Source organism: Lacerta agilis, chromosome 7 (assembly GCF_009819535.1).
Source record: "Lacerta agilis isolate rLacAgi1 chromosome 7, rLacAgi1.pri, whole genome shotgun sequence".
Taxonomy (NCBI): Eukaryota; Metazoa; Chordata; class Lepidosauria; order Squamata; family Lacertidae; genus Lacerta; species Lacerta agilis.
In genome coordinates this window covers 85,225,933-85,282,155 of record NC_046318.1, presented here as the reverse complement: position 1 = coordinate 85,282,155, position 56,223 = coordinate 85,225,933, and the positions used below count along the sequence as shown (strand labels likewise).

Sequence of the window (56,223 nt, the reverse complement as noted above, 5' to 3'; positions counted from 1 at the left end):
AAACAGCCAGATTTCAGGTCATGTAGAATTGATCATAAGAAATCATATCTTGCACATAGACCAGCAGGGAACTCTGCACTCAAACACAACCACCTCAGGGTATCGGAATGAACCAGCTCACCCGCACGATGTCTAAGACAATGTACCATTTCTTATTTAATCCTACATGAATACCACAGTGCAGGTGTGTAAAGTTCTAGTTAGCTTTTGCCAACCTGGCGCCTGGTGTCAATTATATTGTGTCGTAGGGGACCTGGCAGTAGGGCTGCAGAGTGTGGGGCTCCACACTATGGCAGGGAAAGACTTCATTCTTGCTGTGATAGGTTTTCAGCAGTCTCTTGGTCTATGCCAGGCATAGGCAAACTCGGTCCTCCAGCTGTTTTGGGACTACAACTCCCATCATCCCTAGCTGATAGCACCAGTGGTCGGGGATGATGGGTGTTGTAGTCCCAAAACATCTGGAGGGCCGAGTTTGCCTATGCCTAGTCTACGCTTTGTGGCAGGAGCGAAAGCACAGCCCTTGCTGGTTCTCAGGGCCCTGACAAGCTGCTGAAGAAGTAGAGAGAGGGGGCTTGCTGCAAGGAGGGCTATGGTGTTGATTGACGCATCTTTGGTCAATCCAAGGCACACACCCTGAACACACAAACACAGAGGCTGCTGGTGATGCCTAACGCATTTCCTTTGGTACAGCTCCATAGACATCCACTTCGCACAGTGTCAGATAATCATGGCGAGGAAGGTGGATGCTCACATAGCGGCCCCTGAGCCAGCGGCAGTAGAAGCTACTGACGGAGCCCGGTGTGATGTCTTTGACGATCCCACACCTGTAGGGAGAAAAGGAGGGTTAGACACAAGTGTGTGTGTGTGTGTGTGTGTGTGTGTGTGTGTGTGTGTGTGAGGAATTCGCAGGCCATTGTCAGGGATGGTTGAATCAATCAATTCCAGTTTCTCATTTTTCTAATCTTAATGTGATGGCCTGAGTTTCGGGCTCAGAACCAGAGGAGTCTCAGCTTGCACCAGATCCTCTGCCCCGGACATCGGCTGAACCAGGTCTGGGGCCTGATTCTGAGGATCCTCATTCTGCACAACCTCCCCTGCAACAAGCACCAGCTGAGCCGAGTCTGGGGCCTGAGCCTGCCCTGGTTCCAGATGTGGGGAATACCTCGTTGCCAAGCAGCTGGCCCACTACCGGCTGAGGCTGAGGCGGCTCCTGGATGCAGTAACCCACCGGCTTCTCCCGAGCTGCAGAGATTCAGGGCTGATAGAAGGAGAGACCTGAGTACTCGCAGGAGGAGTGCTCACCTTCAGGCAAACAGGGTGATGTGTCGCCAGGGGATCGGGACTTACCATTACCCTGTCTAAGATAAGAGGTGGTCAGACCCTGCCCCAGGTTTTGGGAGCAATATTGCTGGTTGCTATAACCAGCCGGCGTTCCTGCCCTGCCTTGGTTTCCTGCCCGCGTTCCTGTCCCTGACCTTGCCTGACTTCCTGCCTTGCACCCAGCAGTAAACCACTGAGCCTAGGGCTTGCCGATCAGAAGGTCGGCAGTTTGAATCTCCGCGATGGGGTGAGCTCGCATGGCTCCCGCCAACCTAGCAGTTCGAAACCACGCCCAAAAGTGCAAGTATATAAATAGGTACCACTCCAGTGGAAAGGTAAACGGCATTTCCGTGCGCTGCTCTGGTTCACCAGAAACAGCTTAGTCATGCTGGCCACATGACCTGAAATGACTATCTGCAGACAAATACCGGCTCCCTCGGCCTATAGAGCGAGATGAGTGTGCAACCCAGAGTCGTTCGCGACTGGACCTAACAGTCAGGGGTCCCTTTACCTTTTAAAGCTCCTACCGCCTCCCACAAGAATTCTGGGACCGATAGTTTGCCCCTCACAGAGCTGCAATTCCCAGTACACCTTGCAAACTACAGTTCCCATAATTCTTTTCCGGGGGGAGGGGTGCTTTCACCGGGGGTATGCACACAGCATCTGCCTCTTTCCTACTTTCTTCCTATCATCACAAACACAAGAGGAGACTAAGAAGTAGTCACTCCCAGCAAGTGTTCTTGAAGTTTTTCCCTGAAGCCCCAGAGATCATTCAGGTTCAGGGACCAAGTGACAGCTGGCATCTGGAACTTACAGAGTGTTGAATTTGCCGTGGTCAAAAATGGTGTTCCCCACACGGACCTCAGCTCCCAGGAGCCTTTCGCCGCAGCAGTCGGCGCGGTTTTTCACCAACACAGCTGCGATGGCATATTCGGAATCCAAATCCACAAACCACCAGGGGTTCTTGTCATTATCAGTGTGGGCGCAGGAGCCCTGTTGGAAGTCCCCAGAATAGATCCCATCCACAGCTTTGTCTGCCGATCCAAGGATCGCGTATGGAAATGTCGAGGACTGATAAGCTCGTCTTCCTTTGGCCAAGTTCAATACTAGAGTCATATGATGAGGAAAAGAGGGGAAGGGGAATGTTCATGCTTCATTTGTTTACTTGGAATCATAGAATTGTAGAGTTGGAAGGAACCTGGAGGATCATCATAGAATCCTAGAGTTGGAAGAGACCCCAAGGGCCATCCAGTCCAACCCCCTGCCAAGCAGGAAACACCATCAAAGCATTCCTGACAGATGGCTGTCAAGCCTCCGCTTAAAGACCTCCAAAGAAGGAGACTCCACCACACTCCTTGGCAGCAAATTCCACTGTCAAACAGCTCTCACTGTCAGGAAGTTCTTCCTAATGTTTAGGTGGAATCTTCTTTCTTGTAGTTTCAATCCATTGCTCCGTGTCCGCTTCTCTGGAGCAGCAGAAAACAACCTTTCTCCCTCCTCTATATGACATCCTTTTATATATTTGAACATGGCTATCATATCACCCCTCAACCTTCTCTTCTCCAGGCTAAACATACCCAGCTCCCTAAGCCGTTCCTCATAAGGCATCGTTACCAGGCGTTTGACCATTTTGGTTGCCCTCCTCTGGACACGTTCCAGCTTGTCAGTATCCTTCTTGAACTGTGGTGCCCAGAACTGGACACAGTATTCCAGGTGAGGTCTGACCAGAGCGGAATACAGTGGTACTATTACTTCCCTTGATCTAGATGCTATACTCCTATTGATGCAGCCCAGAATTGCATTGGCTTTTTTAGTTGCTGAATCACACTGTTGACTCATGTCAAGTTTGTGGTCTACCAAGACTCCTAGATCCTTTTCACATGTACTGCTCTCAAGCCAGGTGTCACCCATCCTGTATTTGTGCCTTTCATTTTTTTGCCCAAGTGTAGTACTTTACATTTCTCGCTGTTAAAATTCATCTTGTTTGCTTTGGCCCAGTTCTCTAATCTGTTAAGGTCATTTTGAAGTGTGATGGTTTTCATCCATTGTGTCGTGGCACCCTGGGGTAGCTTGAATGATGGTCAGGGGTGCCGCAGGCAACACTGGCCTCTGTCCCTCTTTCCTCCCCTCCCTCCTCCAATTCCCTTCTCCCTTCTCTGCCCCCCAAAGGCGTGCACAGCTGATTGTTTCAGCAGCCCTGGCTACAAGCTCCCCAGGCAAATGGTGTCTCTGGGGCTGGCCAGGGGGTGCTGGTTACCAGAAGCAGAGGTGGCCTCAGAGCAAGAAAGCAAGAAAGCCCCCTGTGGGGCAGTGTGAGGAGGCAGCTCTCCGGGCATCCACAAAGCAATCCAGCTTTTGTGTTTTGCAACGGTTTGTTGGGAAATTGGCAAACCTGCATTATGGGTTGAGGTGACCCCCGGGTAATCACCTTATTATAACCATGTGTCAAAATTTCAACATACAGTCTGTGCAAGAGGGTGGGGATAGGAACCCCTCATTGTGGTGAGGCACCATCTACCAGTAGGTTATGATTTGGCCCAGAGACATGCCTGCTTTCCCAATTCTTACCTGCATATCTTGATTTGTAGCTCTGGGACTGTCCTGTCTCTTCCAGGAGTGCCAGGGCCAGCAGCAGGGTCCTGAAGTTGAGCATCCTGCAGTTGAGAGAAACAGAGTGCATCTAACCCAGAATGCAGCAGCTGGACTGGTGACTGGGAGTGGCTGCTGAGACCATACAACACTGGTCCTGAAAGACCTACATTGGCTCCCAGTACGTTTCCGAGCACAATTCAAAGTGTTGGTGCTGACCTTTAAAGCCCTAAATGGCCTCGGTCCAGTACACCTAAAGGAGCCTCACCAGCCCCATTGTCCAGCCCGGAAACTGATGTCTAGCACCATTGCAGGGCTTGGGGGACAGCTGAGAGTCCTGAATTCAGAATCTGTGGCTAGGCTGGCCATAGGAACTGTCCTCCTCCAAAGTGCTGGAGATCCCTAACAGTCAGTTAACAGACTTTTAAACAGTAAAAATACAGCTTTAGCTCTACCCAAAAAGGATCAGGACCTTCTTTTTTGCAGAGGGGGTAGGATAAGAAGTTCTAGACTTCAAAGATCACACCCAGTGGGTTTCCCCGACTTACCTTGCCTCCCTTTCTTGGGATCTGCAGAAGCGTCTGTTGCTCTTGGTGGGACAGGAGACACAGCTTCTTCTCCCCAGACTGAGACTTCCCTGCTTCCAGAGGAATCCTGCACCTCCAGGTTTTATCCCCTTTCCCAATGGGCAGTGCTTGCCTGACATGGCTCAACTTGGCCAATCAGAAAGTTGTTGACACCAGGAAAAGGGAAATATCTAAATTTCTATGGGGTGGGAAAAAACCTAGGATCAAACATCTGTTATTAATAGATAAAAAGGAGAGGGGAGGTTTCACGCTGCCGGATTTGGAAATGTACCATGCAGCAGCTGGACTAATTTGGTTAAAGGACTGGATCACACTAAGAGATACTGACATACTTGATATGGAAGGCCACGACAACAGGTTCGGTTGGCATGCATATCTAATCTATGAAAAAGTAAAGGTCCACAGGTGTTTTTTGAGCCACACCATGAGAAAATCATTGTATAAGATCTAGAACAAGTACAAAGGAATCCTTGGAGCCAAACATACCCCTGTGGATGTCGCCAACCGAAGCCATAGCTGTTAAAAGAGTGAACATGAAAACAAACTGGCCAATGTACAGAACAGTTCTGGAATTAGACAATGATAACTTCAAACTGCAAAAAATATGAGGAAATTAAGGGCTACCTAATGGATTGGCTGCAGTATTTTCAGTTAAATCAAAGATTGGCAATAGATATAAAGCAGGGAATAGTGAGGGAGACATCCAAATTTGAAAAAAGATCTAATCTTGATTAAAGGAAAAAATATTTCACGAATTTATGACCATCTTTTAGAGTGGGAAACCAAAGAAGAGCAGGTTAAAACGGTAATGGTGAAATGGGCCCAGGATTTCAGGTATAACATATATATGGACCAATGGGAAAGACTGTGGAAGGAGGATGTCAAATTTACAGCCTGTTATACCCTAAGGGAAAACACCATGAAAATGCTTTACAGGTGGCACCACACCCCCTTGAAACTATCAAAGATGTATAAAGGAGGGTCACCAAATTGCTGGAGATGCCAAAAAGACGTGGGGTCTTACTACCATATGTGGTGGACGTGTGCAATTATCAGGGAATTTTGGGATAATATTTATAACAAACTGAAGAAATTGTTTAAAATTACATTCAAAAAAACCCCAGAGATTTTCCTGTTAGGGATTTTACCCCTGGAAATTAAAAAAGAAAGGAGAACGCTATTTCTAATTCTAGCTGTCACAGCAGCTAGAATTCTTGTGGCTAGAAAGTGGAAAAACGAATCAGTACCGACAATCTTAGAATGGCAGATGCTTATGTTAGATTATTTGCAGCTGGCGAAATTGACAGGAGGAGTTAGAGGAGAAATACATAAGAATATCTTGCAATAATAAGGCCATATTAGCAGAACTAGAGTGATACTTGTAATTAAATAAATATTGAATACTATTGAAGATAAAGGAATGAGAAATAAAGATCAAAACTGTGCAGACAAACAATGATGTAACGAAAGTACATTAAGAAAGATCGGAAGATTTGTATCTATGTGAGAAGTGTGGTTATGTAAACCAATTTTAACCTTTTTCTCGTGTTTTTCTTTTTCTTTTTCTCTGTTTTCTTCTATTTTTTCATTTTTTATTTGTATTGATGAGACTATAAATATTTTTAATGTGTGTAAATAAAACCAATAAAGATTACTTTAAAAAAGAAGATGTTGACACCAGGATCTAGGGGATTAAGATCAAGTTTTGACAACCTTCATCTGAGTAGGATCTGAGTGTGCTTGTGTGTTTTCTGACTCTCTCCCAAGAGGAAATGGCATGTCCTTGGCAGGAGATGGTTTTAAAAGAAGATATCCTCATTCCATTTATCCCATTTAGAGGTCAGAAGGGTGCCAAACTGAAGAACGCTGATACTGGCAGGTCCCAACCACATCAGCTAGCCAGATATCCCAAAGATGTGTGTGACAGAGAATGTGGCCTGAATCCCAGATGACACCACAGCTTCAGATAAATGAAAAATCCTTGGCTTGGCATGGGGAAAGAGGGAGGACAGTGGCCTCTGGAGAAGCCCCCCCTGCTCACGCCTTGCCTTGGGCCCCAATGAGTTCACTCATGAGAGGAATGGACAAAGGTTGGTTTATTGCATGAAGGGAAAGCGACAAGAGCCTAAAGAAGCAAAGCGGCATGTTGGTTGGTGACCAGAAGGTCCCTGATGCCTATGCCTGGTCTAGGCTTTGTGGCAGGAGCGAAAGCACAGCCCTTGCTGGTTCTCAGGGCCCTGACAAGCTGCTGGAGAAGTAGAGAGAGGGGGCTTGCTGCAAGGAGGGCTATGGCGTTGATTGACGCATCCTTGGTCTTTGACAGCCACACACCCTGAACACAGAGGCTGCTGGTGATCCCTAACGCATCTCTTCTGGTACAGCTCCGTAGACATCCACTTCACACAGTGTCAGAGGAATGTGGCGAGGAATGTGGATGCTCACATAGCGGCCCCTGAACCAGTGGCAGTTGAAGCTACTGACGGAGCCCGGTGTGACGTCTGTGATGGTCCCGCACCTGTAGGGAGAAAAGGAGAGTTAGACACAATTAGGAATAAGGAATTAGGAATAATTTATTGGCCAATTATCAAACATACTTGGAATTTTTCTTCGACTACATTGCAATGTAAACGTAGCTCATACAAACACTATACCCCTCACGATACAACAGCACAGCAAGAAACCCCATACCACCAACTGACCTCCCTTCCGCCCCAACTAGAAATTCAACAGTTTGATGGCACAAGGGAAAAAGCTATTCCTGTGCCTAGACATGTTTGTGTATAAAGTCCTGTAGCGACCCCCGGATGGGAGTAAATCAAAACAGTAATGACCAGGATGTGAAGGGTCTGCGACAATTCTCTCTGCTCTCTTCTTGGCTCAAGCAACATAAAGTGTCTCTATTGGAGGCAAACTAGCACCAATTACCCTCTCTGCAATTCTTACTGCTTGTTGGAGCCTCTTCTTACCCAGCTTAGAGGCTGTGCCATACCAGGCAGTAACAGAATTACACAGAACAGTTTCAATGGTACCTCTGTAAAATTGGATCAACAATTCTTGGGGCAAATTAAATTTTCTTAGTTGTCGCAAGAAATACAATCTGTGGTGGACCCTTTTAATAATGATATTGATGTTGTCTGGCCAATTTAAGTTTTGAGAAATTATAGAGCCCAGGAATTTAAAGGAGTCTACCACTACAACCATATCAGCAAGAATGGAGAGTGGCAGCGAGATGGGAGAGTGCTTTCCAAAATCGATTATCATTTCCTCAGTCTTTTGGGCATTTAGTACCAAGTTATTCCTGCTGCACAACTGTGTGTGTGTGTGTGTGTGTGTGTGTGTAGGAAGCATTCGCAGGCCATTGTCAGGGATGGTTGAATCAATCAATTCCAGTTTCTTATTTTTCCAATCTTAATATCAGTTCTCCACATTTCCACATCACTTTGTGATCTCTTTTGTTTCAGTCAGCACAAAAATTGGTCAGTGTTTTGTGTGAATTTATCCTAATATATCGATTTTCGCAAAGCAATTTCCCCTAATAGCATGCAGTTTTGTATGTCGTCTTCACTTATCCATCCTTTATCCTGCACCCTTTCCCATAGGATGTGCACATGACATTACTCAGCGGGAGAACGAAATTTGTTGCTAAATTCGGAGAAGTGCAAGTTCCAAAAGATGGCTGAGTTTTGGTCCGTGTATTCCTTCAGAACGTGCGGATTGGGTAACTTTGCCTTTAAATGCCACTTGAATCAAATTTCTCCCGCACCTCTAGCCATTCTAGCGCATGCCTTGATTATGATGGCCAGGTTGGATCGCACCCACCTAGTCTGCCACTGCCAGCATCCTTGGAATTCGTGTCTGATGTGCTGCTACCTGTTGCCAGGTAGACCACCATCTTCTGATCTGGATTAAAGAATTTATTTCTGTTTAATGGTGGACCTGACCCCCTGACTGCATACACCTATACAGTTAATGGCACATTTAAAGCTCCTTTAATGGGAGGTGGGTGGCGCTGTGGTGTAAACCACTGAGCCTAGGGATTGCTGATCAGAAGGTCGGCGGTTCGAATCCCTGCGATGGGGTGAGCTCCAGTTGCTCGGTCCCAGCTCCTGCCAACCTAGCAGTTTGAAAGCATGCCAAAAAGTGCAAGTAGATAAATAGGTACCGCTCCGGCGGGAAGGTAAACGGCATTTCCATGTGCTGCTGTGGTTCGCCAGGAGAGGCTTAGTCATGCTGGCCACATGACCCAGAAGCTGTACGCCAGCTCCCTTGACCAGTAAAGCGAGATGAGCACTGCAACCCCAGAGTCGTTCGCGACTGGACCTAACGGTCAGGGGTCCCTTTACCTTTACCTTTTAAAGCTCCTACCACCTCCCACAAGAATTCTGGGACCGATCGTTTGCCCCTCACAGAGCTGCAATTCCCAGTACACCTTGCAAACTACAGTTCCCATAATTCTTTTTTGGGGAGAGGGGTGCTTTCACCGGGGGTATGCACACAGAATCTGCCTCTTTCCTACTTTCTTCCTATCATCACAAACACAAGAGGAGACTAAGAAGTAGTCACTCCCAGCAAGTGATCTTGAAGTTTTTCTCTGAAGCCCCAGAGATCATTCAGGTTCAGGGGCCAAGTGACAGCTGGCAGCTGGAACTTACAGAGCGTTGGATTTGCCGTGGTCAAAAATGGTGTTCCCCACACGGACCTCAGCTCCCAGGAGCCTTTCGCTGCAGCAGTCGGCGCGGTTTTTCACCAACACAGCTGCGATGGCATACTCAGATTCCAAATCCACAAGCCACCAGGGGTTGTTCTCATCATTGGTGTGGGCGCAGGAGCCCTGGTGGAAGTCCCCAGAATAGATCCCATCCACAGCTTTGTCTGCCGATCCACGTGGGTATGTGGAGGACTGATAAGCTCGTCTTCCTTTGGCCAAGTTCAATACTAGAGTCATGTGATGAGGAAAAGAGGGGAAGAGGAATGTTCATGCTTCATTTGCTTACTTGGAATCATAGAATTGTAGAGTTGGAAGAGACCTGGAGGACCATCTTGTCCTGTGGTTTTCAACCTCTGTCCCATGGTACCCTGGGGTGCCTTGAAAGATGGTCAGGGGTGCCGCAGGCAACACTGGCCTCTGTCCCTCTTTCCTTCCTTCCCTCCCTTCTCTGCCCCCCAAAGGCGTGCACAGCTGATTGTTTCAGCAGCCCTGGCTACAAGCTCCCCAGGCAAACGGTGTCTCTGGGGCTGGCCAGGGGGTGCTGGTTACCAGAAGCAGAGGTGGCCTCGGAGCAAGAAAGCAAGAAAGCCCCCTGTGGGGCAGTGTGAGGAGGCAGCTCTCCAGGCATCCACAAAGCAATCCAGCTTTTGTGTTTTGCAACGGTTTGTTGGGAAATTGGCACACCTGCATTATGGGTTGAGGTGACCCCCGGGTAATCACCTTATTATAACCATGTGTCAAAATTTCAACATACAGCCTGTGCAAGAGGGTGGGGATAGGAACTCCTCATTGTGGTGAGGCACCATCTACCAGTAGGTTATGATTTGGCCCAGAGACATGCCTGCTTTCCCAATTCTTACCTGCATATCTTGATTTGTAGCTCTGGGACTGTCCTGTCTCTACCAGGAGTGCCAGGGCCAGCAGCAGGGTCCTGAAGTTGAGCATCCTGCATTTGGGAGATACAGAGTGCATCCAATCCAGAATGCGGCAGCTGGACTGGTGACTGGGAGTGGCTGCTGAGACCATATAACACTGGTCCTGAAAGACCTACATTGGCTCCCAGTACGTTTCCGAGCACAATTCAAAGTGTTGGTGCTGACCTTGAAAGCCCTAAATGGCCTCGGTCCAGTACACCTAAAGGAGCATCTCCAGCCCCATCGTCCAGCCCGGAAACTGAGGTCTAGCACCATTGCAGGGCTTGGGGGACAGCTAAGAGTCCTGAATTCAGAATCTGCGGCTAGGCTGGCCATAGGAACTGTCCTCCTCCAAAGTGCTGGAGATCCCCAACAGTCAGTTAGCAGACTTTTAAACAGTAAAAATACAGCTTTAGATATACCCCAAAAGGATCAGGACTTTCTTTTTTGTGGAGGGGGTAGGGTAGGCTAGGCTAGTTCTAGACTTCAAAGATCACACCCAGTGGGTTTCCCCGACTTACCTTGCCTCCCTTTCTTGGGATCTGCAGAAGCGTCTGTTGCTCTTGGTGGGACAGGAGACACAGCTTCTTCTCCCCAAACTGAGACTTTCCTGCTTCCAGAGGAGTCCTGCACCTCCAGGTTTTATCCCCTTTCCCAATGGGCAGCACTTGCCTGACGTGGCTCAACTTGGCCAATCAAAAAGATGTTAACACCAGGATCTGGGGGATTAAGATCAAGTTTTGACAACCTTCATCTGAGTAGGATCTGAGTGTGCTTGTGTGTTTTCTGACTCTCTCCCAAGAGGAAATGGCATGTCCTTGGCAGGAGATGATTTTAAAAGAAGATATCCTCATTCCATTTATCCCATTGAGAGGTCAGAAGGGTGCCAAACTGAAGAACGCTGATACTGGCAGGTCCCAACCACATCAGCTAGCCAGATATCCCAAAGATGTGTCTGACAGAGAATGTGGCTGAACCCCAGATGACACCACAACTTCAGGTAAATGAACAATCCTTGGCTTGGCATGGGGAAAGAGGGAGGACGGTGGTCTCAGGAGAAGCCCCCCTGCTCACGCCTTGCCTTGGGCCCCAATGAGTTCACTCATGAGAGGAATGGACAAAGGTTGGTTTATTGCATGAAAGGAAAGCAACAAGAGCAAACATGTGCTGCTTCAGGTAGCAAAGTTGCAAGAGAAGCAGGCAACTATTCCGATGGTGCCTACACCCCTTACTCTAAGGAAGAAGGATCCCCATGGAAAGCCTGAAGAAGCAAAGCGGCGTGTCGGTTGGTGACCAGAAGGTTCCTGATGGATCCTGTGGGAGCTAACCAGGCATGGTTAACCTAGGAAGCAAGTATTCTTTTGAGCCAACGTTAGGCGATGGAGAGGGCAGGGGATCTTTGGGATAAGTCATTCATTATAACCTCTTTATTCTGTTGTTCTGTTGGTTCTTTCCTATTAAGTTCCTGCCTGTTTCACATGTTGGTCATTGGTAGTTGAAACGATACAATCCCAGTACCTCTCTGATCTTTTGAATTGAATCCGCACCCTCCTGCTCTAACCATTTTTTGAGGTAATTTGTAATTTTTGCCCCCAACTGAGCATACGTTTCTTCCCTCAACTTTGTCACACTCCTGAATTTTTTTCTTAGTTGTTCTGAGGTAATTCCAAACCTCGTATAAACCTCGTATAAATTAATTGTTTAAACATATCAAAGTCTGTTGACTGTTCTTCTGTCATTTGGGCATTTATTTCTGCCAATACCCCACTAATTCTAGCCCATAAGATCACCATTTTCTCCTCATCCTTCACTTGGAAATCTTTACAGGCTCTCTCAAATGATATCAGAAAAGCCTCTGGGCTATCTTTCTCCTTGAAGACAGGGAAACGCTTTAAATCCACTTTCCCTGGTGTTTGACTACTGGCGTTATTACTATTGTTTTGATTCTCCATTGCTGCTAATTCTAGTTTCTTCATTTCCAACTGAAATTGCATTCTTTCGCTCTCACTTTCCCTCTCAGCTCAAATTCTTTCGCTCTCCCTTTTGCTTTCCTGCTCAGCTCGAATTCTTTCTTTTTCTAATTCTAATTTATATTGTTGTTCTAGTTTCCACTTTTCTAATTCTATAGACACTTGTGGATCTCTCGCCTCAGGTACAATATTAGTGGCATCTTCTAAGCTCTGCTCTTCCCTCAGAGGATTCCCATTTTCCTCCCCTTCAGAGCTATCTTGAGCTGGTTCCCTCACAGGGTTCTTTGTCTTTTTAGGTGGCATATTGTGTGATTGAGGATTGACAGTTAAATTAACAAAATAAGAGAAATCTCCTCTCAGCACTGTTCCCCCTGGCTAGGTTTCTCCAGACTCGGGTCTCAAAGTTCTGCTATGGGTCTTCTCTCCACCCGTTAAGCTTACTTCCTCTGACCCCAAGTCAAAACTCTCTGCCAGAACAGATTTGTGAGCTCTCTTTTCTCCTTTTGTTATCTTAGCCTTGCAGCATCCTTGGGTAACCACAACTACACCCCCGGGCTAGGTTATCACTTCACAGATTTACCCTTCCCCTTCCAGGTGTATTGTTTAACCCCAGCTGCTTCTGCCAATTTTGTGGTGAACAGGCACAACGATCTCAATATCCCTCCACGGGCTTATTGATGTCTCCTGCCGGCGTATTGATCTTATCCCGCCGTTGCCGCCAGTTTTGTGGCGATCACACAGGGTCCCCGGTCGTTTAACGGACTATTGATCCCTGTGCCACCATGGTGCTTCGCTGCCACCAACCAGGATCCCCTCCCTGGTAATCACTGTCACAGTCAGGGTGTACTTTTAAACAAAATAATAAGTGTTTATTTAAAAACTTCAACAACTTAAGATATTGGTTACAACCCTGTCCTAATCCTACGCTCACCACTCTACCTCACCACCAACCCTCTCAATCAACAACCACCCACCAACCAACTGCTTCAATCAACTCCACCCACTCTAACTCTAACTGACTCTGTCCAGCTGCCCCTAGCTCCTCCTCCCTCTGTTTATTGGTCAGCCTAGGGTCAGCCACTTAACCCCTTACTTACTCCTGCTCATATATGTATTCCCTAGGAAGGGCAAACGCCGCACCGGCACCACGCCTAAATTTTTACACACCTTCAGTGCTGGAACGTGTCCAGAGGAGGGCAACCAAAATGGTCAAAGGCCAGGAAACAATGCCGCCTTATGAGGAACGGCTTAGGGAACTGGGTATGTTTAGCCTGGACAAGAGAAGGTTAAGGGGTGATATGATAGCCATGTTCAAATATATAAAAGGATGTCATATAGAGGAAGGTGAAAGGTTGTTTTCTGCTGCTCCAGAGAAGCGGACACGGGGCAATGGATTCAAACTACAAGAAAGAAGATTCCACCTAAACATTAGGAAGAACTTCCTGACAGTAAGAACTGTTGGACAGTGGAATTTGCTGCCAAGGAGTGTGGTGGAGTCTCCTTCTTTGGAGGTCTTTAAGCGGAGGCTTGACAGCCATCTGTCAGGAATGCTTTGATGGTGTTTCCTGCTTGGCAGGGGGTTGGACGGGATGGCCCTTGGGGGTCTCTTCCAACTCTAGGATTCTATGATTCTATGATTCAGGAATATAAACTGCCTTGCTTCCGTCCTGCTGTTATCTTTTTTTTTTCAACATAATTTTTATTAAGTTTTCTCAAAATTATAATTTATACAAGAGTGTACAACATTTATGAGCTCTGCATGTATACAAAGATTTATATCAATGAGAAAAAAATACTCTTATGCTTATATCATATACATAGTTTATACAATCTGTAAAAAAAGGAAAGAAAAAGAAAAAAAGCCACTTCCCCCCTTCTGCTTCCCCCCCGTTCTTCTTCTGTTTTCTTTTGTCACCTAATTCCACGGATATATACTTCTTTATTACATTTGTCATCTATCACATGTTATGACTTAGTCCCATATTGTAAAACCTCTCCTTCCAAATTTATTTCTACCTACATTATCTTATGTTGTTAAATAATTTACTTATATATATAACAATGCTAAATGTGCTCATGTTCCATTTGTATCTTTTCCCTGTTAATATTGTTTTATATCTTCATTAATTTTCCAATAAAGAATTTTTTGATTAACTATGAGATCTGCGTTTTCCTTTCATTTTCTATATTCCATACAACTTATTCAGATAAACCTTAAATTTGTCCCATTCTTTTCCAAAAGTTTCACATCTTTGTTGCCGAATCTTTGATGTTAATTTTGCTATTTCCGTGTATTCAACCATCTTTTGATGCCATTCCTCTATAGTAGGAGTCTGTTGCTGTCTCCAAACTTGGGCCAACAAAATTCTTGCTTCCGTCCTGCTGTTCTCTTCATTACTTTCACGATTGGTCTTGAGAAGAACCTCACCGGCTTCCTGAAAGGCAAACAACACGGTGAGTGGGATGGCCTCCATCCAACAGCCTCAGCCAGACCCTCCACTGGCTGCTGCCTGGTAACTTCACCCCGGACGTCCTTGCCAACTTCCACTGGTTTCTACCCATGAATATCCACTGGTTCCATTCACCCTGCGCCCAGAGGATGGCATCTGCCACCCCCTGAGCACGTATTTCCCAGCCACAAGCACTACTCACCTGGTCCACGTCTGAACGCTCCCATTCACACACGCAGACACACGCCATTCGAAGCCTTCCATTCATACATGCAGACACACACCATTCGAAACCTGCCATTCACACACGCAGACACACACCATCCGCCATCCCATGAAGAATGTCTGTGGACGCATTCACTCACCAGCTGCTCTGCATTCACACACACACACACACACACACACACACACACACACACACACAGCTTCAAGTCATGAATATCCACACAGCTTCTGTCAACTGATTTCCAAAGGTGACCTTCAGCCAGCTGACATCTGCAGCACCTTATGGCACCCACTGGCTTCTGAATGCAAGCTCCACCAGCCAGCTTCTGCCAGGTCCGTTTCCAGACACCAGCCAGCTTCTGACTGTGGAAAGTAGCTGCCTTCAAGCTGCGATCCCACCCAGCAAGCGAACTTGCCTTCTCCCTGTTCCTCAGCATCCCATTGCGCGATGAGTGCCTCCTTCCTCCTGCCATTTTGCCTCCCCCAGAGCTGAGTGCCACAGCTGCTGCCCACTGAGGTCTGTGCTGGGAAGAAGGAGAGGCCCACCTTTGTAGCCCTGCAACTGACAGGTGCCTTTGTGACATCATAGACAGCCCACAGCCAATGGGAGCAGCTGTGGACGCAACATCACCAGAACCTCTTTGGGCATGACAACTGTGGCTGCACCTCAGCAGTGACTTATTTCTTTGTCTGTTCATTATTTAAAATACTGTTGGTCCCCACCCTTCATCTGTACTGATGCTCAGGTGGGGGAGATGTTTGGCCCAGCTGCTCAGGGTGTCTTCACACCCACCCCACTGGGAACCCAACACTTCCTCCTGGGACAAATCCTGCCACTCTCACCTCATCCTGGCTGGGGCCGTGGGGCCCAGGGCAGAGAGGGGCCCCCAAAAGTGTGAGGACCTCCCACCTGGCTCTGACCTTCAGGGGGGACAGGAAAGAGGGAGGTGGATTTGGGAGGCATGGAATCAAAAGCGCTCATGAGAGAAGGTTGAAGGTGGGCAAATGCTCACATGGAAGCCGTGATGCACAGGAGCATGTATTTATACCCTAGTGTGGACACAGCTGTCATGCATGCCAGGTAGGTTTGGACAGAGTAAATAGAGATTTGTCATTTGGAAACATGAGTTATATTTCCTGATGTTAGATAGGAAATGTTTTGAGTCGGCGGTATATCCAGCAAGTAATGTTTTTAATGGTTCTGGCGGTTCTCCAGACGTCCACTGGAGGGTGCTATATTTTTTGCATAAAATCACGTTTTTACCGGTGAAGGTTGCTATCTGTACAATGTAAGTATGTACAAACACTCCCATATGGCCATGGAACATTGTGTCCAAATTTCAATGGAATCAGTCAAGCAGTTACGGAGAAAGAGAAAGGTGATCGGTCACAAACATCCACCTTTTACATTTTTATATATACAGATAAAGCGGAATGTGAGAAGATTCAGGATAGATGGAAGGACTTATTCAGGCAGAGCACAGTTAAACTGTGGAACTCCCTTCCACAAGAGGCAGTAAGGGCCACTAACTGAGACGGCTTAACAACAACAACAACAACAACAACAACAACAACAATAATAATATTTATTATTTGTACCCCGCCCATCTGGCTGAGTTTCCCCAGCCACTCTGGGCGGCTCCCAATCGAGTGTTAAAACAATACAGCATTAAATATTAAAAACTTCCCTAAACAGGGCTGCCTTCAGGTATTTTCTAATTGTCAGGTAGTTGTCTATATCTCTGACCCCTGATGGGAGGGCATTCCACAGGGCGGGTGCCACCACCGAGAAGGCCCTCTGCCTGGTTCCCTGTAGCTTTGCTTCTCGCAGCGAGGGAACTGCCAGAAAGCCCTCGGCGCTGGATCTCAGTGTCCGGGGTGAATGATGGGGGTGGAGACGCTCCTTCAGGTATACAGGACCGAGGCCGTTTAGGGCTTTAAAGGTCAGCACCAACACTTTGAATTGTGCTCGGAAACGTACTGGGAGCCAATGTAGGTCTTTCAAGACCAGTGTTATGTGGTCTCGGCGGCTGCTCCCAGTCCCCAGTCTGGCTGCCGCATTCTGGATTAGTTGTAGTTTCCAGGTCACCTTCAAAGGTAGCCCCACATAGAGCGCATTGCAGTAGTCCAAGAGGGAGATAACCAGAGCATGCACCACTCTGGCAAGACAGTTCGCAGGCAGGTAGGGTCTCAGCCTGCGTACCAGATGGAGCTGGTAGACAGCCACCCTGGACACAGAATTAACCTGCGCCCCCATGGACAGCTGAGAGTCCAAAATTACTCCCAGGCTGCGCACCTGGTCCTTCAGGGGCACAGTTACCCCATTCAGGACCAGGGAGTCCTCCACACTTGCCCACCTCCTGTCCCCCAAGAACAGTACTTCTGTCTTATCAGGATTCAACCTCAATCTGTTAGCCGCCATCCATCCTCCAACCGCCTCCAGGCACTCACACAGGACCTTCACCGCCTTCACTGGTTCTGATTTAAAAGAGAGGTAGAGCTGGGTATCATCTGCATACTGATGAACACCCAACCCAAACCCCCTGATGATCTCTCCCAGCGGCTTCATATAGATATTAAAAAGCATGGGGGAGAGGACAGAACCCTGAGGCACCCCACAAGTGAGAGCCCAGGGGTCTGAACACTCATCCCCCACCACCACTTTCTGAACACGGCCCAGGAGGAAGGAGCGGAACCACTGTATAACAGTGCCCCCAGCTCCCAACCCCTCTAGCCGGTCCAGAAGGATGTTATGGTCGATGGTGTCAAAGGCCGCTGAGATGTCCAGCAGAACTCGGAAACAGCTCTCACCTTTGTCCCTAGCCCGCTGGAGATCATCGACCAGCGCGACCAAGGCAGTTTCAGTCCCATGATGAGGTATGAATCCTGACTAAAAGGGATCCAAATGGTCCGCTTCTTCCAGGCGTGCTTGGAGTTGTTCAGCAACCACCCACTCAATCACCTTGCCCAAGAATGGAAGATTTGAGACTGGGCGATAGTTGGCCATATTGGCCGCATCTAAAGATGGTTTATTAAGAAGCGGTTTAATCACTGCCTCTTTCAGCAGGTCTGGGAAGTTAAAAGAAACTGACAAAATTCACAGAGAAGCAGGTTATCAACGGCTATTAGGCCAGATGTCTATGCTCTGCCTCCACCAGGCTGGGATTCCTCCAGGCAACCTGCTTACTGAGTATTCACCCATTATTATTATTATTATTATTATTATTATTATTATTATTAATTTATTTATATACCGCCCTATACCTGGAGGTCATTAGGGTGTGTTTATGTGTACATTTCTCATCACTTTCTTAACCGCAAAAGGCTTTTTAAAAGTTGAATTGTTGCGCTTGGGCAACAGAGTGTTTTAACTTTGCAGACCTCCATAAACGCCCACTCCACTCTTGAATCCCTTCTGCAGAAACCCCACTGACTGAGCATTCGTTCCATTTTGTCTGCACCAAGCTTGCAGTGAAGTTAAATGACGTTGCATCAAGCAAGGATTCTCCCACACTCCGCAGCATTTCCCCACCACTTTCCTTCCTGCAAAAAGACAAACTTTTCTGGGGAGGGCAGAAGCAGGTCCCTGTGCAAGAGCACCAAATCCGCTCCGGTTTTACAACCAGGATTTGCTGGCACATGACTGAATCCCACCCCAAAATGGCGGCAGTCTGGAAGGCCCCCCAGTGACAGTCCGGAGGCAGTTCTGGTTTATCATGGGGGCTTTAATAGACCCTCGGCTATCCCACCCCCCTCCGTTCACAGACAGGGCAGGCAGAGGGAATTACGTCAGTTCTACATCAGAGCTCAAAGTCCAAGCAGAAGGTGACTTTGGGGGCAGTCCCAGCCTCGACACCTGCCCCACTGCTCCTTCTGCTCACCCCAGAGACACCCCGCTGCCGCCCCTTCTCTGCCACCCACCCCCTTGTCCGTCAGGAGGGCAGAGAAGCCAGACTGGGAAAGACCAGAGGATGCTGCGAAGACTCTTCTCTCCGATGAGGCAGGGCAGAGATGGCATCACGAGCAAAGGGGTACCAGGTCCCTGGGAGCTGAGACAGGGTTGTGCCCATGCCACCCCCCCCCCCAGTACATTGTGGCTTTGTCTATGGGAACAAGCTATTAAGAGGGGCTCTGAAGTGTGGCAGGGGCAGGAGAGAATGCTCTCTGGAGAGCAGAGTTGATCCCAGTTCCAGACCGTGCCTTCTGGGTCAGGAGTCCAGCGGCATGAAGGCAGGGGGGAGATCTGGGCAACACAGCCCCCACCCTAATGCCCCTGCTCCTCTGCTGTCTTCTGGCTGTTGCCCAGCAGCTGGCGCTGAGAATACTCCTGGGTGAATTTGGCGTGGAACTGGCTTATCTTCTGCAAGACAATCTTCAGCTTCTCCAGGGGCGGCAGGATGGTCATTCTGGGGCAGAGCGAGAGCGAGAAAGGAGATTTTCAGAGAAGCATCACATCATGGGAGTGCAGAGCTGGAAGGGGCCCAAGGAGCGCCACGTCCAGCAACCCTCTCTTTCTCGTGTGCAGGCAAGACTGGGACCCTGTCAGCAGGAGCTGAGCACTGGAGAGCCTTCTCCCCTCCTGTGATTTCCAGCAAGTGGGACTCAGAAAGCCTGGCTAGTTCTGACTGTGGAGGCAGAACATTGCCATCAGGGCTCATAGCCACCAGTAGCCCTCTCCTCCTCCACGAATGCGTCTAATCATCTTTTAAAGCCATCCCAGTTGGCAGCCACCACTGCCTCCTGTGGCAGGGAGTTCCACAGTTTAACTCTACACGGAGAAGGAGTTTCTTTTATCTGTCCTGAATTCCTTCAGCTTCATGGGATCTCCAAGGGTTATGCGACAGGGAGAGAAACAAGCCTCTACTTTCACCATGCTATGCACAATTCTATAAACTTCTGTCGTGTCGTCTCTTAGCGTCCATTCACACTTCTGTTTGTCCCCATATTTCTAACTTTTTCTTTCATCCCTTTGCTCCCTCTGCAAAACCTCACTGTTTCCTGCTGAATTGGAACAAACACCCACCTGCAGAAAACCCGATTGACTTTTGTTCCGATTCAGCAAGAAACACCAGGCTGGGCTAGAGAAAGCGGCAGGACAAAACAAAAACCTCTCAGGCTCACTCCTAAGAATCACAGGAGAGACAGAAGTGTGGAGGCGCCCTTCCCTCTTCTCCAAAGAGTCCCAAACGCCGCAGTTTTCCTTCATAGGGAGAGTTGCTCCATCCCCTGGACCCAGCGGCGGAGCGTGATCCCAACACGCCTGGGGCAGGAGGGGGCGAGGGAAGCGGCAGAGAACAATGCCATCATGCAGCCAACCCCCACTGCCGCTGAAGCGACCCCAGCCCCGAGCAGAGGCTGTTGCGCCCTTCTGGCACCCCCCCCCCCAGATCCGAGCCTTGTGGGGATGCGGCGTAAACGGAAGTCACCTGGCTGAGTGGTTTTGAAAGACACTTGCTGCTGCAGGGCGCCTGTTTGTGCGTGTTGTGCTTTCCTGTGGAAGGTTCTGCTTCCAAGTTTGCCCCCGCCCCACATCTCCAGTGGGATGGAGTCAGGCTTCCCCCCCCCGGGGCTCCCCAAGCCGGTGCCAGCAGCCCCCAGTTCAGGATGGTAGTGCCGGGAGGAAGGTGCGCAGCACACTCAGAGCCGAGCGCCGGCACCGGAGAAGTGGCATGTGCCCGCCTCCCAGCTGGTTGGCCATTTTGTCACCCCCCTCGTTGATGACACACGGGGCGACCTGCACTCCCCTCACCCTCCCTTCCTACGCCACTTTGGTTTCCCTTTTCTGAGCATCTTCCACCTCTCCCATATCCTTTTTAAGGTGCATTTGGATAAACTGAGAGCCCACCTGGAGTCCCAGGAGTGGAGAGAGACCACAGGGAGCCAAGTGGGTCTTTACCTGAAGTGAAAGGTCCCTTCCTTCTGGCCGAAGCCACTCCCTGGCACGACACAGATGCCCGTCTCCTCCAGAAGTTTCAGGCAGAAGAACATGTCTGGTGCCTGGCCCAGGGCCTGGGAGAAGTGAAGGGGGGGGGAGACAAGAGCTAGTGGCATGGAGATGCTTTGGGGGGGGTGCTGGAAGAAGGGAGCCAGTCGATGTTCTGGAGACGTGGGAATGGGATGCTGGTGGAGCTCAGCCCTCTGGAGATGGGCAGCTAAGCGCTGGAAGGTGAGTGCCAGGCAGGACAAACGTCCGAGAATCAAAGACACACAACTTCCAAAAAGGTACCTGCTCCACCCAAGCCCATGGTGAGGCTCCTGTGGAAACCTCTGCCCCAGAGATTCAGCAGACGTCTTCTATTCTGCCAGGCCTAGGCTGGCAATTGAGAAGCTGCCCTTCCACAATTCTTAAACGATGCATGGCTTAGCCTCCCCTTTGTGGTTTTATTGCATGGCTGCTTGTTTTTATTGCTGCCAACTGCTTTGATATTCCTTTTAAAGTGATAATAGAATCATAGAATCCTAGAGTTGGAAGAGACCCCAAGGGCCATCCAGTCCAACCCCCTGCCAAGCAGGAAACACCATCAAAGCATTCCTGACAGATGGCTGTCAAGCCTCCGCTTAAAGACCTCCAAAGAAGGAGACTCCACCACACTCCTGGGCAGCAAATTCCACTGCCAAACAGCTCTCACTGTCAGGAAGTTCTTCCTCATGTTTAGGTGGAATCTTCTTTCTTGTAGTTTGAATCCATTGCCCCGTGTCCGCTTCTCTGGAGCAGCAGAAAACAACCTTTCTCCCTCCTCTATATGACATCCTTTTATATATTTGAACATGGCTATCATATCACCCCTTAACCTTCTCTTCTCCAGGCTAAACATACCCAGCTCCCTAAGCCGTTCCTCATAAGGCATCGTTTCCAGGCCTTGGACCATTTTGGTTGCCCTCCTCTGGACACGTTCCAGCTTGTCAGTATCCTTCTTGAACTGTGGTGCCCAGAACTGGACACAGTATTCCAGGTGAGGTCTGACCAGAGCGGAATACAGTGGTACTATTACTTCCCTTGATCTAGATGCTATACTCCTATTGATGCAGCCCAGAATTGCATTGGCTTTTTTAGCTGCTGCACCACACTGTTGACTCTGATGCAGCAATATACAAATATTTGCATGAACAGATAAACGCAATGAAAGGTTTTGTGGCAAAGAGATCCTTTTAGCTGGAGAGGCCAGGGCTCAAACCTGCAGCCCTCTTCTGCATGCATAGTATCTGCCCTGCCCCTGAGTCCTGGCCCCTCCCTGCACACCCCTCTGGAAAGAGGATCCTGGAGTTGAAGCCCCAGGTGGAGGTGTGGCCTTACCTGTGCCTCTTGCACAGCCTGAGGTGGTAGATGAATTCGGGGAAAGGCATACATGGCCCCCTGCACCGGGTTGCAGTGGATCCCGGGAGCTCGGTTGAAGGTCTCCTCCGTGAGCTGGGCCTTCTGGGCCAGATTGCTCAGCACGGCCTGCTTCTCCTGCATCGTAAGGAGGAAGAGAGACCCTCCGGGTCAGAGGTGTAGGAACGTTTCTAATATAGTTTAGTTTGTTTTATTATCACACAGATTCATGTGTATTGTTTTTAAGAGGGATAAAAGGGATTCGCAACTAAGAGAGACTCTTAACGAGTCAGCAAGCCGTTTGCTGCTGTGCAGACCTCAATAAGGAAGAAGAAGAAGAAGAAGAAGAAGAAGAAGAAGAAGAAGAAGAAGAAGAAGAAGAAGAAGAAGAAGAAGAAGAGTTTGGATTTGATATCCTGCTTTATCACTACCCAAAGGAGTCTCCAAGCGGCTAACATTCTCCTTCCCCTTCCTCTGTGAGGTGAGTGGGGCTGAGAGACTTCAGAGAAGTGTGACTAGCCCAAGGTCACCCAGCAGCTGCATGTGGAGGAGCGGAGACACAAACCCGGTTCACCAGATTACAAGTCTACCGCTCTTAACCACTACACCACACTGCAACTAACTCTCCAACTAAACTAAACTAAACTAAACTATATTATAAACATTCCTACATTGGGTTATGGTTTGCCCATGAAGGGGAAGTCCAACAAGAGGATGGAGAGGGAGCAAAGGAACCAGGAAGAGGCCATGAATGGCCACGATTCCTCTCTCGCCCCTACAGGCCCAAATAGGGACACGGGTGGCAATGTGGTCTAAACCACTGAGCCTCTTGGGCTTCCCGATCGGAAGGTCAGCGGTTCGAATCCCCGCAACAGGGTGAGCTCCCATTGCTCAGTTCCAGCTCCTGCCAACCTAGCAGTTTGAAAGCACGGCAGCACAAGTAGATAAAGTGGTGGGAAGGTAAACGGCATTTCCGTGCGCTCCGGTTTTTGTCACGGACGGTGTTCCGCTGCACCAGAAGCGGTTTAGTCCTGCTGGCCACATGACCCGGAAAGTTGTCTGTGGACAAACGCCGCCTCCCTCGGCCTGAAAGCGAGATGAGCGCCGCAACCCCATAGTTGCCTTTGACTGGACTTAACCGTCCAGGGGTCCTTTACCTTTACCTTTTACCTGCTGGCCCAAAGACATCTCCATGCAGGTGACTTGGCAAAATGGAAGAGTGTCTTAGATTGATGTGGCCTCATCTCTCTGCTTGCCGACATGTGTTAGAGGGGCGAGTGCTTGTTCATCACTAGCACAACTCAGCTGGCATTCAGCTAATCCACCAGCTTTTCAAACCCCCTGCTGCCCACTTGCCCCTTAGTGCACCCCCAACCCAGTAATCACCAGCAGGGGGCACTGCCACCCACTTTGGGAACCACTGTTCTAAAGGCATGACAATATTGGCAGTTTCTATTTGTTATTGGCGGTGATCCCAAAATTCCTCAGTTCCTGAGATCCAACACAGGTGGCCAAGCTTTCCCCCAGTGTGTGTTTGACCACTGGCAGATCCTGCCCGGAGACCCGTTCAACAACACCGGCCGCCCCTGCCAGGTGGTCGCCGAGACCCACAAGCACAAAGGGCTGAAGGAGAGCATTCGCGCACCAGATAACTTCCTGGACAAATTGTAAAAACCAACCAACCAGAATTGAAAATGCAACACCAGATGTAAAAGAATAAATTTAAAAATGTACGTTGTGGGACTCCAAATTTAACTTGCATAATAATTTAACCTGTGATATTTTAATGTATTTTAGTATCTATTGGAGGCCGCCCAGAGTGGGGGACCCAGCTAGATGGGCAGGGTAGAAATTATTATTATTATTAATAATAATAATAATAATAATAACAACAACAACAACAACAACAGCATCAGTGCCACAGGTGTCTTGCAAAAGGCATTGGGCCACTTCCTTGCTTGATCTTCAGTCTCGGGGCATATTTTAAAAAGAGCAGTGTCTGCGTTCAGCCTTAGGGGTTCCCGGCCATCTGCACACGAACTAGCCGGTCCGCTCACCCAGTGCCATTATAACTTCCAAAAACACATTTCCATTTGATGCAACTGGGGGAGGGGGGAGGGGAATGCACCGCCAGCCCCCGTTTTACTCACCTGGCTGAACTGGTTGTAGGAAGGGTCTCCAGGCTGAGGCTGATTCACGACGACATCCAAGAGGACCTGCCCAGTCACTGGCGGGCAGAGGCGCACAGAGATGAGCTTGTTCAGCTGCTGCTGGACTAAGGGGTCCATGTTGATCACCTCCATGTAACCACCTCGGAAGCCGCACCTGACAACATCAGGAAGTGGGCAAAGTTGTGCAGTAAATATTAAAACATCCACCCGACTCTTCCTGGCTCCATTAGGCATATTAGGCAGGAGACTTTGAAGCCGGGGAAGAAGCCAGACTCTCCCCTCATTCCATGTTACAGGAGGCGGAAGAGGCTATCCCCCCAGGCACTGCGGCAGAAGAGGCTACTCACTCGCCCATGAAGCCCTTGGAGGTGGAGTGGAAGGAGGCCAGCTCCACGCTGTCCGAGTACTTGGGCCCCATCTCAAAGAGCACCTTCTTGAAGGAGTGGAACTGGGATCCCTCGGCGTAAACGTTGTCCTGGTAGACCTTGGGGGTTGGAAGGGGCAGCACAGGGTTGGCACGCAAGCATCAAGGCGGCAGTAAGAGGGCAGCAGCAGCCAGGATGAGTGCCAAGGATGTAAAACCTCCGCCTCCATCTCCCTGCTTGGCCTTGCTACTGCTTCCCCTGAAGGGAGAGGATCGATGCCTGGAGGAGGAGGGTGCTGGAACCACCCATTTACAGCAGCTGGCCTGATGCCAGACTTTTGGGTGGGGTGGGGAGGTGAAGGAGAAGAAAACTGCTGGCTCAGTGTGGATGGTTTTGGACTAGGGAGCGGGTTGAGGCTCTGTGCATCTGCAAATTGGTGGGTGGGGAGACTGCTTTGCTCATGGTTTGAATGTTGTTGGTGTCATTTGCTACCATTCATGGGGCTGGAGGCTAGCTCTTGTTTTTCCGGAAGTTGTATGTTATATGAAACAGCAATGTGTTACATGATTCCTCCCAATTCCGTTCCCCCGTGTTAGCATGTTTACAAATATGTTTTTCTTTCATGTAAGTCGCTTGGAGACCTTTGGGGGACTACTAAGCTAAATAATTCCAATTACAGGGAGGTAGCCGTGTTGGTCTGCCATAGTCAAAACGAAATAAAAAATAAATAAAAATCCTTCCAGTAGCACCTTAGAGACCACTAAGTTTGTTCTTGGTATCTGAAGAAGTGTGCATGCACACGAAAGCTCATACCAAGAACAAACTTAGTTGGTCTCTAAGGTGCTACTGGAAGGATTTTTTAATTTTGTTTTAAGTTAAATAAGTAAGTGAGTAAGTAAATAAATGAGGCTGAGGGGCCAAGAGGAAAAGGGGAAATGCCATTTACCTTCCCGACGGAGTGGTACCTATTTATCTACTTGCACTTTGATGTACTTCAGAACTGCTAGGTGGGCAGGAACTGGGACTGAGCAACAGGAGCTCACCCCATCATGGGAATTCGAACCACCGACCTTCTGATTAGCAAGCCCTAGGCTCTGTGGTTTAACCCACAGCGCCACCCGCCTTCCATTGTGCAGGGTCCCAAAGTCTCACCTCATCAGCCAGGAGGAAGAGCTGCTCCTCCCAGGCAAAGCGGATGACCTCTTCGATGCGTTGGCGGCTCTGGACCTGCCCTGAGGCGGGAGAAGTGGAGACAAAGAGAAGCTTGCAGGAGGAGATGCTTTGTCCTCAACTGGGCGCCATACCGCCCAAGGCTGCCCCTGCGGGTGGGGTACCCTGAGCTTCGGGGACCTACCGGTCGGGTTGCCCGGGTTGATGATGCAGAGGGCACGGGGCTGGCAGTGCTGGCGGGCTTCTTTCAGGGCCCTCCGCAGCTCCCCGATGTCCAGGGCCCAGCCTTTGTCCTCGTCCAGGTAGTAGTTGATCTGCACGGCATTGAGTTCGGCCAAAGCGGCGGAGTAAAGCGGGTACTGGGGGATAGGGATCATCACCCCCGTACGGGAGCGCCCCTCCCCTGAGACCAGCAGCTTCAGGATCGTCTAAGGGGCAGACCAAGAGGGAGCCTCAGCGGTGATGGGGCTGGGGTTAAAGGAGCAGCACCAATCCCGCAACCAAACCTCGCTCGCCACCCCACTTCACGCCCTCGCTCACTCTCTAGCCCCAAGCAAGAGCTGCGCCACCCCACCCATACCACAATCGCATCACTGGCGCCTGTAGACAGGAAGATGTTTTCCGCGCTGGAGGGGATTCCGCCGTCCCGACGCTCAATGAAGTGGGCCACATCCTGGCGGATGAGTTCAATGCCAGGGCTGGCACTGTAGGCACCTGAAAGTGGGAGAGAGAGGAGGAGAGGAGGAACTCCTGAACCAGCAGATCTGGAACTTCAAAATATTCAAAATTCAAAAGAGGCGCTATTGGTTTTTGTTATTGGTTTGCTTTGTTATTGTTCCCATTACGTATTTCGTGTTTTTATTTTGCATTTGTATGCCGCGAACAGCCCTGAAATCTTTGAAGAGTGCTATGCAAATTTAATAAGAAATAACATAAGATCAAATCTGATCGGAGCCCAAGCAGGTATTGCGTGAAGAGGATGGTTGATAATACTGAAAAAATATTTGCACTGTGCAATGACGACACCACGAGCCTTCACTGTTTGCGTTTGCGCAAATCTGTAAAAATGGCAAGAATTGTTCCCATTTCACAGATGGGGAGCAAATGACTTGCACGTGGTCCTTTCTCTGGAGGCCTGACTCTCCATCCCTTTGGGAGCTGGCCATGCAGGATGCAATCTGATCGCTTGCAGGTTTCCCATTGGGTCATCTGGTTGGCCACTGGGAGGCCAGGGTGCTGGCCTAGATGGGCCATTGGCCTGATCCTGCAGGCCCTCCTTATGCTCTCCAGAGAGCCACAATGCTCATACAAGTCTACAAGAGGCATCCCCCAACACAGTGCCCTCCGAATGTTCTGGACCATGGGTAGGACAATGGGTAGGCTGGATACGGCCCAATCGCCTTCTAGTGAACGTACACCCCATGCTGCTGTTTTGGGCAGCGTGGGGCCCTGAACCACCGCATCACTCCCAGGAGAGATGTGTGGCTCAGGTGCGCTGCAGGTCAGGCCCTGCTGTAAGTGCCAACCCCCGCAGTGTGCCATTTTGTCACCCTCAGGGATGTCACACACACACCCGCACCCCCCCTTCCTACGCCCCTGAGGCCAGAGAAGCCCCAAGCGGTTCTTCTGTGGGATGGAGGTGTTTCAGCAAGGGGGTGGGAGGGGCACTTGGACCTTGGCACCCACCCCCAGGAAAGGAAGGGCAAAGGCTCTCACCGATGCTCTGCCCCCCACACGCCGCCAGCAGCCTCCGGGCCTTCTCCTTTGCATCCTCAGGAAAGTTGGGGTCCTTCAAGAGGTCCGGGAACATGCAGAGGGCGCTGACCTGCCAGGGGAAAGAAAAACTGAGAACCAGCCTCTGTGGTCCCCAGAACCCCTCCCATTTCAGCCTAGCAAGCTGCACCCTCTCAGTCAGTTTGATTAATGGAAACTCAGGGGAGTCAATTCTCCCCACCACCCCAGCTACTTTCCCCCTAACCTTTAAACAGTTCTGGGCCAGGCAGAAATCCAACAGGTCTGCCCTCCTAGCCCTCCCCTCTCCCTCCCAACCAGGGCTGTCTCTGGTGTTCCACCCCACTGCATCACTGACCTCATCCCACCTGCGGCTGCCCCCCTCGCCGCCCTCCCCTCGGACCGTACCTGGCGGAGGAAGGTGATGGGTTTCTGCCCCATCGCCTGGGCATCGCCAATGTTGGCTCTGATCACCTCCGTGAAGGGCTTCTTCGCCCCCTGCAAAGAGGAGAAGACGTGCGGGTGCGGCTTTTGGCACAGGGGGCACCCCTCGGCCAGCACCACCAATCCCGCCCCACCCCAGAGTCAGCCACGCATCAGCACTGAAGAGACCTTATCTCTCTCTCTCTCTCTCTCTCTCTCACACACACACACACACAAAAATCTATGGTGTGGCAGCGTTGTTAATATTGTTCTGGTGGCCTCCACTCAAAAAGGATATTGTAGCCTTAAGGTTTCTCCACACTTTCCTCCATCTCTGAGCACCTCCTTTTCTGTATCTCTGGTGCTTTCTCCAGGAAAAGCCACTCTTTAAAGCTCAATTGGAGCAAATGGCAACTTGTGGAAAATCCAAACTGACATTTGCTTTGATTGAGCACTAGAGAGCGGATTATCACGGGGAGGGAAGGGAAAAAAGAAAGAAACAGAAACGCTTGGAGTGTTTAAGGGTGGAGCTTTGCCTGGAAAGAGCAGGGCAGAGGGCCAGGGGCGGAGAAAGGGGTTGTGGTGGGGGGCGTACCGCCCCGGGTGTCTTTGCTGAGGGGGGTGACCTTTGGTGCTGAGGGAAGCTTGGGAGTCACGGGCAGGCGGCACGCCAAATGTCCACCATCGGTAGCTCACTCCGCCCCCAGCTGCATGGCGCGCGCGCGCCACTCTGTACACTCAAGCGGCTATCCCGCACCTGGGAGGGCACCCTCCACGCCGCGCCTCCCTCGGGAGCACGCCCGCCCTGGGTAGTGCAAGCATATGCTCCGCCGCTGCAGACGGCAAGTGTGGATAAGCCCTAGGAAAGGGTCAAGACCCAGAGGATCAAGGGGAGGCAGCAGGAAAGGTTGTAACTGCAGCGGACTGAGCCCTCCTACTGCCTCCAATTAAATATAGCGGACCCACCACACGGTACCCCAATGAAAGGAATTTCTACTGTTTACCACAGGCCATCTTGTGGGAGGGAAAACGTAGTGATTTAGAGTCTGAGGCAGAAGCTGAACAAGAGAAGTCTTATTTATGACAAAGAGGTTGGTGAGACCAAGTTGGGACAGGAGATGAAGAAGAAGAGGAGGAGGAGGAGGAGGAGGAGGAGGAGGAGGAGGAGGAGGAGGAGGAGTTTGGATTTGATATCCCGCTTTATCACTACCTGAAGGAGTCTCCAAGTGGCTAACATTCTCCTTTCCCTTCCTCCCCCACAACAAACACTCTGTGAGGCAAGTGGGGCTGAGAGACTTCAGAGAAGTGTGACTAGCCCAAGGTCACCCAGCAGCTGCATGTGGAGGAGCGGGGACGCGAACCCGGTTCACCAGATTATGAGTCTGCCGCTCTTAACCACTACACCACACTGGCTCTCGTCATTTCAGGTAGAACTTATTAAACTAAAGACAAGGATGTCACAGGCTAAAACACAGTAGTACATGCACAGCTTTTTCTTAAGCTTTGGTTTGCTAAAAAGCAGTTGTTACACTTCAGGTAGGTGTTCAGGTTTCCAGAACAGATGGTAAAATGTTTAACTCGGCTTCTGTTACTTCCCCCTCGTTCTCTCTACTTAGTTACTACAGTGAAATACTTTTGAGGCAGCAAAAGCTTCCTTCCCTGCTTTTTATCCAGAAAAAAAAAATCCCACCAGAGAACCACAGTTGGCAGCCTCCTTGCGGAGCATCTCTCTCCGAAACCAGGACAGAGAGCGCCCTCTGCTTAACTGGGTGCCAGGAAGGCCGCCTGGAGGGTGAGGGGCCGCCTTGGGACCGAGGAGCGGCAGCCCCCCTTCCTCACCCGCAAGGCTCCTTTTGTGCTCCCCCCGCAAGGGGGTGTCGAGCCAAGAGGAAGAGCGAGAATCCCCATTCAGAGTCACGCACCGTGCAGGTTGCCATGGCAGTGGGACAATACGCCGGGTGACCGCTCTCCTGCCCCGGCCAGCACAGTCCTGGCACATCATGGAGGAGGACGTGAGAGCCTTCAGGGGAAGGGGGACGTCAGCCAGGGGAGAGCGGAAGACAGGGGCGGGGGCTGTTGCGATGCCAGGAACAGAGGAGGATTCCCCCCCAGGGAAAAGACCCTCAGAATATAACAAGAGCCTGCTAGTCACAGTGGACCACCAGATGCCCCAAAGGGAATCCCAGAAGCTAGGATCCGAGCACAAGAGAAATATTCTCCCCCTCCTGAATACTCCAGAAACTGGGATTCAGAAGCATCACTGACTCCATCTGCAGAGGCAGAGCGACTCAAACCTTTTAATATGGCACCAGCTACACTTGGGAACTCCCTGCCAATTGACATAAGGCGGGTTCCTTTGCCGTCCTCTTTTTGGCACCTGCTAAAAGCCTTCTTGTTCAGACAGGCCTGTGTGGATGCTTAGAAAGTTTTGATTTGATTTTGGTATGTTGTTATTTTACCTTTCCGTTATTGTTGTTAAAGTTGCCAATTGGTAATTTTATTATTTGACTAGTGGTTTCAGCCCGTTAAAATAACGGGCGCAATAACAGAAGCCGCCTCCCTCCCTCTCGCTCCTCCCTCCCTCCCTCCCTCCCTCCCTGCGGCTGGCCGGCCTCCGTCTCCTCTCCCGCGGCCTCCATCATGTCTTCTTCCCCTTCTCCGGAGATGGGGCCGGGGTTCGAGCGCGCCCTGGCCCGGCGGGACGGCTCGGCGGGCGGGACGGGCTGCATGGTGTGGGACGCAGCGCTGGTGCTGGTGCGCTTCCTCGAGAAGGGGGCCGAGGACTTGGAGGCGGTGGGCCCGGCGGGGCTCCCTCTCCGCTGCAAGGCCGTGCTTGAGCTGGGCGCAGGCACCGGCCTCGTGGGCCTCATGGCCGCCAGCCTCGGGTACGTCACCGCCGCGGCCGGGCCTCGCCTCAGAATCGCCGTGGGGGCTGCCGTCTCGCTCAGTGTGGCCTACACGGACTGGCAGCAGCGGCACCCTGGAGCCTTTAAGAATGACAATAATGCTCCTCCTCCCTTCTCCTCCCCTCCCGTGGCGGTGGCAGTTGAAGCGGAACGCCGGCGCTCCGCGGGACGGGCTGCTCTGGGCCGCTCCCGGGCCGCTAGGCCTCAGGGCTCTCGTTGTAGCGGCGGCAGCGGCAGCGTGGCCTTCCTCCTCGGCCTCCCCTCTCTTCTGGAGTGCCGGTGTTCCATTTCAACCGCCCCGCTTCAACTGCCACCGCTGCTCCCGGCCCGATGTCTCTCCATCCAATCCCTGTGTCCCTGGGGCACATGCTCAGTAGCACAAACCCACAGACACAGGGACTGGACGCAGAGACACTTGCGTTTTATATATATAGATGGTTTGTGCAAGCCGCTTTGAGTTGTGTGTCATTTACAGTGGAGCAGTGTATAAATTTTATGAACGAATGAATAAAAGAAATTTTCTGGGGTTGGGTGGAGGTACAGGTTCAGAGAGGCACAACATTTGCACAACATTGACAGACACTTCCAAGCGAGCGACCTCCTTTCCCAGGAAGCCCCTCCCTCCATTCTCCTCCACTGTTTCCCTTGCAGCTACTGTATTTCTAGATTGTAGGTCCCTTGGGGCAGGGAGCTGCATAAAGCACCCCGTACACGGATGGCCCTGTATTCAGCAGCAGGAGGGCTCCCACATTCCCCCTGCAAGAGCCCAGAGACCAGAGGGGTTGTGATTTCAGCGTAACAAAGGGCAGAGGTCACAAATCCAGCCCTGACTTGACACGGGACTTTGAGGACCACGAGCTCAGCTAAAGAGCTGAAAGTGTTGCCAGCTCCAAAAGGGACACCAGTTTGCGGAAGACCGGCTTAAACTAAGAAGTCCGGTATAACTTTTCAGACGGACGGGACTTGGCCGGGCTCCAGACCTAGAACCATAGAATTCTAGAGCTGGAAGGGACCCAGAGGCCATTTAGTCCAACCCCATGTGACGCAAGGAACCCTTGCTGCCACCACTGAGGCTGCCAGCCATCATCACCACCAACCCCTGAGAAACCAAGCGCACCAGCTTCACCTGTTGGGCTCCAGTCCTATCTGGGTCAGAGGCGGCCCTTGTGCCCCCTTGATACCTGCCGCCACTGGGCTCCCTCCAAGAGGTTTTGGGGAGCTGCAGCTGCTGCCCACAGACTCTTTGGGAAGCCCACCCTCTTCCAAACCAGCAGCAGCCAGCTGTTGGCTTTGATCGGATCAAGCCCTCTGCAGCCTGGCTCCTGAAGGAATGTGTCTACCTGCTGGGAGCCCTGCCCTCTTCTGAGGCTGAAAGTCCCATCTGTCTGGGAGGGGTGGGCAGACTCTGCCACCTTGGAAACTCCTGGGGCACCTAGATCAGCTTGCAAATATCTTTTGGGATGCTGGAAAACCTTAGTTTAGTGGTTTCTTAAGAGGGGACAGCGGGGCTATGTATTCTGGGTCTGTTCTCCAAGACATTTTGTCTAGCTGTTTATCACCTGTGTGTATATGAATCGTAGAATTGTAGGGTAGGAAGAGAACCAGGGGTCATGTAGTCCAACCCCCTGCAATGCAGGATTCACAGCTAGAGAATCCCTGACAGATGGCCGTCCAACCCCTCTTTAAAAACCTCCAAGGAAGGAGAAGCCAGCACCAGTCCACTGTCAAACAGCTCTTACCGTCAGACAGTTCCTTCCTTATGTATGTAATTTCAAAGTTCTGTCTGCCACTCTGAACATTTTGATAATGCATCAGTACAGATCCGTTCATCTGGAGCAAAGGCCAGACTCTTCCGAGTTCCATAAGACAGAAACCCTATTTTCTTTCTAGCTGTTTTGTCTCATATCGTTTCAGGTTGCTTTTACTGGATTTGTGCTTGCATTTACAGCTGTGTGGATGCTCTGCTCAAACGATGGTCTAGAACAGGCATGTCCAACAGGTAGATCGTGATCTACCGGTAGATCACTGGACGTCTGTGGTAGATCACCGGTAGATCAGTGGTTCCCCCCAAAGAAGCTAAAAAACTTTGGCTCCCCTAAAAACAGCTCAATATCTTTGCCCTGCACCCCTAAAATGACCTGAACCACCAAAAATAGGGCTTTCCTTCCTAAAAAAAAAGCTCAATGTCACTTTCCTCTTCCCTAAAGAAGCTCAACAACTTTTACGTGAACCCCCCAAAACAGGGTTTTCCTTCCTAAAAAAAAAAAAAACCCCAAAAGGGGGTAGATCACTGCCAGTTTTTAACTCTGTGAGTTGATCGCAGCCTCTTGGAAGTTGGCCACCCCTGGTCTAGAAACATTGCAAACTGATAAATCAGGGGTGGCCAACTCCGAAGAGACTGCGATCTACTCACAGAGTTAAAAACTGACAGTGACCTACCCCCTTTTGGGGGGTTCAGGTTACAGTTGTTGAGATTTTTTTATGAAGGAAGAAGGCCCATTATTTTAGGGGTCCAGGTCAGAGTTGTTGATCTTTTCTGAGGTGGGGGGAAAGCCCTGTCTGGGGGGGGTGAAGGGCTAAACTGTTGAGCATTTTTTTAGGGAAGCCAAAGTTGTTGAGCTTCTTTGGGGGGAGCCAGTGATCTGCCACAGACGTCCAGTGATCTACCGCTAGATTATGATCTACCTGTTGGACGTGCCTGTGATAAATGATCAAAGCAACTAGCTAAATGCCCAACTCAAGGTGAGAGAAGAGTCTTGCCCGTGGTGGGATGCTTCTCTGGCCCGATGCCACGGTGACGGACACGTTCCTCTCTTGGAATCATAGAACTGCAATGAGTTGGAAGGGACCCCCAAGGGCCATCTAGTCCAACCCCCCGCAATGCAGGAATCTCAGCTGAAGAATCCCTAGCAGACAGACGTCTGAGCAATCTTTAAACACCGAAGGAGGGCCCACCATCTTACCTGCTGAAGCTCCTTCTCCAGCTGGAGGGCTCGGGTGACAATGGGTCCCCGCACGGCATACTCCACCTTCTTGACTGAGGGGTTCAGGGACTCGAGGGTCAGCACCTTCTCCCGCCGGGCCAGCCCATTCTCCGCCATCCCTGGCTGGCTCACCTGCTGCTGAAGGGCCCTGCGATGCAAGAAGGGAGCAGGGCTGAGGGAAGGGCTCAGGAACGCCTCCGTCCACCGCGGGCACCCCCTGAGCCTGGCACTGGGGAGGAGGCTGCGGCCCAGGACGGCCCTAGCCAGCCCAGGCCTTGGCATCGCCCTTCAGGGGAACATTGGCCCTGACTCCTTCGGTGGCTGGGAGTAAAGTCCTGGCTGAGATCTGGGCACGGGCGGGGCAGGAGCTGGGCAGGTGGCAAAGGTCTTTGCATTCCCAAGCAAGGGAAATCAAAAGGGTGCCAGGCTGCAGCTCTGCCCTGCAATCGAGGGGTGGGGGCTGGCTGCCTTCCCTGCAGCTGGGGAGGGGGGTCCACTGGCTGCCTTCCCTGCCCCAGGGGAGAAGGGCACCTACCCAGCTCAGCTACCAGGCGGGGAAGAGGCAGGCTGGTTCCCACACAGGAGGGGAAGAAGGAGCAGCTCCTTTTAATCCAGGACAAGAGGGAGGAGACTCGGGGCTGCGAGGAAGAAAGAGCCACATTGTGGAGCTGGACTGAAAGGGACCTGCCATCTCGCCTTTGGGAACAAAGGCAGAAAGCAAAACTCGCTCCCCGCACCCTCCTGTCTCCCACAGAGACTTTCACTGGGCCTGCCTGGGCAGGGTGCCATTATGGGATGGAGAGGGGTTGGGAGGAGAAGCTCAGACAGAGGGGTAAGAATGCTCAGGGGCCTGTTGGGGAGCAGAGGGGGGCCTTGTCATTTCATGGGTCAGGGTTATGTAACAGCGAAGGAGTCACACAAAATCTTCTCAGCAAATCACTCCTGATGAATTTCAGAAGAATTTTGACACAAGGACGGGCTGCTTGCGAAATCGAGGGTTCTGTGAACCCGGTTCCCCGACGTGCATCAGCCAGCCTCGTTTCAGCCCATCCGGGATTCAAGCACGCCCAGAGTTCAATAGTCGGAAGCCCCCAGGCTGATGTCTCGACCAGAGCGGGTTGGGAAATGCCGCTGCCACCCACTCTGTTTGTGACATTTATATCCCACCTTCCCTCCAAGTTGCTCAAGGCGGAGTCCTCCCCTCCTTGGTTTAATTTCTGCGTAAGCTTCGGGCAAGCAAATCAGGATGAACGCTCAGTAAATGGGTCGTATGGGGTGTCCCACAAAGTCTGGCGCTTTGCTGGTGTTGTGACTTTGTTGTGCCACAGCAAAAGAACTTGAATCCGATTTAAATGCACAAATGTAAAGGTCTGTCCTGCACTTGAATTCCTCCTGCAAAATAGTGGCAGCCTGGAGGCAACATGGGTATAAGCAGTTTCCTATTTCCCCCAGTTTCTGCATCCGCGTCAACTGCCCCCTTTCTTCCAGGGCAGCCGCGGAAACGATTTTTGTTGTTGTTGTTGTTCAGTCGTTCAGTCGTGTCCGACTCTTTGTGACCCCATGGACCAGAGCACGCCAGGCACGCCTATCCTTCACTGCCTCTCGCAGTTTGGCCAAACTCATGTTAGCAGCTTTGAGAACACTGTCCAACCATCTCATCCTCCGTCGTCCCCTTCTCCTTGTGCCCCCAATCCTTCCCAACATCAGGGTCTTTTCTAGGGAGTCTTCCCTTCTCATGAGGTGGCCAAAGTACTGGAGCCTCAACTTCAGGATCTGTCCTTCTAGTGAGCACTCAGGGCTGATTTCCTTGAGAATGGATAGGTTTGATCTTCTTGCAGTCCATGGGACTCTCAAGAGTCTCCTCCAGCACCATAATTCAAAAGCATCAATTCTTCGGCGACCAGCCTTCTTGATGGTCCAGCTCTCACTTCCGTACATTACTACTGGGAAAACCATAGCTTTAACTATACGGACCTTTGTCGGCAAGGTGATGTCTTTGCTTTTTAAGATGCTGTCTAGGTTTGTCTAGGAAACGACTTACTACCGGTAATGACGCCTTCTACCGGTGTCCCAGCAAATCCTGGTTTTTCCAAACGGGAAGAGGCAGCTGTAGGGGAGCTCACCTGACAGCCAAGTAAAAGGCGCTCATTTTATGACCAGGCATTCTGGCAGGAGACGGCTGACCCGCGCCAGAGCGTCTGACCCAAAAACGAGCACCCTGATTTGGATCCTCCGGATGTTGGAGGATCTGGTTTCTGGTGGCATCCCTGGGCCCAGAGATGGAGCTACATTTCTGGGGCACTGAAGCCTGAACTGTTATGGAGGGGCAACTGTTATTGCCTTCACAAACGGCAATAAGACCTGGGTAAGCACTGTTATCTTCTTCAAGGGGGTTGTTCCACGACAGATCGCCACAAATGAAGCTGTTGGGAATGGTCTTTTGGAATTTGGGGGCGAGGCGCCACCCATATACTGATGACACTCCTCTCTGTTTCTCCAGAACATCTGAATCAGGAGAGGCTGCGCAACCCCTGGGCATGAAATGTCGAAACTGATGAGGGCAAACAAGCTGACCTCGAATCCTGGCAAGACGGAGGATTTGGGGGTGAGCAGCTCCCAGGTCCAAGAAACTGGTTCTGGGGTTGCTCTCCCCAGCAAGGAGCAGGTTCACAGTCTGGCGGTGTTTCTGGATCCAGCACTGTCTCGGGATCCTGGTGCATGTGTTGGATACGTCAAGACTGGATTACTGCAATACACTCTTTGTGGGGCTTCCCTGGGGCCTGGATCCGGAAGCTGCAGTGAGTGCAGAATGCTGCGGCACAATTTCCGACTGGAGTGGGGGCCTGCCAGCACCTAACAGAACCAGGCAGAGGGCCTTCTCGGTGGTGGCGCCCTCCCATCAGATGTCAAGGAAATAAACAACTCTCTGACTTTTAGAAGACATCTGAAGGCAGCCCTGTTTAGGGAAGCTTTCAATATTTGATGAATTGTTGTATTTTAATCTTTTGTTGGAAGCCGATCAGAGTGGCTGGGGAAACCCAGCCAGATGGGCGGGGTATAAATTATTAAGTATTATTATTATTATTATTATTACTACTACTACTACCTGGGAATTTCCGGCCTGTTTGGAGATTGGCACCCTTCCCCTCACCTGCCATTGCTCCATGCTCAGGTGGCCCCCAGCGCCACTCACATTCCTCCTTGGGGCCGAGAAACCTCATCCTTCCCTCTCCAGAGCCTGAACGCGGGTGCCAGCGACTCCAGGGGGTTCTTTTGCCTTGTGAGGGACAGAGCAGAACCTTCCGGAACAGAACATTGTGAGAATTCTCAGGGCAAATGGCAAGAGGCATCCCAGGAAGGCAAAGACCCCGTGCCTGATGTGACAGCGTCTGCGGCATTTATTTATCAATTTATGAAAACCCTACTCTGCTTTCCTAAGAAAATAAAATAATAATAATAATAATAATTTATTATTTGTACCCCGCCCATCTGGCTGGGTCCCCCCAGCCACTCTGGGCGGCCTCCAACAGATATTAAAATACATTTAAAATATCACAGGTTAAAAACTTCCCTAAGCAGGGCTGCCTTCAGGTACTTTCTAAATGTCAGGTAGTTGTCTATCTCTTTGACCTCTGGTGGGAGGGCGTTCCACGGGGCAGGCGCCACTACCGAGAAGGCCCTCTGCCTGGTTCCTTGTAGCTTTGCTTCTTGCAGTGAGGGAACCGACAGAAGGCCCTCGGCGCTGGATCTCAGGGAGAGTCCTGGTGGATCAGGGCAATGGCCCATTGTCATGGGATGGTTGGACGCAGAGAGGAATGGTGGGAGGCGCTGGCTGGGAGCCCCCAAGGGAAGAAAGCTCAGAGCCCAGGAAGTGTGTGGGGGGTGTCAATGAGTGGTCAGAGGGAGAAGAGGGAGAAGATGGGGAGGAGGAGGTGTCAGATGGGGGATGTGATCCATGAGAGGCAGTCAAGCACAACATTCCTTGAAATGGTAGAGAAGACATCCAAGGGAATGTTTGGTCCAGTCAGTCGAAACTTCCTGTTCCTCCTGGCTGGAGCATCCTCCCTTTTGCAAGTGATAGAAGGTGGGCGTGGCCTTACCTGTCCAGGTAACAAAAGGACGAGTCACGCAGCACTCTCTCCCTCCCTCCTTTTCCATCTTCCTTTCTTCCTTTCTTCCTGTGAACTGCCAGACTGCTAACTGCAGTCACTAAGTCAACCCACATATGGGGTAAACCTGTTTGTCTTAAGTTTGTAACTTTAAGCCTTAATCCTGCCTTCAGGGACCACACTGTGCTCTGCCTGATTGTGAGTAAACTTCCTTTTTCTTACTTATGAATAAGACTGTGGTGTCCTTATTCTTTTAGGAGGGATCCAGGGGGTCTTACCAGGAAAATATTAGAGCACATTTCAAATCGGGACGAGCCAGATTGAATTGCGTATTGTCTTAAGAAACTCACATGAGTTTGCAACCAGATTTTTGCTGTGCATGTAAAAAGGTGGGGTGTGTGTAAATTCTGCTAAGGAAAGGAACTTGCTAGCACAAGTTAGGAAGGCTATTAATAAACAATATATCTCCTCCTGCCACCCTGAACATTCCCACATCAGAAGCTGAAGGGGTAACAGGGCTTGGTGAGCGGGGAGAGTTTGTGGCAGAGAGAAGTCCAGACTCGGAGGCAGAAGTGGAGGGAAGTCAAGAGGCAGAAATGAGTCTGTTGGACAAGAGGCATGGGTGTCTCCCCCCATACACACACTGCAACAACTCCCCTCCCTGCTGGTCTCCCAGGACCAGAAGAGGCTGGAGGAGAAGTTCACTTCCTGCAGGCATAGTATCCAATAGTTTGGGGAAAAGCATGGAGGGCAGGGGAATTAGACGGCTGTGGGGAGAAAGAGCAGCAGAACCTGAAAGAGCAGAACCAGGAATCTGCAACAGAATGAAAGTTTTCCATGGCCAGTGGAAAGAGGAAGAGAAAAGCTAACCTCTTGAGGCGGGGAGTTCCACACCTCCCTCGCTGCCTCCAGCTGAACCTCGGGAGAACTATGTTGCAGGGTTTCTCAAGAGGGTCTCTGCAGCCAATCTGACAGGTTGGGCAGATTCCCAGAGGCACTCCTCCAAGTAACTTGGAGTAACTTGGAGACATTCCCTTAGTATTCAGAAGTGGGTGATTTGAGGGCTTTCTATGGAGTCTCATGGCCCAGGCAGGTTCCCGTCAGCTTCCAGAGGCTGTTGCAGAAGTTGGTCTAAGAAAGGAAGTTGTTTGAAGCCATCCCTCCTTCCTCTGGTCTATCTGCAGACCCAGAATTATCACATGGTGTCAGAAATGCAGGATGAGGAGTGCAACCGAATCAGCTGGAAGCGCTTTTCTGGCTGCATGGCTAGAAGCTGGAGATAAGAAGCTGTGGGAGCCACACCCAGAGAAAGCACAAAAGCCTGTCCGCGTGGGCTGCTCAACGGGACTTGTGGAAATGTTACAACCACCGTCCAGCCTGCATGCAGTCGTCAGGGGATGGTGCAGATAACTGGAAAAGGTCTAGAGGAAGGTATGAACTGAACTTGGCAGCAATAGGTGCAGAAGGGGGGAATGGTGTGATAAATTCATCCATTTTTCTACACGGGTTACAGGTCCCCCACGCCAGGCCAAATCCACCCACTCTGAGCTTGAGGGGCTACTCTAGCATCCTGGACCAGGCTTCGCAGACGATGATTTGGGGGACAGAGGGGTTGTTTTTCTCCTTCTCTTTCAGAGTACTCTCAAGACAACCTTATAATAATTCCTGATTTGCTTGCAACAAAGCTTACGCAGAGGTCAGATCGCACCTGGTCTTCATTGAGCATTCATCCTTCTTTGCTACTGAGGTGTTTCTGTGCCTTCAGTCATTCATTCACCCTAGTTTTCAAGGCATTTCCCCATCACTCGCCAAATTGCAAAATTGCAAAATTTGTGTGTGTGTGTGTGTGTGTGTGTGTGTGTGTGTGTGTGTGTGTGTGTTGCACCAAAACAACAGAATACTTGAATCCCCTTCAAGGCCATGAAGCTAAACATGTGGCATGCACTTGAATCCCACTTGCAAATACTGATATCCTAGAAGCACACAGAACTCTCTGCTGCACCCTGGAAGCTATAGGGCAGACAAAAATATGTGAATATCCACACAGGGCTTTGTTAAACTGTGGAACTCACTGCCACAAGAGGCTAGGACGGCCACCAACTTGGATAGCTTTTTTAAAATGAGGCTCCTAGTCATGACAGGTACATGCTATGAATGAATGAATGAATGAATGAATTTTTATTATTATGGCCAAACAGCCAGCATACTAAACTGAGAATTTCTGCATAGTTCTTTACAAAAAACAATAGAAATGATCAGAGTGTATTTTAACCATCAATATACTAATTAAATAGACTTAAAATGTGTGTCCAAGGAAATAATAATCTTTTTTTACGGCTCTCTCAAGGGCTGCTAGTCACGGCAGCTGCATGCTCTGTGCAGGATCATAAGCACATCAGGGGGACCTGCTGATTTGCGACTGCAAGAAAGACCCTTCCTGGAGGCCTGCACTCTGACCCACAGACTCCCCTTCTTGCCTGCTCCTACGGGGAGACCTGCTTGCTCTCACAAAGGGGAAGGTTGTTGCAAGGAGGTTCTGTTTGCAAGGAGGTGTTTCTTCCCAAGTGCCAGGGCACCAGCGTCAGAGAAACATGGCATGCGCTGGCACGGCCTCTCCTTCGCTGAGCAAACAGAGATAAGGCCATCCTGGTGAGGGGGGAAAGGTCCTTGGCTGAGCAGCCGCTGGCTCACTCGCTGCTATTCTGGGATGGCTCCTTTGTCCCAGTGGGTTACGTTTACTGGGGAACAAGGGGGCAAACCTGGGTACTCTCTGGACCCCACAAACTGCCGGGAAAATGTGAGCACTTGGAGCAAGTAGGGGCCCTTTCTTTGACCCGATGGGGCCACATCCTTCTCTTCCAAACCCCACAAGCCGGCTTGGGCAGGTGGGTGGAGCAACCCAGCTGTCAATCCTCTGACTTCATAGTGACACCAGGTGACTGACTCCTGTCACAAGCCCCCCTTGCTTCTGAAACACCCAGCAACCAGCTGGCTGTCAGGCATTAGGGAAACACAGAATCATAGAACTTTAGAGTTTTTTGAGGATCACGCAGGAAGTTGCAGCTGTCCCAGATGGGGATCGAACCTGCGACCTTGGCATTATCAGCACCACGCTACAACCCACTGAGCTATGCAGGAAGGCTTTTAGCGACACTGTGCCTGTACCTCGAGAAGCAGGTGTTTCGTTTTTAAGGTTATGGCTACCCTTGGGATCCTTTCCAATCTACAGTCCGATGGCTCTATCACCTGGAGGGAGGATCCTGAACCTGCAGCAGACAAATCAGGGCACCTGGGGCAACAGCTGATGGAGCAAGAATTCGTTGACTCCAGCCGCCCCCCCCCCCCGGTCACCTGCCTGCCCTGCACTTTGCTCCATTCCTCCCCGTCCAAACTCCAGAGAAAAGGAACTGAGGTTGCCGCCCGTTTTTTCTTCCGTGTGCCTCAAACAGCCGGGCGACAGGCAGAAGTACGACGGGTGCAGCTTGCCCCTTCCAAATGCTGGGAAGAGCTTCCGCAGCAGAATTACTGCCGGCCCTCCAAATGCAGTTTTAAATTATTTTGCAACGCAGAGGGTTGGACTAGATGTCCTTTGAGGGTGCCCTTCCAACTCTACAGTTTTGGGATTCGATGAACCATGGATGGAAATGGATTTGTAGGGGGTACCATATTCTGGCTCAACAGGTAACTCAGAATTTGGGACCTTCCTAAAAACTGTCTCAGTTTATAGGAAGGTCCCATATTCTGAGTTACCTGTTGAGCCATCTAGAAGTCTTTCTGATTGGCCAGTGACCCTCCTGAGATCTTTGTTGACTCTCCCAGGTCATCAATAGATGGTGCCAGCTCCACTCCCTCGGGAGTTCCCAAAGTGAGCAGTAATGTCCCCTTGGGGGCGGCGACGGAGTTACTTGGGGGCGCTAAGAGTTGAAGGGGCGGCAGGAGGTGCAAATAACCATCAGACTGGAAATATGGGGTTGCCGGAGCAACTTCACTGATTTAATTGAATTAATTAAACTGAATAGTTTTAGTTGGATTTTGAATGACTGTGCAATTAATTGCAATGGAGACTGCAGGGACTGGGGGGGGGGAGATAATGAGAGACATCTCTAAATATCTGAAGGGCTGTCACCTGGAAGATGGAGCAAGCTTGTTTCCTCCTGCTCTGGATGGTAAGACTCGAACCCATGGCTTCAAGTTACAAGAAAGGAGATTCCGATTAAACATCAGAAATAACTTTCCGGTGGTGAGAGCTGTTTGACAGTGGAACGCCCTCCCCCAGAAGATTGCAGACTCTCCTTCCTTGGAGGTTTTTAAGCAGAGGTTGGGCGGACATCTGTCAGGTATGCATTTGGGGAGGTGCCCAAAAAAGTCTGGGAACTGCTGGTCCAGGTAGCACAGAGAGTGCTCACATAATTGCAGAGTAATTTACTCATCTGAGAACAGTCGATCAGCAAACAGAGTCAGGAGACTTAAAACATTGCCATTTCACCCAGTTTCTTTTCAGGTATGTCCCTAGAGGCATGGAACATCCCCATAGGCGTTAAGAGGAAAGTGCCTGTGTCTCTCTCTTGAGAAACGCAGGTGATTAATGCACTAATTTAATTAATGCCCTTGTTTTAAATTGGTTTTAATGCGCTAACCTGCCGGGGGACCTTGGGGTGAAGGGCGGAACATAAAAAAAAAATAAACTAATTAAGAATAATACTGATAATTAATTTGACTGCACCCAACGAGGTCAATGAGCAGCACCCAGAACCATTTTACTTTTATGTGGGTCATTTATTCCCCATCCACAAAAGATACGAATCCTAGAATCGTAGAGTTGGAAGGGACCCTGAGGGTCATCCAGTCCAACCCCCTGCAATGCAGGAATATTCAGCTGCCCTGTTCGGGGATTGAACCTGCAACCTTGGCGTTATCAGGACCACGCTCTAGCCAGCTGAGCTATCCAGGGCGTCCCACCGGATGGGGCAATGCGGGATCAAGGGCAGAGCCGAGCCAGGTGGGTCTTGGCAGGGGAGGGGGGTAGGTGGCCCCACCCCCTCAGAGCTGGCTGGGAGAAGAGGGAGGTGTCCTCCTGCAGCCTCTCGATAGGCTCTCAGCGGGTGGCTGTGCCTGAGCAATATCCTGTATCTAGGCCTGCGGCTGGAGAATTCATTCTGCAATTCCTGATCTGGGTTGCAGGGCTGGTGCTGGGGACTGATCCGTGCAATATTTGAATTTATTCTATTCCTGCAATGCAGGGGGTTGGACTAGATGACTCCCGGGGTCCCCCCCAACTCTACAATTCTATTATTCTACTACATTTATATTCCCACTTTCCTCCAAGGACCTCAAGGAGGCTACTCGCAGTTTTTCTCCTCCCCCCCCAACCCCCGCCACCCAGTGAAGGAGGAGGAGTTGGGCTGGCATGGAGCAGGCATACAACAATGGCAATGGCAAGCCACCCAGAGTGGCTGGGGAAACTCAGCCAGATGGACAAGGTAAAGGTCAAGGGACCCCTGACCATTAGGTCCAGTCGCGGACGACTCTGGGGTTGCGGCGCTCATCTCGCGTTACTGGCAGAGGGAGCCGGCATACACCTTCCGGTTCATGTGGCCAGTATGACTAAGCCGCTTCTGGTGAACCAGAGCAGCGCATGGAAACGCCATTTACCTTTCCGCCGGAGCGGTACCTATTTATCTACTTGCACTTTGACGTGCTTTCGAACTGCTAGGTGGGCAGGAGCTGGGACTGAGCAACGGGAGCTCACCCCGTTGCGGGGATTCGAACCACCGACCTTCTGATCAGCAAGCCCTAGGCTCTGTGGTTTAACCCACAGCGCCACCCGCGTCCCTGATGGGCGGGGTACAAATAATAAATTATTATTATTATATTATAATTATTATAAGGCATTTTCTCTTTGGCCTCTAGCGGAGAAATGTTGCACAGAACTGGGCACCCTTCTCCAGTCCCAGGGAATGAGCCAAAATGGATTGCTACAAATTTAATACATAAACTAAAATGCCTCTCCGCCTCCACAGGAGAGCAGCACAGCTCTGTGCTCCTTGAAATGCGGGTGCCTCTCGGCTCCAGAGAATCCCAAAGGGCCACACAGCCCCATGGACTGGGAGCACAGGAGACCCCAAGATCTCCAGGCACCCCACCTGGCTAGCACAGAGCTCCGAGCAGCTCTGTGGACAGGAAAGAAGATTGACACCCTTCTCCCCTAGCAGAAAGGGGCTACGGGCATGTCCAAAGTCCGTTTCGGGGGCCTAATCCAGCCCGCTGGTCAGTTTAATGCGGCCCCTGTGGCAGTTTATTTCCTGGGGTAAAATCCTTTAAAAAGCTCAACAACTTCAATCCTAAAAAAAAGGTTAATAACTTTGGTCGGCCCTTTGGTCGGCCCTCGCGGCCCTTCACTTCATCAAATCTGGCCCTCTTTGAAAAAAGTTTGGACACCATTGCAGGAAGCGATGCCATTTCTGAAGGTGTCTTTTGCCCAAGGACTCCTGGAAAGCCGCAGAGGGTGGCAAGGGTGCCCCCTGGCTCTGGCTGCTGCCCCCAGATAGCTAGGACCAGCAGCTCCCAAACTTTTTCGAGGCCCCACCCCCTCAGTTCCATCAACTCATCCCTGGTGCCCCCTATCCTATAAAAAGAATTGTTCAGAATAGGGATTTGCACAACCCACTAAGGCAGATAATGACAGAGTAAGGTTCAAAGCAGGAAGAATTAATTGCGCACCGCTTGTTTTCTCTTGCTCTGGAGGGGAGGAACCGATTCAATAGATTCAAATTTCCGGGAAGGAGATTCCGACTGAACACCAGGAAGAAACTTCAGACGGCAAGAGGTGTCCAAGAATGGAACGGACTCCCTGGGAAAGTTGTGGACTCTCCTGCATCTTTTATCCAGAGGTGAATGGTCACCTGTCAGGGATTCTTCAGCTGTGTCCCCTGCATTGCAGGGGGTTGGACTAGATGACCCCTTGGGGGTCCCTTTCATCCCTACAATGCCATTATTTATTCAAAATCCAGTTAAGGCTATTGAGTTGAATCGATTCAAGAAACCTGACGAGCTTGATGCAGATTTTCGAAGGCTGAGAATCATTTACAGCTCCTGTGCCCACCCCCCTGCTGCCCCCTTTCCCCCCTAGATAACCCCACTCTCCTCCAGGGGGCTCCACCACCCCCCAGCTTGGGATCCCCATGCTTGGAATACGGGCCTCTGAATATTTCGTTGTGCAGCCCCTGGCAATTGCGAGGGTGGAGCAAAGAAGATCTCCACAGTCCTGAGCAACTCTGACTCCCGCAGTCAAAGGAAGGAGTCGTGGCATTGCCCCCTCCGTCCTCTGCCCTGCCTTACCTGTGCCAGGCTGCAGAGGGTGCTGTTGGGCACTGCCCCCCCCCCCCCCGGACCTGCTGCCTCTTCTTCCTCCTCCTCCTCCTTCGCTCGCTCTCTTCCTGACAGCAGCCTCTCCTGGGCTCCTTCGCTGTCCCGGGCAGGGCAGGCGTCCTCTTGGCAGCTCTCCTCCTCCAGCCAAGCGCCCCCTCCCTCCCTCCTTCCCTCCCTCCCAGGCAGCCGGACAGGCTGGCCTGACCTTTGCCAGAGCAGCTGCCTCTAGGGCCAGCCCCCAAGCGGCTCAGCCACTAAATTTAAATCCTGCTGGCTGCCTGCAGTGCACCCCACCACCTTAAGATCAAAGGGAGGGAACCACCCTCCTAGGAGAGACCCACAGCGCTCCAGGCCCCCTTTCCCTAGAGGGCAGGCAGGTATGCACACACACAAACACACACACACACACAAACCCTCAGGATTCATCTCTCTCTCACTCACTCACTCAGACTTTGCTATCAGTGACAGAGCTCAGCCTCGGAAGCGTGAGTCCGCTGTGCATATGCAGAGTGCTATTTGCTTGCAACGGATTCAGGGGCGAGCTATCCAGAGTCCCATCTATTTGTTGGCTTGGTTTACATTCTCCAGCAAAGAAAAAAGGAAGTTTTCTGGGCTACTCGCAGATAAGACAGAGAACATCTTCCATGTTAATGAAAGAAATCCCTCCAATCACGCACACGGAACCTATAATTTTCAGTCAAAACAAAACAAATAAATAAATAAATAAATAAATTCCTTCCAGTAGCACCTTAGAGACTGTTGTAAGAATTTTAAGGTATTTTATTTATATATAATAATTGTTATTAATGTACCAAAACAAATAAGGCCACATGTCTGAAAACCAGCACAGGAAGACAGGCCTCACTCCATTTTTGACTCCCAACTGACCAAGTATTTCTTTGTCTCAGGAACAAAGGGGGAGGGGGGTTGCCCTTCCAGCTACTCAGCAGCCCTCTGCCTGAGTGATAATCTCTGGCATCCTGATATCTGAGTGTCAGACAAAAGGGTGTGATTAACTTGGCTGGGATATAGGGAAATGTAAATACCTTTTGTTTCACTTGATGGGTTTTTGGTGGAGGGCAAGAGGAGGCAGGGGGCAGGGTCCAAGATGCTCAGATCACTGCTACCAGACCCTCCCAATTTGTGATGTAATTCTAATGTATGGAGGGGTGGTCTTGAGCTGGAGGGGGGCAATTTCAAAAAGTCTATATAGGAGCTTGTGCGCATTTGTTCGGGGTCTTTTGCTTGCAAGACACCCTGCTGCAGCAGTTCTAATAAAGGGCTACCGCCTTGCTTTGAGAGATTTTGTATTGTCTCTATTTTATTCTTAAGTGCTCTTGAGAGGAGGGGAGCCCTACTAAGGCTCTCCCCCGGGTTCATGGACTCCCTTCTGGGGTTGAACCTAATTTTTATAACAAGACCAACTCAGTTTGTTCTTGGTATGAGCTTTCGTGTGCATGCACACTTCTTCAGATACACTGAAACAGAAGTCATCTCACCCCTTGCTTTTTCCTGTAAGACCAATTGAAGTCGTTAACAGTCGCCAACAGGTTTTCCCACACCTATCAGCCAATCCCCCATTCCCACCACCCTTCTGAGTAATACCCCTCCCCACTCCCTCACTATACTGTATGTAAAGGTCTGGTGACTTCTGTTTCGGTGTATCTGAAGAAGTGTGCATGCACACGAGAGGGCAGCCCAGGACCTCCAGACCCACTGCCCAGTTTGCGCCCCACGGAGTCACTTGGGTGCTAACGCAGCATAAACGAGTCACCGGTTTTTGCAGCGGTGGGACTCTCCAGTGGTTTGACTTCACTCCCAGAACCACACTCCATTGTCTCTCGAGACACACAGGGGCCAGCAACAACAACCAAAGACTGTTGGGCTGAAATATTTGTTCCACAACCCTCAGATCACGATAAGCACCGACACTCTTACAGTCTGACGAATTCACAGAGGAGGAAATTATCTCTCAACAGCTATTGGCCATGATTACTATGCCGAACCTCCAGTGTCAGCGGCACTCTACCGCTGAACAGCAGTTGCTGTGGAGCAACAGCAGGAGAGTAGTGGTGGCCTTGAGTCTGGCTTATGGGCTTCCCAAGAGGCATCTGCCTGGCCACTGCGGGGAGGGGAGGATGCCAGTTCAGAATGGCCTTTGGTCTGATCCTGCCGCAGGGTTCTTTGGTGCTCCTAGCTGGGGGTGAGGGTTTGTGGCTGCCAAGAATGCCCCACCCTTTCTTCAGCAAAAGGGTCTCTGTGTCCCGCTCCCAGTCCAGGAGAGGGCACATTTTCCCACCCACCCACCCTCCCAGGATCATCTGCAGGTCACAAGCAGGAGGGAAGGAAGAGAGGCGGAGACACAGAGGGACGGTCAGCCGCTGGCTTGAAGGAGAAAATGTCCTTCGGGGTGGCTCAGATATCAGCAGCTGGTCAAGACATTCCTCCTGTACTGCAGGAGCCTCTTTCTAGGCTTGCAAGGAGGGGTTGCAGAGAGAAAAGGGGGTTTCTGCTGTTTGTCAAGTCAAGGCCTGTGCTGTGGGATCATTCAAATGCTTTAGTTGGAAATTTTGAAGTGCAGGAGCTCATCGTGACAGCCCCCCAGATCTATGGTGCAAGGAAAGCCCCCCCCCCCAAATGCAGGCATCTGTGCTGATCCAATATTTGACACACACACACACACACACACACACACACACACACGACTTTGTTGAACTCTGACTTTCCACTGCAGAGCCTCTTCCTGGAAAACACACAGAGCTTTGAGGAAGAAACAAAGCGTCTCTGGTCTGCTGCAATGCAACCTTTAGCTTTGGGATTAGAAAGGCAAACAACCTTGCAGAGATGTGTGGCCATTTGAACTGCGAGGGCAGAGCGAGGCAAATCCCTGCCAGCTCCCCTGGCCTTTCTGGTAAATGATGTCCTCGCTCCTGATAGGGAAACCGGCAGGGGGAGCGCTCTTCCTGGAGACCTGCTGACAAGGCGGCCAGCCGGGAGTCACCGGATCGCCTTTAGGACACTTCCCCTGGGCCCCCGAAACCCCCTCCACATGTTTCCCCACACGGTCTCACAAGCAGCACACGGATTTTCCCCCAAAACCCCTTCAAAAGGCTGTACATAAAGCCTAAAAACCCGTACCGCTTCACCTGTCAGAAGCGCTTCGCTACACACCATTTTCTCAATGAGCGGCAGGCCCGCCAATCAGGAGCATGCATTCAGCTCAGCCTGCAAAATGGAACGTTCAGCTCAGCTACAATGATTCGATCATCACCTTCACGCTTGACTGAACGCTAAGTGGGTATTGACAGGCTCCCTGCTGGGAGAACAATGGAATCGAAACCAAAATGTATCCAGTCGGGGAAACTATTAATTATAACTTGCAACAATGTATCAAATGGACAATTTAGATGCTGGGCGGCCTGTTTTGACAGCTCGAAATGTTTATTATTGTAAAATCCATAACTCCTGAACGCAGTGTCCAATCTGCTCAGTTCGAGTGTCTATCTTCTCCTCAGGAGATGGACTCTCCATCCCCTCGGTTCCCGCCATCCTCCAACCATCAGAAGTACACTTTCTTGAACATATATAATTTTTGGACTTTTGTGTCGATGACCTCCATAATCCTTTCAGCGGGCAGTCACGTCCTCATCCAGGTGTAGGAGGAAATGCACCCCTCCCAATAATCCACTCAAACTCCATCCATCAGTTACCATAGTAGCAGACATCCTCCCAAGGATCCCCTATTGTTCTTCCCCGGTGGAAACTCTCCATGTGTATTGTACCCACCCTTAAACCATTTACCTGTTCCTGCCACCTTGATCGTTATGCTAAACTTGTTTTCCCCATATGCAGATCCTGGAAACCCCCCTTCCTCCTGTCAATCATCTGACGTTTTTCCCCATGTGATGATGACGTTCCTGAAGTGTATTCTGGGATGTTTTGTGAAGTTTTAAAAGTCCATGTCACCCCTTTCCCCGTTGAACAGTCTTGGCTGCTCCTGTTGCGCAATAAAGCTTCTTTGCTTTACTTTGCTCCTGGCTGGCTTCCTCCTTGATCTCCGCAGAACCCGTGGGCTTCTCTCATAGGGCCAGGTGGGCAAGCACACTTGGGATTTTTCCGTAACACTCCTGGCCTGGAAGAGGTCCCAGAGCCGGGCTCCCCCTTACACACCACCGACCCTCCATTGCTCTGCACTGGATCGATCCACTTGGCACCTGGTGCTCTGGCAATTAAGTGCAAATATCTGGGATCTAGGAAGGAAGGGAAGCAGAAAAATTGTGGCTTGTCTCGCCCTTTTTGTTGTTGTTGTTCAGTCGTTCAGTCGTGTCCGATCTTCGTGACCCTATGGACCAGAGCACGCCAGGCACGCCTATCCTTCACTGCCTCTCGCAGTTTGGCCAAACTCATGTTAGTAGCTTCGAGAACACTGTCCAACCATCTCATCCTTTGTCGCCCCCTTCTCCTTGTGCCCTCCATCTTTCCCAACATCAGGGTCTTTTCCAGGGAGTCTTCTCTTCTCATGAGGTGGCCAAAGTACTGGAGCCTCAACTTCAGGATCTGTCCTTCTAGGGAGCACTCAGGGCCGATTTCTTTGAGAATGGATAGGTTTGATCTTCTCGCAGTCCATGGGACTCTCAAGAGTCTCCTCCAGCACCATAATTCAAAAGCATCAATTCTTCGGCGATCAGCCTTCTTTATGGTCCAGCTCTCACTTCCGTACATTACTACTGTCTCGCCCTTTTAACGCATGCTTATTGGATGGAGTGAGTTTCTTTTTAATCCACGTTAAGAATATTGAGTTGTGGGTTGCACTAGATTACCCTTGGGGTCCCTTCCAGCACTACAATTCTAGGAACAGAACATCAGCCTGCTAGATCAAGCCAATCCTGCAAGCTGGACCAGCAGTGGAGCAAGCCCATCGGGCGCTTGGGACAGCGTGCATGCCCTGTGCCAGGGGCGGAGCCAACCACCCGCGGGGGCGGGGCAAGCCAGGGCAGGACGCTCCGCGGAGTCTGCCTGCCTGCCTCCTCCCACCCAGCCGCCCCACAGCTGAGGAGGAGGCAGCGGGTGAAATGTTTGGGGCAGTGTGGAGCCTTCGGGCGCCCCAGCCACCGCATCACTCCCAGGAGAGACATGTGGCTCGGGTGCACTGCAGGCCCCGCGGTGAGTGCCGCCCAGCATTTTGTCACCCCCCTCAGTGGTGACACCCGGGCGGACCGCCCCCACTGCACCCCCCCTTCCTCCGCCCCTGAGCTGGACGTGATCTGGCCACCTGCAACTCTCAGGAGCTGGTATTCATAGATCCCCAGACCCAAGATCAGCACACACACACACACACACACCCTGCCTTCTGGCGCCTCAGTGGTGAACCTCCAGCCAGCCAGAAGAAGCTGATTCAAATGGTTCTCATGGGTTCATCCTGGAATCCAAGCTGCTGGTTCTACCTGCAAGGCCTCTCCCCCCTGCATGACCCTGCTGACACCCCCCCCCCCCGGCTGAGATGTTGCAAACTCGTCCGCCTGGCCCCTTGTCCAGCAGGCAGGTCAAGCAGGAACCAGCACAGGAATCCTCACAATTATTTAGCCGGACCAGGCAGGTTTGTCCAGAGTCGAAGGTCTGCCTCTGATCCTGGGCTTTGTTTTCCTCTGTTCTGGTGCGTCCTGCCTTCCTCTCTGAACTGCTTTCGGAGAGATTGTTGCAGGCGAGAAACTAAGCCGAGCAAATGCTGCCTTTCTCCACACACAGCTGTCCTGGCGCAGGGCTGAGCTGAGCTGCCATCCAAACTGGCGCTTAGCCCCTTGCCCCACTCAGCCTCCACTGCCCTTTTCCACATGGCATCGTTGTGTCACCATACATCTTCCTGCTTCTCTTGAAACAAATGCTTTGGGCAAAAATAACGAAAGGCACCAATACAGGATGGGTGACACCTGGCTGGAGAGCAGTAGATGTGAAAAGGATCTAGGAGTCTTGGTAGACCATAAACTTGACATGAGTCAACAGTGTGATGCAGCAGCTAAAAAGGCCAATGCAATTCTGGGCTGCATCAATAGGAGTATAGCATCTAGATCAAGGGAAGTAATAGTACCACTATATTCTGCTCTGATCAGACCTCACCTGGAATACTGTGTCCAGTTCTGGGCACCACAGTTCAAGAAGGATACTGACAAGCTGGAACGTGTCCAGAGGAGGGCAACCAAAATGGTCAAAGGCCTGGAAACAATGCCTTATCAGGAACGGCTTAGGGAGCTGTGTATGTTTAGCCTGGAGAAGAGAAGGTTAAGGGGTGATATGATAGCCATGTTCAAATATTGAAAAGGATGTCATATAGTGGAGGGAGAAAGGTTGTTTTCTGCTGCTCCAGAGAAGCGGACATGGAGCAATGGATTCAAACTACAAGAAAGAAGATTCCACCTAAACATTAGGAAGAACCTCCTGACAGTGAGAGCTGTTCGACAGTGGAATTTGCTGCCAAGGAGTGTGGTGGAGTCTCCTCCTTTGGAGGTCTTTAAGCAGAGGCTTGACAGCCATCTGTCAGGAATGCTTTGATGGTGTTTCCTGCTTGGCAGGGGGTTGGACTGGATGGCCCTTGTGGTCTCTTCCAACTCTAGGATTCTAGAATTCTATGATTCCTGTGGCACCCCCAAAAGCCAGCAAGCCAGCAAAGGCCAACCCAATGGCAAACTTTTGAGAATCTGAGTGTGTTCACATTGGCACCTTGGGATGCAGGGAAATGGCCTATTTTTTTCACAGCTCCCCACCCCCACCCTTGGTTGTTCACATCAGCATGGCTTCATTAGTGTCAGATTCGTTTGCTTGTGTGCACACGGGAGGGGCTCGTTGATGGGGCAGGGGTGTCTTCACCAAGGTGCTCAGACCTTGCAAGGGATCAATTAGGAACTTAAGGACTCCGAGTGGTGCTCTTGTGCTCAGCTTAAACTAAATAGCTTTAATTGGGTTTTGAATAATGTGTTTAGAGTTTCGAATTTTACTGTGTTATTATCATCCTTGGTGGGTCATGCAAAGCACTGTGCTTTTTATAGGGTAGGGGGCGCCGGAGACGAGTTTATGGAACCAAGGGGGTGTTGGCCCCCCAAAGTTTGGGAACCGCTGCTATAGAGCAACAAAAGCGGGACAAGAATGGACCCAGAAAATTAGCTGTTTGAAAATTGGCAAGCGTTTAGCAGGAAGCTTTGGAAATAAAGCAGAACATCCAGTCCAAAACTTTGGCAAATGTAAATTAATATAAAGGGGGTGCTCAGTGTCCCCAGCCCAATTCAACCAGTTTAAACTGGAAGCACATGACATCCCCACCCTTTCCTCAGAACAATTGTATATCTTAATAATACTTCCAAGCCTGCTGCAAGGTCAGTTGTTCTTACGCCCATTTTGCAGATGTGAGACGGAAAGGAATTCATAAACCCCCCCAAGAGCCGGAAGGCACCTTGAGAGTCAGCCCTTTGCTCAACTCAGGATCAACAGCGCAACTCGAGGAGGGCTCCAGCTTACAGCTGAGCTTCAAACCAGGGACCTGCCACTCACAGCTCATATGCTCCACCGTCACACTGCATGAGCTCAAGCGGCTGAATTTCCAGGTCACCTCCTCTGAGGAAGCACGCCACGGCCGCCCCTCAATGTCCATGTGCTTTGGAAGGAACGGACTGTGCAGGTCAAAAGCTCCTCTCTTGGCACAGGCTGGCACAGTCCGGGTGCTGCTGCCAGCGGGCACCGGATGGCTGCTTGCTTGGCGCCTATCAAGCTGGCTATGACGCCCTGTCTTTTGACGGAGGCCCACCTGCTCTGCTGGCAAGCCCAGAGCTCTGAGCACCTCCCACAGCCATCCTTCAGCACCCAAGGCAGCCGGGAAGCATCTCCGCCGATTGTCACCTCTTTGCCCCGCGCATGGAAGTCATGAAACCAGACCCCACATGGCCTTCTCCCTCGCTGCAGGGTCTCCGGTTCCTCAGGACACTGTTGGCATCCATCAGCTAGGGGGCATGGCCTGTGAAGGTCGGGGAAGAGACAGCGAAGGAGGAAGCGTAAGGAAAGGATGCCAGATCAGGCCAGAGGCCCATCGAATCCTGCATCCTGCTCTCCCAGTGGCCAACCAGGTGCCCTTTAGGGGAAATCCACAACCAGTGGCTCTCCAGGGATCAAGACAGGGGACCTTCTCAGTTGAGGATCGATCCTGGGACCTTCTGTGTGCAAGGCAAGTGTTTTAAAACTATGCTGTGCCCCCCTCCCTGCCCATTCCTTGATGCCAGGCTGGGGTGCCAGGTTAGAGGAGGTTGGCCTAATGCGTGCCACTCAAAGGAGAGGGAAAGAGCTGGCAGGAAGGAAGCAGACTCATCCCTCGCTTTTTGGCAAGAGGATAAGGCCACTTCCTAGATCCCAGATGAGTGGCGGATGCTCACACACACACCCCTCAAGCACCTATTTCCCCTCTCTGACTCCCCTTGCACCGTAATGATGAGGGCATAATGGTGCTCTGTGGCAGTGGGGAAAACATTCAGCTCGCATTGGTGCAAAGCCCCCGCAAAGCTTTGTCGAGCCTTAACCCTGTTGTCCCCCCCCCCAAGCTGTGCAGAGGTGAGCGGGAGTGAAGGTGGGGGACCTTCATTCAGTACAGAGACCCACACAAACACAACCAGACGTCTTCTGAGGTTTTTACCAGAAACACTTTTAATGGTAGAAAAGGGTTGATCCAAAAGCTCCCCAGTTCCCCACTCCCTCCCCCAGTCAGCAACCCGGGAAAGTGAGAGCCCCCCACCTGAAGAAGAGGGCTTTGCCTCCAGCCAGGTAGAAGCCTTTGGGGGCCAAAGGCACATTGCTGTGGGGTGCGAGCCCTGCAGAAATGAGGAGTTTGTGTGCAAAAGCAGAACCGGCGAGGGTCCAAACTCCTGCTAAGCCACATCAGATGTCTTCCCGGAGCCCCAGTGACGAAGCTGGGCTGCCTCAGCATCCCTGACGCAACTCTGGCCAGGAAAAGAGGAAGGAAAGAGGTGAGACTGGAAGGCACAGTCACTCTCTGACCGCTGGGTTCCTGAGAACTGCTGAACAAAGTTATCTGCCCCAGGGTAGCCCAGGGCTCGGGAACAAACCGCCTGCATGGAAACGCAGCTCTGCAAGGGACAATTTGCTGGGTTTAGAATCACAGAATTGTACAGCCAGGGTGGCACTTTCTCCATTGGTTTGGATTGGTTGAAGGCCGAACCCTTTCAGCTCACAGCTCCTGCTTCGCTTCCCGGCTGCGGCCCCCCCAAAGCAAACTCCCCGGTGTGAGAGTGTGAGGACCAGGTTCAACCCTTAGGATGCCGGCAAAAGGGGCAGGGAAAGAGATCTGGGGCTCCTCTCAGCCACACAGGGCACCAGGGGCCTCTTTGTGCTGGAAGAGAGACCTCGTTTGGGCTGACAAACTGGAGGCGCAGCTCCTTGGTGGGAAAGCACAACGGCAGCAGTGCAGAACGCCCAGCCTACACTGCAGGGCTGGACAGGAGTCAAGAGGGAGACTTCCTCCTCCTCCAGAGGAGGAATGAGAAGCTCATCAGCCCCACCTGCTGGCCTCCAGGGGGCTGAGGGAGCAGGATTCCCCACATGGCAGGTCACAGAATTGCAAAGTTGAAAGGGACCCCCCCCCCAAGGGCTTTGGGAAGGAGAAAGGAGGGCTCTAGGACCTTGTCAGAGCCCTGGTGCCTCCTTGGCAAGGCCCGGCACCTCGCTTCCCTGGCTTTGGGAAGGCAGCACGAAGGCTGGGGGTGGGCATCAAATGATGCTGAGTGCCCCCCAAAAGGCCCGAGGGCCACGTGGGCCGCCCTGACCTAGTGCAAGTCCCTGCAATGCGGGAATCGCAACCAAAGCATCTCTGGCAGATTCCCAGGAGGAACGAAGACCCAAAGGAGCTCTCCACTTTCCTTTAGGAGGAACATGAAAAACGGGAAGGGGGGGGGAAGTCTCCTCTCCCTCATTCTCTTGCGATGAATTCTTTTTGTTTCCTTTGGGGTGGGGGAAGAGAGATGCAATCCGGCCAAGCTGCTGGCAGAGGAATTCAGCTGCCTCCTGGGCATGTGCAGAGGGGAAGGAAGGCAAAAAAACACCTAAGTTGGTCCTCAGTAGAGGGGCGGATTCCCAGCACCCACCCCATCTTGTGGCCACCCCTCGGTAGGTTGACAAGGATGCTCAAAGAGAGAGGTCACTGAATTTATTGCTTTATCAAAGGCAGGAGGGGGGGGGACACCAGGATTAAAAATATAAACAAGTCATTAGAAGAAGAAGAAGAAAAACACCATTATCTTTTTGAGACAAAGAGGATACAAAAGGTAATAGAAAAATCCACGCGGAGCAGCCTTTGCCAGCTGGTTGCCCCCTGGATCTCAGCCCAGCTGGGGGCTGGAGTGCAAAGGCTGGCGAAGGCCACACGGTAAAGACAGAGAGAAACATCCTTGATCGGGCTGGGGAGACACAAGGTTTGCGGCTGCCTTTCGAAGGCAGCCAGGCATGGTCAAAACAGGAGCGCTTTGCCCAAGAGGCGTACCCCCCCCCCCCCCCCGCAGAGGCAGGCCAGTTCTGCAGCTAGAACAGCCTCAACCCAGGAGCAGGAGAGCGGCAGAAGGCCAGGGCTGCATCTAAGGCGGCTGCAGCCCGGCAGGAAATAAGCGGCTGCTTCCCTACGCTCATGTCGGAAGCAGATGGGGACGCCTTGCAGTCACCGTTGTCGGGGCTCTGAGTGCCAGGGAGAGGCCGGAGGGACCAGGATGCACACAGACACCCGCTCTGCCAGACCTGCCCAGGGCTGGACTCGAACGAAGGGTGATGGGGAGAAGCCCCTTCCCTTATCTTCCTTGCACCTGCCAAGGCACAGGTGCCCCAGTCTCAGAAATGGCCACACTCTCCAGCAGCTGAGCCCCCTGAGGGCCACTTTGCCCGA

The 56,223-nt window shown here is 51.1% G+C and overlaps 3 protein-coding genes across 5 annotated transcripts; all 3 read right to left on the bottom strand.

The window, feature by feature from the left end:
- Positions 1–667: 667 nt before the first annotated feature.
- On the bottom strand, positions 668–3,973 carry LOC117050499 (fucolectin-1-like). Its single transcript, XM_033156167.1, has 3 exons — positions 3,889–3,973; positions 2,135–2,426; positions 668–824 (listed from the first exon to the last, which is right to left on the bottom strand). The coding sequence occupies exons 1-3, from the start codon at positions 3,971–3,973 to the stop codon at positions 668–670; spliced, it is 534 nt and encodes a 177-aa protein (XP_033012058.1).
- A 2,701-nt stretch (positions 3,974–6,674) lies between these two features.
- LOC117050405 (fucolectin-1-like) lies at positions 6,675–10,149 on the bottom strand. The gene is made up of 3 exons (XM_033156058.1): positions 10,065–10,149; positions 9,149–9,431; positions 6,675–7,011 (listed from the first exon to the last, which is right to left on the bottom strand). Exons 1-3 carry the CDS (start codon positions 10,147–10,149, stop codon positions 6,855–6,857), a joined length of 525 nt encoding a protein of 174 aa, XP_033011949.1. The 3' UTR covers positions 6,675–6,854.
- Positions 10,150–18,828: 8,679 nt separating this feature from the next.
- On the bottom strand, positions 18,829–45,312 carry GPT (glutamic--pyruvic transaminase). 3 transcript variants are annotated; one of them, XM_033156028.1, is made up of 12 exons: positions 45,273–45,312; positions 33,805–33,973; positions 27,921–28,010; positions 27,498–27,606; positions 26,362–26,495; positions 25,966–26,209; positions 25,764–25,843; positions 24,594–24,730; positions 24,226–24,400; positions 22,058–22,213; positions 20,660–20,772; positions 18,830–19,169 (listed from the first exon to the last, which is right to left on the bottom strand). In XM_033156028.1, exons 2-12 carry the CDS (start codon positions 33,940–33,942, stop codon positions 19,028–19,030), a joined length of 1,518 nt encoding a protein of 505 aa, XP_033011919.1. In that variant the 5' UTR covers positions 33,943–33,973; positions 45,273–45,312; the 3' UTR covers positions 18,830–19,027. The 3 variants fall into 3 exon arrangements, with proteins under 3 accessions (XP_033011917.1, XP_033011919.1, XP_033011918.1); XM_033156027.1 differs by lacking the exon at positions 45,273–45,312 and adding an exon at positions 34,361–34,422; XM_033156026.1 differs by lacking the exon at positions 45,273–45,312 and having other exon boundaries at positions 18,829–19,169; positions 33,805–34,122.
- Between the last annotated feature and the right edge of the window lie 10,911 nt (positions 45,313–56,223).

Coding starts and splice junctions, on each gene's coding strand:
- LOC117050499 (XM_033156167.1), bottom strand. CDS start 3,973: ATGCTCAACTTCAGGACCCTGCTGCTGGCCCTGGCACTCCTGGAAGAG. Junction 2,427..3,888: donor CTACAAATCAAGATATGCAG/GTAAGAATTGGG, acceptor ATATGACTCTAG/TATTGAACTTGGCCAAAGGA. Junction 825..2,134: donor CACGGCAAATTCAACACTCT/GTAAGTTCCAGA, acceptor TTCTCCCTACAG/GTGTGGGATCGTCAAAGACA.
- LOC117050405 (XM_033156058.1), bottom strand. CDS start 10,149: ATGCTCAACTTCAGGACCCTGCTGCTGGCCCTGGCACTCCTGGTAGAG. Junction 9,432..10,064: donor CTACAAATCAAGATATGCAG/GTAAGAATTGGG, acceptor ACATGACTCTAG/TATTGAACTTGGCCAAAGGA. Junction 7,012..9,148: donor CACGGCAAATCCAACGCTCT/GTAAGTTCCAGC, acceptor TTCTCCCTACAG/GTGCGGGACCATCACAGACG.
- GPT (XM_033156026.1), bottom strand. CDS start 34,107: ATGCCAAGGCCTGGGCTGGCTAGGGCCGTCCTGGGCCGCAGCCTCCTC. Junction 26,496..27,497: donor GTGTGGGGGGCAGAGCATCG/GTGAGAGCCTTT, acceptor TCCCACTTTCAG/GTGCCTACAGTGCCAGCCCT. Junction 25,844..25,965: donor CAACCCGGGCAACCCGACCG/GTAGGTCCCCGA, acceptor CTCCCGCCTCAG/GGCAGGTCCAGAGCCGCCAA.